General features: G+C 48.1%; 1 protein-coding gene and 1 pseudogene across 5 annotated transcripts; one reads left to right on the top strand and one right to left on the bottom strand.

Annotated features, from left to right (window-relative positions):
• Positions 1 to 15,318: 15,318 nt before the first annotated feature.
• Positions 15,319 to 69,645, bottom strand: LOC144128263 (histone-lysine N-methyltransferase PRDM7-like). Of its 5 annotated transcripts, XM_077661527.1 has the most exons (9): positions 69,524 to 69,645; positions 68,775 to 68,961; positions 58,753 to 58,866; positions 55,932 to 56,033; positions 55,406 to 55,482; positions 51,243 to 51,431; positions 46,655 to 46,907; positions 18,949 to 19,114; positions 15,319 to 16,493 (listed from the first exon to the last, which is right to left on the bottom strand). In XM_077661527.1, the coding sequence occupies exons 2-9, from the start codon at positions 68,878 to 68,880 to the stop codon at positions 15,983 to 15,985; spliced, it is 1,518 nt and encodes a 505-aa protein (XP_077517653.1). In that variant the 5' UTR covers positions 68,881 to 68,961; positions 69,524 to 69,645; the 3' UTR covers positions 15,319 to 15,982. The 5 variants fall into 5 exon arrangements, with proteins under 5 accessions (XP_077517653.1, XP_077517655.1, XP_077517654.1 ...); XM_077661529.1 differs by lacking the exon at positions 58,753 to 58,866; XM_077661528.1 differs by lacking the exon at positions 69,524 to 69,645 and having other exon boundaries at positions 68,775 to 69,407.
• Positions 35,281 to 42,749, top strand: LOC144127686 (uncharacterized; annotated as a pseudogene).
• Positions 69,646 to 72,089: the final 2,444 nt, after the last annotated feature.

Here is a 72,089-nt window from a genome sequence, read left to right as displayed (position 1 = left end):
CCTTCCATGAAGACCAGAGGGGTGCGTCCTCCTGTAGGCTCGGGCTCAACGGACATTACAGCGCAGCACCAAAAGCAAAGCTTACTGCGGCATTCGGTTGTCAAGACAGGGGAAACCGAGCACCAAGTGTCATTGCATGAACACTGTGGTGGTACACTCCAACTCCGCTTCGGAAACGGCACTCATCAGAGTAAGACGCGGAAAGTGAAAAAAATTTCGACCTCACCGAAGACGGCCTCACTCAACCTAAAACTCACGCGTGAGGTTGAGGCCAGATTTGCTGACCTCAGTCACAATATTTCGAGCCGTCGCCGACCTCACCTCAGTCTCACCTCACGACGTGAGGTTGAGGTCATCTTGAGGTTGAGGCCGACCTCATGAGGTCAATACCTCATGAGGTTGCCCACCTCTGCATGCAAATATATTCTTTTACAAAAAATACATATTTTACTTGTCGTGACAGTGCGTAGCGTTCAAGAATTTGTTTGCTGCATCTAATACGCAATATAATTGGCAATGGCAATGCAGTTATGATTAATGTATTTGATCCCTCTACATATTCTAAAAGGAGGAAGCCGCGCTGCAACTTGAGCCCCCTCGAACAAAATTTCTGGCTAAGCCACTGCCTCTGCCCTCAGCACTGTCTTTTCGCTCGGGACACAACGTTAGATCACCTTCTGCTACGTAGAGAACCACACCTTCCTCCTGTTTCATCGGAGCATGCGTCCCTCGAAAGTGAATGAGCCGGTTCTCCTGTTAGCGTTATTTCGGATCCTGAATCCGCGGAGGCTTCAGCATGACGTTCGACATGCAAGTAGCCGCATGCCAGATCCTCCGTCCGATCTGGTTGACTGACCTTATTAGCAGTCATCTCCGGAACGTAGCTTATCAGGCGTCAGTATCTCCACCTGGGCTACTAGCTCGCACACATCTCCCCTCACCGTGAACATATTGCTCTTGCTTTTTCGAACAGTAAGTCATTGGATGCCCAAATTTCATGCAGTTAAAACACTGAACTGCTTCGAAATAGACCTCGCTATCAGATTTCGTCATCTGCCTTAATTTAACCTGCATCTGTGCAAGTTTTCTCTTTCCCAGCTCAATTTGGAGTTTCAAATTCTCAATGTCACTCAGCTTTTCTGCCTCCTCCTGCTCACCACATCGCATCATGCACTCCCAACCATACCGTGCAGCAACCACTTCCGTTTTCTTTGCTACCATTTCTAGGACGTAAGCCTACCCCGAAATGGCGAATTTGGAGAAAGCAGAAAGGTCGTCTACCTCACTCGTTCCTTTCTGCCACGGTGATCTCGTCGTCCTCAGTGATGACGACAGGCTCCTCGATGCGGACAACTAGAGCCCTGGATCGCTCAGCAGTTTGCTGATTTCTGGCTACTATGACTCAGTCGCCTGGTTCTCTTTCTGAAACTTTTCAATGTGGACGCCTGGTTCTTTTCAGCCGCTTGCTGACTCGAACCCTTGATGGCTTGTCCTGTCCCGGCTCCTTCAGCTCCTCGCATACTTAAGCCTCTGATGTCCACTCGAACACGACCGCCCAGGTGAAAATTTCCTGCTGGGAATCTGCTGGTTTGCACTGGTCCCAATAGCAACTTTGCTGCTTTCGGTCTGGGCCTGCTGGTCCCAGCAGCCCACTTGCTGGTTTTGGTCTGAACCTGCTGGTCCCAGCCGCACCACTTGCTGGTTTTGTGTTGGGAACTGGTCCCAGCAGCAACCTTGCTGGTTTTGATGTCTGAGCCTGCTGGTCCCAGCAGCACCACTTGCTGGTTTTGTGTTGGCGGATTGGTCCCAGCAGCAACCTTGCTGGTTTTGTACTCGATCAACTGGTCCCAGCAGTAAACCTGCTGGTTTTGTACTCGGTCAACTGGTTGCTTTTAAAATCAAGTAGCCGGTCGTCAGAAGGGTTCTACTGGTCTCAGTAGAGAAGAAACCGGCTTTATATTGAGATTAATATTTAATTGCCTCGAGAAAAGCTGATCAGCTGGGAATTCAACCTGGCTTGTATTGGACCTGATGACCTAGCTAGTTGGAAACCAACTAGACATAACTAGTTTCATTCGGAAGGTGTGTATTAACAGCCATTTGGCAACTGCTTCAGCGCTTGAAACTTGTGTATTTATTGGGAGACAGGTGTAACTAAATAAAAAAACACCACAGTGACAAGCTTCTGCGACAATCTTCATGCACGGCGAGCAGTAAAAGTGGAACTTCACCTTGTGAATTCCAACTCCAACGCTTTTCTTAAAACGATACTTCGTCGATCGAAGATCATGCCTATCAAGAATATATAATATCAGTCTGAAGCGCTTCGACTGCCTTCCAAGACAATCCATACTCAACGGCAAAATTCACAGTCAGTGCAAGTAAGTCCTCAACAGTTAAATCACTGCACTGCGTCTGATCTGACGTCTCAAGGTGCTCGGAAAAGTCAGGCAGTTGCGTGTGATCGCTCGACGATGTAGGAGTTTCCGTAAGACCTGACCAATTATAGCTGCTGCCATAATCATTCCCATCATGATGCGTGGCCTGTGGTGATGTCTGCGCTGGTGAAGGTGACCGCGTAGGACCTTGCTCTGGCGAAGCTGAGCGTGTAGATCCTTGCGCTGGCGATGATGGCGGCCGCGGAGATCCTTGCGCTGTTGACGTCGGGTGCGTATCCCCTTGCACTGGCGACGATTACCGCGTAGGCCCTTCAGCTGGAGACGGTGGGCGCGCAGACATCCGAAGATAACTTCTGGTGGAACTCGGAAGACCAGCATCGCTGCCTGGGTGAAGACAACGCCGGTACCGCTTATTCCTACGGCCCATTCTTTCAGCTCACTGTGACAATAATACCACGGCCAAGATCCGAATAGCACTTGAACGTCGACCGAAGAGAAGCCCTAGGCGGGGATTGCTGTTGCTGCTGCAGGATTTGGATATGTGGCTTTCTCTTTGTATCGGGCGGCCCTTACGAAAAAAAAAACTCTAAGTGTCCTAGCCTATTTTGCAGGAGGCCCTACAGTTACAGAAAATATACTAGTTCACTGCACTACAGTCGTCGAGTTAAACGAAGCGTTTAATTGGATTTGGATTGGATTTAGACAACCTGGACTGGTGAAAATGCCAATGTGGCTATCCTTCAAGAGCTCATTGAACCGATTTACGAGTAAATTAGCACATTTGATTACATGAACATGCCAGTAAAACTTAATAAGTAACTGTGCATCAATTGTTTTGTTTTAAACCAGTTTTGAAAAACTTGTTTACTGACTACCTTTTTTCTTGTCCGAAGTTGGTCGCGTCTATTTTTGGAGATAGCGACATTGGGTACCTGTTTACCTTTTTTTTCCTGTCTTCTCGGAGTGCACGGACGAGTATCGGTCCCCGTCTCTCTGTTCTATCATACTGCGGCGGCTTTTAGCTTTTTAAATTACTTCGCTAATCCGAACTTATTCAGTTAATTAATCTGCAGCGGATCTGCGCTTGCAGAGTTATTAGTGATCCTTGGTGTGCATCATGCTCCACGGACACGTGCGATGTTTGCCGTTGTCAGATTCGTACACGATATAGACAAGAAGTTGTACGTGATTCCTGCAAAGGATATTACGAATTTCAACCCGAAAAACAACACAGTCTTCAATACGCGGTCTGAGTATACCGCGTTCTGGAGAGATCCGCTGGACGGAAAGGACAGCGGTCACTACAGCGCCCAAGCCCTGATGCTAGGAGGTAATGGCTCAGTTTTGTGCCCCTTAACTGCATGAGATTTTGCCACGCGAACTGGGTTACTATAATATATGTGTGTGTATGTCTGAACTTCTCACCGCAGAGTCGGAGAAAGAAATCCAGGAAATAATGAAAAAAAACACTTGCGATGCCAAAAATTCCAGATTCGCATGATTCTTCAAGTGAGACATGTGAAGAGGGAACAGCAGCCCAAAAGAAGAAGGTGTGCTTGCATTGTGCAGTGTTATATCTTGTTTCATTGTGCAATCTCGTGAAATTTAACCTGCGATGTGTTGTAGTGTATGCTTGTTGCAGCACATCCTGTTTTTAGTTTTTTCGTTTTTTAGAAGTAAAAGCGAACTCTGCTGACATCCAAAAAAGCAGAGTATGAGACCATACTAAAAAAACATGGACGTTGCCAGAAGCTAAACACTAGCAGCTCAAAGCCGCGACAGCCGCCAAGTGGTAAGTAGTACGCCTGCTTAGCTATAAGCTGCCTTATAATTATCAGACACCTTTAAACGTCTCAGATTAAATCTGAAACCATGAATGATAATTCTTTATAGGCCAAGAAGCGAGTTGGTTAAAGTTATTTAGTTATTATAGCAAATTGGGAGTTATGTGCACTATGCCCTTGCAATAACCTGCTGGATCCTACTGTGTCACACCCCTCCTTCCTTTCATAAGGCAGCTATCTCTGCAGCACCTTATTAACTGTTGTAAATACTTTTTTGCAGCCACGGCCAAGCACTGGTGTCTACAAAAGGGCGTGGACGTGGACACCGTCGTAAAAAACATCAACAGGATCCTCAGCGAGAAGATTCAAGATGTCGTAAAATCCAAGAGGAAGGATATGCAGTGAACTGTCCATTCACATGACAATAAACATGCTAAACTGCACAAGACAAGTAGATGTTCTTGCCCTCTCCTGCTGTTGAGAACATGTAATGCATTAGTATGCGTCAAAGCAGCAAGTGGGAACCTGTGTCCAATGAGCTGTGTTTGCTCGGCAGTCTCGGATGAGCAGAACTGGCATGTTGGTTTAGCTTAGGTTCCTCACATTCTGCGTGAAGGAACTAGAACAATAGAAGTGATACAAATACCAGACAGCACTGTCTTTGTGGTATTTGCCTCGTTTCTACTGATGTTAATCTTTCACGAATTTCTAGAGGTCAAAGCTCATTTCAGTGCCTGCTGGTCCCAGCAGCGCCTACTGGTCCCAGCAGCACCTGCTGGTCTCAGCTGCACCTACTGGTCCCAGCAGCGCCTGCTGGTCCCAGCAGCTGCTGGGAATGTGCCAAAATCCCAGCAGTGTTGGGACAAGCAGACTCCCAGCAGGAAATTCACTGCAGTGAAGCTCTCGACGTCAGTATTTCGACACAGCTTCACATTTTCTCTATTAAGACAAACTGGTCTTTAGCTTGTCCACCGACTTATTCTTCTCACCTTGTGTCCAATGCCTCGAGTAGAAAGGGTGTTGTGAACCTGTGTCGACTGCACCAGTTGAGTTTCCTTTTCAGACTGCACCAGTTGCAATCTTCTCTCGACTGCGTCGGTTGGGTTTCCACTTCAGACTGCGCCAGTCGCAATCCTGACTCGACTTCGGCAGTTGCAATCCCCTTCAAGTAGCGATGAGAGCAAACACCTTGTTGATGATGAAAACGGGGTCTGTTGATGAGCCGGTGGTTTTAACTCGCAAACATTCACGTTACTCCAGGAAAGTAGAAGGTTAATTATTTCTTTATACCAAAAAGAAAAGAAACGAGAAAGCAGAAAAATATTTAGAAGATGACTAATCCGTTGACAGACGAATTCAGTCCTGGTTCAACCCAGAGCGCTTGCTTTTAAACACACTGTCTCCGCCCTTAGCGGGGACAGCAGCCAATAAGATAACAAGCGACCCTCCTCAACAATCGGTGGTTAGAAAAAGGAAAATAAGGTTTCCGCCAACTAATGACAGATTGGGGAAAGAATATTGATTAAACAATGGTCGGTGAAGGGCAAGCCAAAACTCTTCAATAGGCCTTTTACCAGTGGGGCGTCCCTCTAGCGGCCGCAAATTGCAAACCGAGTTCGTAGCAAGCCTAGCAATGCCTACCTTTTCTGTGTGTTGAGCGTGCAAAGCGAGTGGATGTGTTCTGTCAGCTAGTGAACTAGCTGTTGAGTCCGCGCCGCGTTCCGCTTATTTTTTTTCGTCATAGACGAAGCATCAGTGCAATTTTTTTAAGCGATGTTTAGTGCCTCAGGGCACAAAAACTAAGTGAGAAATGGGTAAGATGCCTAAATAAATGAACAGGTGGGCTGATTTGATGAAATCACGAAGTGAACGATGATATGGACCCTGTGTCCAGGCAATATATCAATCCGGATTGTCCGGTGAGAGTCCCATTGCCGCCAGGTGCCGAATTCTCGTCGGCTTCAGCGCCGGGCAGTCCCATAACAGGTGGTGGATATCCGCCTCACTGTCTCTGTTCTTGCAGACTGGACACCCGGGGCGCGGATATAAATCTTTGAAATGCGGCCACTTGCGTGTCAAAACTGGAGTTAGGGCAACCCCGACCCGTATCCGCCGTAGCGAAACTTCCTCTGCACGGGTAAGACCACGGGGGAGGGTTACCGCGCACGGAGGGATTAGAGCACAAGTGCGGCGCCGGAGGTGTTCCTTTCTTGTTAAAAGGAGGGTGGTGTCATCCAGAGTGAAGACTCGAGGCAAAGACGAGGTTGGGGTTGAAAGGCGGGTCGCAGAATCTGCGCGGCTTTGTGCGCTCAGGTCACGTGGGGCCCACTCGAATACGGATTTGCTGCGGGATGCGTGCCGCAAGACGATGCATGTCTTGGCAGATTTCTGGGGCGCGATTACGGATCGCTCTCAAAAACTGTCTCAATTTTGAGATCGTGACGTCAAAATGACGACACCGAGTGATGCCGACCACCGAATCGGCCAATGCGGAGCAAGGTGTCGGTGGCTAGTAGCAGGGCTCCGCCCCGAAACTACTATTCGCACAAGGGACCGTAGACTAATGTTTTGCTGTAAAGACGCAGTGAATAAAAAGGAGTAATCTTTTATTTTGCTAAGAAACTGTATTTCAAACTCAACAGCACCAAGCAAAAGAAGCAGTGTTTTCATATTTGCAATTAAGTTTGCTGTTCAGTCACTTTTTTTGCCGCGAAGGTGTGCTGTCAGCGGTAAAGCGTGAACAAAAACGCAATGAAGAAAGCAAGTAATATTTTATTTTGGTAACAAACTGTGTTGAAATCTGGACAACACGAAGGAAAATTAGATGCATTCTCAGTTTTGCACTTAAATTTGCTGTAGGGTAACTTCTCTTGCCATGGGGGCGCGCTGGCAGTGGCATAACGTGAACATGGCGGCCTGCAAGAAAACAGCTGATTCCTTGGCTAGTTCCTGTTTTCTCGCGTGTCGTCTAAAATCAAGGTACTTTGCGGATGTCTTAAGTGCGCAGAAAAATTTGATTGAAGGCAGTGAATGCTACGGGCCTGCCGAGATCAACTAACAAGCAGCGCTCGGCACGAAAATCGACGAAGGCAACTTTAGTCTGTGTTCTCGGTCGGCGCCTATCGATGACCGAGTGACGTGTGGTTCTGTTTATTTTCTTTAGAAAATACCAGAAAACCATGAATCATCACATATAAGCAACTGCCGACAGACGGGAGCAGACAGGTGCAACTGCTGATAGCTTGCAATCTCGGTGCGGGAAAGGAGAGCCCGGGTTCGAACCCGACCGCGGCGGGTGCGTTTTTATCGAGGAAAAACGCTAAGGCGCCCGTGTGCTGTGCGATGTCAGTGCACGTTAAAGATCCCCAGGTGGCCGAAATTATTCCGCAGCCCTCCGCTACGGCACCTATTCTTCCTTTCACTCCCTCCTTTATCCCTTCCCTTACAGCGCGGTCCAGGTGTGCAAAGATATATGACACAGATACTGCGCCACTTCCTTTCCCCAAAAACCAATTATTATTAAATGAGAGCCGACACGGCCTGCCTCTGTGGCAGCAATCACTCTTCTGCCTCGTAACCAAGTGATGCCGCCCACATCGGGATAAGCACTTGATGTTCCGTTTGTATTTTTGTAGCTCCGTTCGGTTGATGTTCAACTGTTGCGGTGTTTTTTTTTTTCCCTGTGCAAGATGCAGAAATTGTGATGTTTATGCTCCGCTTAGTTTGTTTAGAAAGGAAGCACTTGATTTGATAACTTTGCTGTTGTCACCGAGGAGAGAACGAGCTTGTTCCATTGTTGTTTGCTGATCTTGTAGATCCAGGCTCAGGAAAGTAGTTTTCCTGTATGGCTTGTTGAGCAAGTTTGTTCATGTTTGCTGGTACACAGCGCTTGAATTTCATATGATGCAGGGCATTGAGGTAGGTAGGACGGGGCAGTGTGATGTGTAATATGTTATTGTATTTTGCTCAGCAGGCGGAGTGATGTTGGTATAACTGGGTTTGGTGAGGGCACTGTTTGAAGGGCTTTAAATACTTTGCATAGCTTCTAACATACACTTCCTTTCAGGTCGGAAGACCACTTGGGTTTTTTTTTTTAAATTATGGTCCATCATATCTGAGGCACCCTGTATACAGGCCGCTCCAGTTAGAAAGAGAACAGCCAGTTGAAAATAACGAGGATATTAAATACCTAGACGAAAAGTAGCTTGAAAGCAGTTGCACTTATCACACATATGCGATAGCATAAAGAGCTTGTCCGGCCATTCGGCATTGTCACCGTCTTGTGTCATCATGGACAAGACTTCATAGCCCTGTGTTACGCAAACCAAGCTAGGTGTCGGTTATGGGGCAGTAACCGAGTGCTCAAAAGCTCAAAAGTTTCCATAATGGAGCTGCCTGTATATTCTTAGAGCTGTAGAGCATTTCCAGTAATGGTGTTGCATGATTTGTGATTGTAAACTAACGTCTACTCACACACCATCTCCTTGGTGATGTGTCTGTGATGTTTACACATCTCTATCAGTGAAGATGTTCTAGTCATTCAGCAGTCATTGTAGCCACTGCACCTTACAATATTTATTATGCATTGTTGTACAGCGGTCTCCTTGCAGTAGGTACAGCTTTTAACACAGAGTGAAACCCCTAGCCCCATACCATTAGGCTAAAAGCTTAGCTTTGGCATTTACACGTCTTATATGTTCCAAAATGTTTTATAGTCCTGAAAATGCATTATGTACACTGTACTATGCCATATTTATTGTACAGGTGGCCTCTGTATGAAAAAAAAACATGCACTTTGAACTCAATTTTTCAGAATTTTTTTTCTTAACTGCACTCAGAAATGGCATATGGTAATTGTACATCAAGGTAAAGTATGCTTGTATGTACACTGCCTTTTCTGCAATAAAAACACTCGTGTCAAATGCTGTGTCTAAAAAAATAAATGCGCTTACTGAATGTATGATGCAATAAAAAACAGCTTTTTGATTCCAACAAGCATCACAAATATTTCATGCCTTATTCCAGCACTACACGTTTGGTTCATGCATGTTCGTCACACAGGTAATGACCACAGGCACTCCACCAAGCTGGAAGGAGACAGCAGAGAAGGGGCAGGTGGGCTGACATAAGCATTGGCAAAAGACAGTTCAAAATGATGCTTTTCAGAAATTGGGCGGGCTGCTTCAACACCTTTTCCGTCTTCAGGAAGAGACTGTGCAACACGCTGCTGAGGGACTGGAAGATATACTAGCAAACACACTGAAAATGAAGTGGCAGCCAGTGGGGGGCACTTGTTTGTCACTGCTGGCTTCTGGCTGCACACAGGTTGGCCAAGGGCACAACCACATCACACAGTTGCTCACACACTTGCAGATGTGTGTTGTGCACTGACACAAGGAAATGACAGTGGTAACAGGGGAAGAGTGGCTGATATAACTCTCTACGCCAGCATGGTGAGTTGTCTCTGGACGCTAGATTTTCCATCGCAACTGCCACTGCACCATCCCTCAGTACGCCTTCCTCTGGAGACGGGTCGTCCTAGAGAGGCCAAAAGTACAGCACAGCATTGCTCTTCTCAGGAGGCAGGTGAGGAGGGATCCTGTCTGTACGAGGTACCCACCATTTAGAGGTGGCCCGTTGTTATCTGGGTCAGAGGCAGTGTCGCCTGCACCCTCTGCTGATATGGGCACATCCAAACAGAGGCTGTGAAGTGCAGCACGTGCGGTGATGATGAGCACTGTCCACTTCCACTGGCAGTGGTGCATCCGGTGCCCTTGAAAGCAACGGAAGCAGCTCTTCAGCACACCAACACAGCGCTCAGCCACAAATTGTGTGAATGCATGTGGCGTGTTGTACAGGCCTTCTGGTGAGTCAGGTCTGTGATGCCACGCAACTGGTGCAGGCAGCCATGGCTCCAGTGGGTAGACATAGTCTCCTGCATAACAAAAAATGACGCAGCTAAGCATGTCCTTTCTCAGTGATCTCAACAGCATTACAGGACACTCTGCTATACAGTAGAAGACTCATGCCAAGTAGCCCACATCCAGGCTTTGCTGAATATGACATTTAAGAGCATACATACATGCAGGATATAGATGTATAAGTGAGCACTACTGTAAGGTCAGTCTTTTACCACCATATTCATACGAATGATGCGCTATGATTGCCTACAAAACAAGCGCTGTCAGGTGCATCTTGCTTTGGTTTCTTCAACAGGAAAGGCTATGCATTTCAACAATGTAATATGTGTCCTGTGTTTCTGCTGCAATTATATTTAACAAAAGGAAAGGGTGGCAATACACTATCATACTGTAAAATGTCTGCATTTGTGTAACTGTCCAGACTGATTCTTGTAGCTTTAGCAGATCCGGGCAAATGCATAGCGCTGGAGCTCAATAGATGTGACTGAGTTCGCCCGACGGGTGACACGGCTATTTTACTGCTTACCCAGAAAAAAAATCACCGTCGTCCAGCAGGCCTTCCTCCGCCTCGGAATGCCGCCAGACAAACGCGTCGCGGAAGGATTCGGGTTAGTGCGAGTCCACGGCCAGTATGCACATGTTCGCGCCACAGATCTGAGAAAAAACAAGCACAGCCCGTACTCACTCTCGCTGCGAGGGCCCGCACTTGTAGCTGAACTCATGCGGTCAAAAACAGTGGCCGAGGTATACTCACTATCACGTTCGCAGCGTAGAACCGCTTGCGGCTCGTTCGCAGCACTGCCCCCAGACTCCTTGATAGTGATGAGTGCCCAATCGACACACCCGACGACGCCGGAGATGCTGCCGTGGCGAGCATTTAGTTAAACGACGCCCTCCTTCGCCGCCGCCTTCTCCTCGGAAAGCGAACACCCCCCTTCTGTGACCAAACGTTGACATTGGCCTCCACTGGCCGCCGCAAAGGCTTGTTCACAGTCGGTTGGGCTGCGCCGACGTTTTCTTCATTTCCAACGGCGCCTTGAAACCCACCGGAGGCGAAGAAGCGCAGCGCGCACAGCACCTGCCGCTCCACTGACAGCGCACTCACCCGCGCACCTCCCAGTTCAACGGCGAGTTCGTCGCACAGCCACTGCGCAGTCTTCTTCTTAAGTCGAAGCGTCGAAATAACTTGTCCCGCGCGTCAGTCGTCTTCATGCACCCTCCGACACCATTGCTCGCGCGGTCACCCGCGTATACGACGATGTAAACAGCCGCCATTTTCTGTCATGTGACAGTCTCAAAAAATCATCTCAATCTGCCCGCATAATTTGGTGGCCAACGTCAACACTTCTGGGCCACCTACGACGTCAGTCAGTGACGCAAAAAATCAAAATGGCCGCCACCCATGGCCGACCAATAGGAGAGGGGCAAATGATACACTTTTTGAGACAGTTTCGATTGAGAGCGATCCGTAATCGCGCCCCTGGATGCTTGCGTCAACGTAAATAACGATGAAGCCATGCCGCAGATTGGCGTCTTGCTCTGTAATTCGGTCGCGAAACAACGATGCCGCGCGAGTAGATGATGGCCGACGTAGATCAGTTGGCTTGTTGTCACTTAGCTGCACAAAACACCAAGGAGGAAGAACTGTTGGGGGCGGCTGTAGAATGAAGTGCGATGAAGCATATGCCCTGAGTGCACACGCGTGTGTAAGGCTTGACTTTAGGCGGCGAGCATCGCGTCGTTGCTGCACCAGCTCATCTAGAGTATTCAGCTGTGCATGTTCTTGGAGCGCCACGATTGGGGTAATGCGGGGAAGGCAAGTGATGACCCTCATTGCCCATCGATTAACAGCTTCTAGACGATCCCATTGAGCCCTCGTCAAATGCTGGGATTGGGCTTTGTAAACGAGGCGCGGTTGCACAACCGCCCGCACCAGCTGTCGCGCAACATGAGAGCGGGCTCCGCCTGTTTTAGGAGCAATGCGTCGAATCAGACGTTACTCATCACACACCACCACCACTTCGTCATTTTTCTATCGTTTTTCTTACGTCGTACCTGGCCACACTTGCAGCATGGAGGCACAGACGTGCAGGGCTTTTTTTCAGCATTTTCAACGAAAACAATTGGAAGTGAGACTTCAGAGATGCACCCAAACTTAGCCAAGAAGATATTCAACATTTCAAGGCTGCGGACGCCGAGTGGTGCGAACTGAGAATGCGCTGTGACTGGAACTTCCTGTAGGACAAATATATAACGCATGTGCAGTGGCTAAGTACAGAAGAGGTGGAGTATCACAAAAGTACTTGTCATCTTCATTGAAGAGCAGGCATTACAAGCAGCTGGTTATGCTGAGCTTAGAGTTAATGCAAGTCGCGCAAGCTTTTTACGAGTGTACCGCAGGGTATTTTCTTTCGTCTACTGTAACATAGTATCCACGATGATGCTTGCGCTAGGCCACTGCGTTATGCCCTCAGTCCTTGCGGAAAACTGGCGAGTACAGGAGCAAGTGAACACTATTTTACGTTGAAGCTGTTCAGCCTGCACGCATGTGAACGTGTTTGCAAGAGGACATCCTGCCGCGCGACGACCCGGCGAGCACCTGGATCTTACTAGCCGCTGGCTTTTGCACCGCAGCGAGGAATGAACGCGTGCTCCTGTTAAAACAAAAACCTATTGAATGCATCACTTCGGCTTATAAAACTTGTTCAGATTTCAACGTCGTGTGCGCCGTGCATGTGTCTTTAGCAATTTGATAATCTTTCAACAAAGCAGTTATGTTGGCTAATTTTCAAAGCTGTTTACCGATCCATATTCAGGCAAAGAGTTTCCTTGCAGCGAGTGTGTTTTTAACTGCTTTACAGTTGCCACATTCGGGTCATTTACTGCATGCAATTTTTCTGTTACTTCCCCTTCTCAAACAGGTTGAGCGCGACATGTCAACACTTAGCTGCATTCCTGTTTGCCGTTGTGGATTTGAAAACACCATCAATTACAGAGCAGCAGTGTGCATGGATTGGGCCATATGGAGGTAAGTGTCTTTCATGCTCATATTGACGGCAATAAGTGAATTTGAGACAAGAAATCACAAAACAATTGAGGTGCGAGATTTTTACTGACAAGCGACAGAAAAGATTCAGCAGTACGAGCGAAGTATATAAATCCTTGTTCGTGCATGTTTACACTGCATTCTGTAGAGCTCCTTCTATACATATTCCCACATTCCATGGCATTTAACCACATTGTGAGGCTTTATCAGAACATTATTGCTCCTTTTTTAGATACTCGTTACCGAGGTAGAACTAGCACTTTATTAGCTACCTCTATAAAAACCCTAACCCTGATACAGCTTCATGCGTATTTCACTAGTGCAATAAATAAATGAATACTTAAAGAAATTAGTACACGTTGAGCACTTGCTGTGGGAGCGCAAAATTCCGCCAGGAATGCACCGGTTACTACAACTGCGGCCACGCAACGCTATGCTGTTGTTTACACAACTGCATATACAAACAGCCATGTACTGCTTGTTTTCACTGCATATTGCACAAGCTAAGCTCATATTATCTAAAATATTCTGTTGCACACCGGTTGGATCTTTAGTTGTATACAAATTACAACAACGCTGCAAGAGGCGCCAATGATGCAATTGCCTGCCAGGGCAACGAAGCTTCTTTTTCAGTTTTGTTGACACTGCTAAGGACCAGCACTTCTCCCTGACTGCATCTTGTTTCTCCGATGTGAAAAATACTCATTTTAAACGGCTCTACGCACTAGTAATTTTGGTTACCGTTTGCATTTAATAAAACACTCAAATTTGTTACCCACAGGCAGCGCCAAAAACTGGCCCTGGCAGCCTGTAGGTTTTGTCATCGCACCAAATCACTGCAGCACTTCCTGCTTATTGTACGCGCTTCCTAAGACGTACAAAATGTTCTATTTAGGTCGCTGTTGATAGAACTACACTACATGGTCCTTTGCCTTAGAAACTTGTGAATTCGCTCTCTTCAGTCGTCTAAATTGCACACACGAATCTGCGGACTTGCTATCCTTACTCGTCGAGGGAGAAGTCGGCCTAGCCAGCACCGAATAAGATTTCAGGAGAGCCTCATCACTTGCAAGTGTTCATGTATCATTATATAAATTGTAGCCCAGAGTTTCGTTTTTTCTAAAAAGCATAAGGCTGTGACAAGCGCAGCTATTCAGGTCGTCAGCAGGAATATCTTCATTGACCTGCGAATTCAACCTCAATCGTAGACGAAAGGAGGCATGTCCCTTGAAACCACAGCCCGCATTGCAGACGACCCTGCGGCCTGTATGTCCTTGAGACGTACCGTGAGAATTTCAATATGGCAGTCGCTGTAGTTGCGAGGAGTTTCCTGATCCCAGTATCGATCGCATGGACACTGAAAATTTGGAAATATAATCACAGCCTTTTGTATTTTTCAGTTAAGTACAAAACTGCAATACTTCGAACAACCATGACATAACCATGGCATGATTTGTGCATTTTCAGATGTCTGCCAAAACAACGCTGCAGAAGCCGCTTCAGTATGTCAGAAAGCAGATATTTAAAAATTGCACTTTACCTTCGCTTAAAACCTGTATATATACTCAACATGCGCACATCCCAGTCAGGCAATTCGACATAAATGTTGGGCTAAACAGGATCCTTTAAGGCGCTGCAATGCAGTTCAGCAAGTGCTGGTAACGGCAAGGACCAAATAATCATATCTAGGAAATTGAACTAAGGGTTATGGCGAACTTTCCGCAACTAAGTCAAATTGCGAAACACTGCTTGCAGGTGGAAATAGAGTTAAAACACATTCAACAGCCAGTGAATGACACGCATAGGTTTTCGGCTGAGGCGAGAAAAATAAAACAGCACTGGAATGAAGCTAATGACGAGGGCTTTACAGCACATGATAGAAACTTTCCAATGACATGTTGGAGAAAAAAAAGTGAGCCTTCCAGCTGGCGGCAAAAAATTAGCCTGTCGCCTATTTCTATTCTTTATTTTCAGCTCTCAGAACTGCGCCATTTTAGAGAACGCTGAAAGCGGCACCGAGTATCGATAGCCGAGCAGAACAACATCAACAGGCCGAGTGCGAACAGAGCAGCGTCAGTTGACAATTTTGGATGGCCAAATCGCCTGCGAACACCACGCTGACTTGTGCGGCGTTATCCTGCCAAATTCAATTGCACAAGCGGCACAAATCGAAACTTATCAACACTTTATTGTCTGAGCATTTACAGTAATGAAAAATACCTGCTTTTTTTCCCTTCGCTGGGAAAGTATTAACCGAAGGTAGACTGCTCCACCCAAGGCAACCATTTTGACTTTATTTTTCTCTTTAAGTGTTTCCGTGTTTCTATAGATGCTATTCTGGTGCGTTTTCTTTGTTTTTATAGAAAACTTTAGGGACCAGCTTCGTTGAGATGGGGCGTTTTCCTCCCCATCTCGGATAAAAGTAACAGACTTCCTCATTCAAGTTCCGAAACCAGCCACTCTGCTTGGGGGCGCCACCTGACAAAATGTATCTGCTGTCAAGACCGGTGCAGTGGGCCCTTCACTATAGTATACTTGATACCTTCTTGAAGCCAGAAGTGCTTTGTCAAGTGGCACAGAGTGCCACAGGTCGCAACTTGGAGGGGTTGTCTGCTACGTTTGCCCATGGTAGTAACTAGGCTCTTTCAAAGGTTTTCAACTCTGTTCGGCTTTGTCCTGCCTCTTGGCCGTCCTCGATCTTTCCTTTCTGTCGCACGAGCTTAACTTGGCTTCGCTTCACTATTCACTGTGCGTTTTATCTGTCTTTCACGTCGGCATTACGAAAGAAGCACGTACCCCCTCCCTCGCATGTGGGCGCATAATAGAGCTCGGTCAGTCCTCGCTGTACTGCGGTTCCTCTTTCTCAGCGGAAGAGTGCTGTCTGCGAACGTGCATTCTCAGATTAGTCATGTCCGCAAGGCCCTTACCGCAATGCGGGCAGTGCAGCGCGTACTGGCGGCTATGAACTACTCTCTCATGCCTATTGGTAGAGCTGATCGTCGCGAACCTCTGCCCACAATGCGAGCAGGCATGGGGCTTCTCTCCCGTGTGCTTCAGTATGTGCCGATTGAGGGCGCCGAGGTCTGAGAAAACCTTTCCGCAGAAGCGACACACAAGTGACGCAAGCCTGCCACCGGAGGAGTGCTGTGCTTTGCGGTGACGCGCCATATCAAAGGTGCGTGCGAAGCGCTGTCCGCAGTCGGTGCACTCGTGAGGTCTCTTCTTCGAGTGGGTCAGCAGGTGGCTGGTGAGGTGATGCCTCTCCGCGACAGCCTTTCCGCACTCCTTGCACACAAAAGGCCGCTCGCCCGTGTGGGTCCGCTGGTGTATGGTGACGTGGCCTCTGTATGGAAGCAAATGAAAGGAGTAGGGGGGAAGGCATATTTTCACCGGCATAGTTGAAGACGATTATTAGAAAAGCAGGAATATTTCTTGCGTAATACATAAACAACCTGCGCATATCCATCATCATCATCAGCCTGGTTGCACCCTCTGCAGGGCAAAGGCATCTTCCATGTCTCTCCAATCAACACTGTCCTTTGCCAGCTACGCCTTCACTATGCCTGAAAACTTCTTAATCTCATCTGCCCGCCTAACCCTCTGCCGTCCCCTGCTACGCTTGGCTTCTCTTGGAACCCACACCGTTACTCTTAAGTACCAGCGGATATCTTGCCGTCGAATTAAATACCCTGCCACGCCCATTTCTTGCTCTTGATTTCTACTAGGATGTCATTACCCCGCATTTGTTCGCTCACCCACTCTGCTCGCTTCCAGTCTTTTAACATTACACCTGTAAATAATTGAGCTTTTTGTTCCCTCGAATGCAACTGCACGACTCTGCTCAGTTTCTTCTTGTAACAAAAAAGTACTGATCCTCTCCAACGCCGTTTATTCCGGACTGAAAATGAGCCATTCACCAAAAAATATCAGACGGTTGAGCAAGGCTTAGCATGGAATACCGTGCTGAAGCAATATAGTCATGGTGTTGTATTTCTATTCCATCAACAGTACAGCGCACCAACTCGTGGTCTTGCCGTCTGGCTGGTGTGAAAGGTTTTATTTATACGGCGATTTTTGCTGCAGAGCCCGTCATAGTGCAAATTGCATACAAGGTAAGGCACATCGCGACGAGGAATAGTAAACTATTTGCGCGGTGCGGTAATTGTTTTCCAAATAATTAAGAAGCCAAATTGGGTTGTATTCAGTTGCTTAATCGAGAAATTCTCGCTCGGATTTCAGAATGCGACCTAACAAGCAACACAATCTCCAGAGAAAATGAGAAATGGCTTGAGTCGTGTAAATGATGTAAAAAAAAACAAACGAAGAAAAAAGAGTTCATTCAAAAAATGGACCCTTCCGCGTTCTAAAGCAGTGCTATAATACATTTCGTCACAGAAGAAATGGAAATCAGCGGTGTTAACTGTGCATTTACATGATCTCAGTAATATCCTATATTCCACGTGCTGATGCAGCTTATGTTGAATTCCAATGGCAGATCGAGAGCGCTCCGCCGGATCACAAACGGAGAGCGTAGTTCAGGCGGAGATCACTCCCTCCCATTTTGCCAATGGAATGCATGCACTGCCGCGGGGGCACTTCAGCGCAAGAATAGCTCCAAGTTCAGGCAACATGGCGGCGCCCTTAGAAGCGCGGCCTCTCGCTTCACCAGCGATTCGTCCTTGCCGCCAGTCTGTCTCTCGCGTTCACGGCAAACAAAAGGCGCACGAAGCTTTCGCTTTGTGTGATGATGCCCGCACCACAAAATTCTAGTGATGAAATGCGCCAAATTTTCAGATTGTTTCCTTATTTACAGAGCTGCTAGGCTTAGAGAGTACGCGTCGTTTGACGTCAGAAAGCGTGGGAGGTTCAAACAAGTCAACGATTTTGGTCTAAAAAGCGATCAAAAAGAATTGACCGCGATGGAATTGACATCCTGTTAAGAAAATTATTTGTTTTAACCTGTGCGGACGTGAATAGAACGAAAAATAATTACACTTGGGAGAATTCAATTTAAAAAAATTTAAAAAATACTGCTTGTACGTTGCCCGGATCACCGCGTAGCGACGACAGGAAGTTCGCGTATGTGACAGAACGGATCGGTCATGACCGGAAGCAAGACGCGGGAATGTAAAACGTCGCGCGGGGTTCCGGTCAAATCTGCCGATTTCGGCGGAGCAAATATCGCTGCTCCACGGAGCGATCCGGGATCGACGTCCGATCCCGATCTGCCATTGGAACAGACAACTCGCACTCCCATTTCGCCACTGGAATACGATTGCTCCCAACAGAGCAGAAAAACTTGATCCGGATCTGCCATTGGAATTCAACATTAGTTACTGCGCTGTACAGTCTACGGTTCAAAAACGCGTGAAAAAACAGTTCGAATTCGACGGGGCACAGAAGACAAGGAAGACACAACACGCACGCTGCCTTCTCTGCGTGAGGTGCCTTCTATCTCTTCTGTGTCCCGTCCAGTGCGCGCTATTAGTGCCTAAGCACTAATTAGATGGGTACCAACGCAGAGACAAATCGTCCGTTTTCTTTTCCGTTTTTGCTCGTAGCCAGCCCACCTCGAGCATTCCATCCCGCGGCACTGTCCACTCATCGTCGTCTTCTACATGGAACTAATCCTGTGGTTCTAACCCCGGTGGAAGATATTCTTCTGCCCGATCATGATCGTCTTCTGCGTAGCAGAAATTCCTGCTTGCGCACTAATTCCAATATACAAAAAAATTCTCTGTAATTCTTTTTTTTCCACCATGTCTACACAACAGACAGCAAGACATATTTTGGCTTACTTGTGATCGCTGGTATAGGGGCAGTATCTACAGCAGTGCCTCCCTTCCGGCTTCTGCGAATGTTTGCTCTGCCGATGCTTCTCCAGAAGCGCTTGTGCGGAGAACAGGTCGCCGCATGTCTCGCAGCGGAAAGCCGGAACTGGAGCAGACTTGGTGTTTTCACCTTCTGAGAATAGATCAGAGTAGAGAGCAATGTCCTGAATAACACCGAATACTTGGGATTCTTCTCGTTTCAGCACTACTCTTTCTCTAATTGTCAGAAACGCACATCGGTAACGCACGGCAACGAAACAGGTAAAGTAGTCTATCAGAACCTCTGTTTTTCACTTTTTTTTAAGACAGAATCGAATGAAAACTTTGTCACTGGATTCTGTAAAATAATTACGGCGACTGATCCTTGGAAAATATTCACGTGACGTCACGGGCGCCATTTTGTAGTACAGTACGCAGCTTCAGCGGCAAGCACACCAGGCTGCCTTTCGCTGTGCCCCATGTACACCAACATGGCGGTCACTGTGGCTCGGGTGAATTCTCCCTATACTACTGCTCCTACAAACGATAACCCTACCAGCAGTTTAATTAAATCACGATTTTGGATAGGGTGACAAAGAGCACAGTGAATAAGTGTTAATCACACCTTTCTTTCCTAACACCACTCAATAATCTCCCCTTTTCTTATCCTGAGTTGAAGCAGGGGGGGTGGGGGGGGGGGGGTCATTATCTTCAAAAGGCATTTTTATCTTCTGACCAGGATAAATTTGCTTACAAAGAAATTATATAGGGTGGTAGAAAAATATTCCAACTTGGCTAACAACTTGAATTACAACTACTTAGCAAAGTGGACCATTGTAGTTAACTTCCCGAGCTCACAATTGAAGTTTAAAAGAGCTGTTTTGAAAATGCTTATTAAGTGGGTGATTTGTGAGTAATGAAAGCCAACGAGTGTTCATATCGCATACAAGCCTGCAAGCGAGCCAATAATATAGAAATATTTCTTTAGAGCGTTACCACTTATTGGTGAGGTAGCGGGGGCAGCGCTTGTGTCCAGCTTCAAAAAATGAGGCATAACAGCCTCTCCTGCATTGACTCCTTCCTTCATGACCCCAACTATTCGGAGAAGTCGAAGTGCGAGACCAGGGCGATGAGATTGTGATCAGTTCCAGAAACACTGTCGCACTCTTGACCACCTGGACACAATAAAAGTCGCGGCCTTCTGCCCCGAGACATGCTTCCGAACGCAGCTGCGATGAGCGCAATGGCAACGTTCTGACGCTGCGGATGCAGTGCCAGTATAAATCAGGCACATAAGGTCGAACCAGCAAAACTAACGCAGGATAAGACATAGAGGCACACACTACATTGTACTCACACAGACCTGTGCATTATGAACCAACTAGCTCCAGCAATTTAATCTATTGAAATAAAATAGGCATATGGGACAGCGTGCTTTAAAGAGTGCGTGCGCCGAAAGCTATTTCATATCGAGCCTTACATTACGCTTGCTTTGCGTCACCTATTTTCCCAGTTTATCGTACGCGGCTCCTGCGTGCTCTAAATCATCTTTTACAAAATAGCGGATTGAAGCAGGACTTCTCCGACCATCGCCTAGGACTGGATTCGTCATTGTTTTTGTCGTTTTCAGTGCGAAGCTTTGGGCTTCATCTCATCTCACCAATAACAAAATGTATGAGCAATATATTAGCTGTATTTTTTACTGATGATTATGCCGCCTGTGGTGTCAAAAAGGAGCGTCGAATTGTCGAAACTTCTTCCATATCTAACAACCAGATGGCGCCACTATGCTCAGCTTATTGTTACATCTCCGTTCGCACACGCTCAACTAAATGTGTTAATGTGACAAATCAAGAACCGTACAGCAAAATGCGTGCATTTAGCGTACATAAACGACCATACGCTTATGGTACGTAGAGAGCGTGGATTATACTTTTTTCGAACCATAACTGTCTATGCCGCAAGCGGACGAACACACACGATTAGGGGCAGAGGAACACATTTCACGCGCTCTCGTGATAGGCAGAGGAGGTCTTCGCCTTTGTTAGTGCTGCAAGTTAGCTACGGGATGTGGTTGTGTTTCCGTCGAGATGATGTACTAGTGCCTGAATGTGGTCCCAAAAACACACTACATAGGTTTGCATAATCGATTTCGTAAACTCAACGAACTTGGTTTCATGGTTCTCAAAAGGCTGGTTGTACGATGATGCATGAAACCAAGTTCGCTGGGCATAAGGAATGTATTGTGTATAGCATTCCATTTACTTTCGGAAATAAATATATAGGTCAGAGTGGAAGGCACCTGAATGCTCACTTTCGTGAACATCTTTACAATGTCAAAGAAACGAACAGTGGTCTCACTGATGTGCATTTCAGAAAATGCAAATCAAAGAGCAAACTACATAAGAACTATGAAGAATGCCCTGTCGTCACTAGGAATGGTTGTGAACTGACGTTCAAAATCATTGAGGCGGATGTCAGATAGCTTAAGTGACACGTGCATCGCTAAAAAATGTGTCGGACTAGAGCTCTCAAAGGAGTAAAATGTTTAAGAAATCACTGAGCAGTTCGCCTCCGGGCCCTTCGCAATGCATGGCCATGTCATGCATATCACTCGCGGTTCACTATAAACAGTTGGAAGTTCGCTCTCGTGTGCGTGCTTTTTTTTTCCTGTGTGATGTTCCGTTATTCTCAGTGTTATGTTAGCAGTACTGTTCTTCACGGACGGAGGAGCAGCTACCGCTGCTGGGTTGAGCCATTGCGAGCTGGTGGCGGGGTTCAAGTATTCTATAAAAAATTAAATGGCAATTGTTTAGCCCTGATTATACCTGGAGTGACGCGATAGCTGCATCTGGCCGAGTGGAACTCGCTCAGTAGAATTGCAAAGTAAGTCTTTGGCCGCTCCTTTTCGCTGGGCATTCCTTCTTCATCTTCGTCCCTGGACGTCTACTCACTCTCTCACTTCCTCCACTCCACTCCACCCCACACTCGGTTTCATCGGCGAACAGGGTCGCCGGCAGCTGCTCCACACCACGTGACCAACCACCCCGTGACCAGCCACAGCACCACCACGCAGCTCAAGAGGTGCCACGCTGAAGGCTCGAAGTGCTATCGTCATGTAGCTATCGCAACAATAACTGTTACAGACAGAACTCTCCACTCCCCCGATCCAATCCAGCAATCACACTGGGCGTCTTCGATTTACCGCGCTCGGGTAGCCCGCTGGCCGCCAGCAAGTTCGCCGCTGATAGCAAAGAGCATGATGGTCACATGGGCTGGCGTCCACCGGAACCATCCGGCCGGCAATCACGGCGGCAACTCTATCACAAATCACGGGGGGCAGATGCTCTCCGTAGCTTTGCGTTCTGCTGCGTCTTGTTGCTACGCACGCGTACAGAAGAAATAGGCTGCCTGGGAAGAAAACAATGACCTGAAGGTATTGAGGGCTGCATCGGAGTGCAGAACAAACATCCCATCGCACTCGCAACCGTATACATCGGCGGCGGCGACGCAGTCGTATGCTTTCGGTGCACTGTGTGCTGTGAAAGCTTCGAGAAATTCTCAAAAGCGTTCGATCAGCAATCGCAATCTTACACACAAATCGCAATCTTACACACCTTTCAGTCGACGTCACATCGGAGGGAAAAACTGCCCTTGCGTTGCTCATGAAACGGCCCACAGTGCTCTCGGATTATCGCGTTTGTTTCCTACGCAATGAGAAAGACACGTAGGACCGCAGACGATCGACCCTGCACGGCGATTGACTCAGCGCTGTGGTCGTTGCGATTTCTACATTCATGAACTGCTTCTAGTGGGCTGTAGCCTAATCAGAAAAGAATCGGGATAAGTTTTGTTCAACTGTAGTCTTTTGCTGCCGGTTAGGAATGCACGTATAATCATTGATAAAAGGGCACATCAGCTGGTTGAACGTTCATGTAGAGCAAACGGATATACTGTACAAAGCGGCGTATCGTGTCCACAATGCTGCAGATTTACTGCAGAAGGCTAGCCCATGAATGAAAGGCGCTACAATACGGCCTTGCGTGTTGGCGTCTCACGTACAGCGAGTGCTTGCATGATGATCCGCGCTGGGAAATACCTCTTTATCTCTTTAATGAGCTGAACGCGAGGATGATGCATGCACAGGGTACTTCACAGATAATTTAAGCATCTGCGGCATAAGGTCTCAGCATCAAGCTGTACGGCAGTCGGAGACGACGGAATCAGCTCTCGTTTCGGCTGCCAAAAGTGCACCTGTGGGACCACATATATGCTCTCACAGATGCCTCGAGCAATGTGCTTGTCGGGTCTTTTAATAAAGGACATTTTTTAGTCAATAAATCATTTCTCAAAACACATTAAGCCTTTCCACTGCGCAGAACGCCGTGAAGACCATGCGCTGCCGTATCGCGCTACACGTACCTCGCAAAACGCGTTCTGGAATCTGTGGCCGCTCTCGTGAAAGGCCTCGAACACCATCGCAATATCAGCCAGTCGCACGAAATAAACAGCCGAAATATTTTGGGAATAACCATGCTATCGTAACATGAAGCGACCATTTGTGCTTCCGAGGTGGTCAAACCATCGACTGCGATAACACACACATGTAAGCAAAAAAAAGTAAATGAGCAGCGAGAACTACTACAAATGTGCCATTGCAGGAGACACGGATCATATGCACAGAGGTATAGTCGAAAAAAGTGCCCCCATCGCGCAAATCATCGCATGAAGGACCGCGGTCTTCCTAGTCCATATAAAAATGGCCGCGCGGGCTTCCCACTACCATACCATTTCTCCATCGTTTGCTAGAGCCCCGTGTGCTGCTAGGACGAAATCCCTCCTGGCGAGTCTGGCCATCACCCTCTAGGGAATTTGAGGAGGCCCGTGACGTCACAAAAAGAGGCCCACAGTCGCCGCCACATAGTTGGTAGAATCGCGGCTGGGATCATCTAGCAGAATTAAGCTTCCATTGATCAATCCACTCTTTTTGTGCTGCCAAACACTAGAATAAAAGCAGACACTTTACGGCACACTCATTTTGGAAGCAATAGCTATTAACCAGCTTTGTAATGGTTGTATATAGGTAATAATATGAGCAACTGCATCGCGTTCTTGTCTTTCGCAGTAAACGTTTATCTTTGTACATTACTTTAATTATTTTACCTGCTTTAAAAACTTTACGTTCCTTATTTCTCTATCTACAGTTTTACGGAGCGCAGCTATAATGAGAAATGAAACACACTCAATTAGCTTCACAGCTGCGTATGTAGTTTTATTGGGGTTGCCTGCACTTATAATTTTGCTCAGAAGACAAATGCATACGCTTGCGGCGTCCAGCTCAGTACAACGTAGCAAGCAGATGTCTTCGTTTGCAGGTTTGGGACTTCGTGTGATGTCGACGCAGCTGTTCTCAGTGCTCACAAGTAGCTCCACCACCAATTTCTTGCTCTTTTGCTACAGATAGAATGGAGAAATTGGTGCCCATTTTCATTATCGGTGTCTTTGCAACGTAAACTGTCATGATAAAGTCAGCTTTTACTAGAACTGGATATTTGATGCCTGGAGCTTGGTCTTCAATATGTGCAGCAAATAAGGCGTTCATTTCCTTAGATAATATGCCAGAATATATCTTGCTGGTTACATATTCCATCAAGTTTAGAATCTAATCAACTTCCTACACTTAGCGGAATACTTCGGCAAATTCTTCAAGCACAATTTTCAAAGCAGCAGACACAAGATGTGTTCGCTTCGAGTCGAGGACATCCCTTGAGGTGCATGGCTTAAAAAGATCAGGGGCATTCTAGAAACTTATTTGGATTGTGCCTGTGCGAAAGCAGCGCAGTTGTTGTCCTCTCTGTAAGCTCATCAGTGTGGGAGGCCTCTCGCATGATGTCGGCCTCAATAAAGTGAAGTTCGCAGACCTAGAGGGAAGTTCAATTTTGTTTAAATAGCAGCTGTAACTGCACAAGGAAGCTATCTCTTGAAGTGCTGGATTTCTTTGCTTATAACTGTAACAAGCTTCCTAGTTTACAGACACTTTTCTGTAATGCAGTGTTAAGTCTATCCTATTTTTCAGGACAGACTATTATTTGGAGACGTTCCAAACATCTTCCCAAGCATTTGCTCGTGGTATAGCCCTAATCCAGGCATTCTGTTCTTGATCTCGGGGAAACTTGAAAACGTGGTTTTTGGGCTCCGATTTCCAATTAATCTGGTAATTCGGCACGCAGCACTTGTTAGCATAACCTAGCAGGAGGGTAATCCACAATCCGCTCCTATTAAAGCAGTAGCACATCACCTCGACGGACACACAACCGCAAGCGCAGCACAGGGCACGTAGACCGCATGCACGATCACGGCCGGTCTCGAGGGGGTGCGCGCAATCTTTCTTACGGCCTTCGCATTCGCCGCGGATGCAACGCGTTTTTTTCTCCGGGAGCTGCGCCACCATCCGCCGATAGAGGCGCGACGACCCTACTGCTTGCTGGCTCCACGCCTGCAGTTCCAGCGGCGCGCTGTAGCGCGCTAGTTCATGGTGAGCTCAGCACCGAAAAAAAAACAAAAACAAAGTGTAGATGCTTAAGCTGAGTATCTTGAACGCAGTCCGCATGTGCACACATTCTTTATCACAAACTTGGCTTGATAAAAATATTTAAAATGAGGAATCCCTCTTCCATTCCCCAGAATATGTCGAGCATTTGTGGTTTTAAATCCAGAAGGAAATACTCTGATCACTTTCTCTCATATGTCTCATGGTCAGTGATTAAATGACGAGTTAATTCTATGAAGAAGAAATGAAAACACATAGAACGAAAGTTTTGCGCTCATCCCTTAGAAATGTACTATATGGCGGAGAATATTCTCGACTACGTGTGAGCCGTAAATACGATACCACCGTTGCTGGTGGCCTCAGACGATACTTATAGAGTGGAAAGTCAGACTCATGTACACTAACGTTGAACTGCCAAATAAATTGATTGCTGGGAGATCTATATCTATAGTACATAATTACGCCGATATCCCTTTTCGCACGTCGTGGACTTATTTTCACCCTCGTATACGTCACAACTTTCGTAAATGAGAGGCCGGTATGGATAGCTCAAAAAGAAACTGACTACTAATGTGTGTGCAAATGTCAAGAAGCACTGTTCTCTGCTCGAAGCCAATGGCACGCAGCTATTCTGCTTTTGTCAAACGAGAGGCCACCATATTTCTCTGGAGTTACTGTAGCCACGCGCAAGTCTATATGCTCAAAATTGTCGTAAGCAGATTAGGCGTCTAATGTTTCAAGTTCCTTGTCACCTTTAAATTTTGCAAGGCCGAGAGCGACCGTCCTTCTGACCTTCGAGCACTTGTTTTATCGCTGCAGCACTCTGTTTGAGACACGAGTTCGCCCAGTAAACAGTTTTCGAGTTGGACGCAAGCTTTCTTGTCGTCATTCTGGCCTGACTAACGTTACTAGAAAGTAACAGAATCAACCAGTACAAGCTGCGCATGTTGCCACAGATATTGATGCGTAGTGAGCATTGCAAATTCAAAAATAATGTACGTCCAATGAGTGACTTCAACTACCACAAAGAGCATGTTATCCACAAATATTCAACCTGCGGCGTGTCCTGAAGCTGCCTAAAATATTTGGTTCAAAATATCTTTGTAAAAGATCTCAGAATATGCAGTTTAATGTCCAATGCCCTCTATTCTCTTAAATTCAGGGACTTTTATTAACGTGTAAGCATTGCAAATCTTACTTATTATTTCCTTAAATTGTAATCTAAGCCAGCTAGTATGACGCGAATTGCAGTGAGGTTTATTAGTGGAGCTCGTTTATGTTGCGGAAAACTTCTTTTTGGGGTGCTACTTCATTTACTGAATGATGACAGGAAAGTTCTTGCTCTCGGGAGGTTTTTCGAAAGCGATCACGATGCTGCAGAAATTCAGGAGAATAGTGCAAAGCTGGTAGTGTTTGCCTCTCAGATAATTCCGTTCGCTGGTGAAGGCCGATTTTATTGAGACAGATTGCAGTTCCGAACTAATTTTGCTTTGCTGGCAGTTCGTGCTTACAGTTACTGTCAGCAATTGACTTAATTTTTGCGTTGTCATCGGGTGGGACGGGCGGTCGCGAGACCCCGCTGAGCTTAAAAATACCTTTTCAAGAGGACATCTTCGAGGTTGCGCGCGTGTAACGTGCTCTGATCCTGCGGCCAGGGTTGGGCTCCGACTGTACCCGTTGCTTTCGCAAATGACATGATGCATTTGCCTGGGGAGCACCATGAATTCTTAATGTCACTGTTCTGCAAAATTAAAGCAGCTGCGCTTGAAATTTCCAGAGCTATATTTAAGATGCAGAATCCTTTACTCTCTGAAACTTGCCATCCAAGTGTTTACACGTCGCATATCATTCTACAGACTCATTCAGACCTGCTGGAAGACGAACTACAGAGGCTGATAGACGTGCCTTTTAGCCAAATATAAGGGTATAACATGTTCACGCCTGTGCTCGAAGCATACATTCGACCAAACACACTCGGACTAAAGGAGTGAGTGCGCAAACGTTAATCCGTTGTTTCAAATTTCTCCCATGGCAAAGGGGCTGACTATCGGTCTTTGAGTAGAGCGTAAGAAGTAAAATATTGTTATGCGACGGCAAGCAGGTGAAGACAGGACTACTTGACAGGCGGCGATGGACTGATTTAACGGCGGTGGGCCTAGTGCGAGCGCTCTGTGCCGCGCCACTGCCCACTTTGTCATCTAGTCCGTGACAATATATAAAGGCTTGACGGTTACCACTGACGCGGGCCGAACTGGGAGCAAGCGCACGGTCTCCTTCCGCGTGAACGGCGGTTGCCGCGGCGGAGCGGTGGCGACCCCACCGAGATGCGGCCCGAGGCGGGCCATAAAGAAAAAAGCGATGCAAAGGCAAGGCCTTAAGGAGAAAAGCGCGGGCTCTCCTCGAGACCGGCCGTGGCACGGTCAACGTAATGAAAAAAGTTCGTTCGGACTCCGGAAGATGCCGCGACGTACCACGACTTTGCTTGCCCTGAGTCATGTGCCCTGAGGCAATCAAATGAGTGTCACGTGTTTGTGTTTGCAGAACCGATCGCATTGTCGTCGACATCGTCCCCAACTCCGACTTCTCTGAATAGGTGGAATTAACCATTGTATACCTTCCTGGCGCCATTTGCAACACGCGTGCATTGCTCGTAGCTTCGAAACATGCTGCACGGAACTGTCAAAGCTAGCACTCTTCTTTGCGCTGCCTGCATGCATCCGCGACAAAAAGGTAGTGCGTTATTTGTGGTGAGCGAAACATAGTAAATCCTTTCCCTGCAGGCTTACCACGACACATTTGTCATGATCTTGATTAAATGCACTGTTATTGCCGAGAACACGCAGTCGCTTTCTCCTGCCATAGACCACTCGGGCACAGAACAAGTGCGGAGTAACAGGCCTTCCCTTATTTTCTCGTCCAGTCTACTTCCCTACCTTTTACAGCGTTGCACCTAATGTATGAAATGGAGCACACGTAGACCTCTTTTGAGAGACGTAGCTTGGGGGGGAGAGAGAAACCATCAGAAGGCGTTAAAGGGGCTCTGAAACGCCTTCCGAGGAGAGCACATTAACTCACTTAATCACTGCACTGTGTTGCCATGAAGACCAGAACCAAATAATACTCTTCTACACGCAGCAGACGACCCACTATCACGCATCAAAGTTGGCGAGCACTTTCCGGTGACTTTTTCATGCTCACATCCTCTTCCGTCCCATGCATCTGCGTAGACATGGTGAGAGGCGGCCATTGGTTAAATTCTTGCAGACGTCAGGCAGCTACCGTGGCCGTGGCCAATAAGCCGCTTAGCTCCGGCGGGTCGAGAAGCTCCGCTCCCAGAGGGAGGGTCAGCGAAGGAGCGCCTACCTTCCAGCATGCAAAAAGTGACGAGAGGAGAGGGAAAGGCGCGAAGACGCTGAAATTCAAATTTTAACTACAGATAACTCAGCTTCTACAAAGCGCATTTAAAAAATTCTTGCTGGACACTATTCGTGAAACGGTGTGCTTCAATATCCCAAAATGCTGCAACTTTATTAGAGCCCCGTTCACAGCCCCTTTAAGTTCTTTAGAGGGTGTTGGTCTGGCTGCCCGCTGGCAGCCGAAAACAGCCCAGTTAGAGAAAAACGAACGCGTTCGGGGCAGCCACCGGAATTGCGCCGAGCAGCCCGAGAAAAAAAAGTGAAGCAAGAGAATGTTGCAGGCCGCGGCAATTGCTATCTAATATCTTAAAGGGGCTCTCAAAAACACCTTTCAAGGAGAGGACATAAACTTGCTCAATCACTGCAATGTGTTGTCATGAACACCTGAGCCAAACAATACACTTCTACCAGCAGCAGAGAACCCACAATCACGCGCGAAAGTTAGCGAGCCCTTCCCGGCGGCTTTTTCATGCTCGCACCCTCCACCGTCGCCCACATTCACGTATACATGTTGAGAGATGGCTATTGGTTAGATTCTTTCAGACGTCAGGCAGCCAGCAAGACCGCAGCCAACAAGCCGCTTAGCTCCGGCAGGTCAGGAAGCTCTCCTCCGAATGCGGGGCTGGCAGAGAAGCGCCGACCTTCCAATGTGCAAAAAGTGATGAGAGGAGAGGGAATGGCGCGAAGACGCTGAAATTCAAATTTTGACGACTGATTAGTCTCATTCTACAAAGCGCATTAAAAAATTCTTCCTGGACAACATTCGTGAAGCATCATGCTTTAACATCCCAGGAATACCGCAACTTTATTAGAGCCCCTTTAAGCACCAGAGCTGCAGCCGGCAGATGTGGAAGGGAAAGAAAGAGGAAAGCAAGAAGTATAGAGGAGAGTGATAGCAAGAAAGAACAGAGGAGAGCTTTTTACACTAAATACAAAATACAAACATTAGTTCGCGCCACTGGCGTGCCAGTGTCCAGGTTCTGTTCGCAAATAAATTACATGCAAGCGGCAACTGTGCACACTAAGTTGCAGAAAAAAATAAACTACATGCACAGCCGCGCGCACGTAGTGCCCCGTCTCGAACAAATCGCGCGCACGGCACACTGCAGGAGCGGTCGGGGTGGGGCGCCCGGCCGCGCGTACCATCCGAGGTAGCACCCACAGAGCGTTCATGTCACGCGTGCGCTACTTGGCGAAGAGCAAGCGGAATTCAAGCCCGCCTGCTCGATGAACGCACAGAGGATCACCATTGCTCTGTCACGGGTGCGCTCACTGCGTGCGGCCACAGGAGCGCCTCAAGACTGTACGGTATGATTCCCCGCAAGCATCTTGCGACGCGGAACTGCAGAAGCGGTGTAGCGAAGGAGCATGTGCTCGAATAGATGTTATAGCATAGCGCGACCCGCGATCTGTTACTGTGATCCGCGATACGCTACCGCTGGGCACCGCTGGGCACCGCTGGGTACACGCTGATTGGTCTCGACGCGGCTGGCGCGCACGTAGCTGATGGGCACGTGGTGCCATCTGGCGTCCCCAGGGCGATCTGCGCATGCGCAGTGGCGCCTCGTGGAAACAAATCACGGTAGCGGATCGCGCTATGCTATAACTCTCTATTGTCTCCGCTGCACCGCACGCGTCGCTCGACGAAAGTCCGTGGCACACCCACCTTTTCCCGGGCCGCATGCAGCCAACGCTGGATCCACGCTCAGGCGACCCGCAGGCGGCATGCTTACAGACAGAGGCGGAAAATTGAAGAGGCCCACTGTAACACACCATACCCCTCTCCACATTACCCCTCGAAAACCAGCGCCTTACAACCTCTCTTCGTCTTCCCTAAACCCAATATCCCTGTCCCTCATCTTTCCTTGAGAAGAGGGGTACATTTTCCTCTCTTCACTTTCCCCCTGCCAAACGAGGCTACACAGGGAAGGAAGGAGTTTTTTTTTTTCCGCACTGGCAGTGCTAAGGCTGATGCCTTATTAACTTGAAAACAAACTTTGTGCAATCATTCAAAACATTCCTGATGAATATGTGAAGTTATGGTGTGTTGTTTTTTGTTTTTCTGAGGTTGTGTAAGAGTACTTTTCTTTATGCCTGTTGAGATTGTGAACTTAGCGACCCATATCCTGCACGAGAGTGGCAAAATCCACTACACAACATGTGTCGAGAGTAGACTTAACTTTTATCATCATCATCATCATAAGCCAGACTACGACCCCTGCAGACTAGGCCCCCTGCCTCTCCCATGTCTCTCCAGTTAACCCCGTCCTCTGCCAGCTGCACCCACCGTATCCACCTCGTGCGCTGTAGTTTCAGTTGTACATGTGGCACCATCTGGGAGGCGCAGCGGGAAAAAGCGGCTGTTCCGATCAGACGCCGCCGCTGCAGCCGACTGTGTGCTCCTCTGACCTCGCCGTGACTCTTCACGAGAACAAGCTGGAAATGCCTCGTAAAACACCCGCCTCGTTTACTCTTTCGTTTATGGCCATCCTACACCTGAATTAGGGTACACTGCTTTTTATTTGGGCTGCGCATCTGTCATGTGTTTTTTCTGGGACTGCGCAGTCGCAGCATGACCTATCGCATGAATCAAGCGCAAGGAAAGCAAAAAGAACCACTGAGCTGTAAACCCAGATGGAGCTTTTAGAGTCAGACTGTTTTGCACACATGCCTGACTCGATGCCTCAGGGCAAGTCTTCAGACATGACCCGCGTTAATGAGCAACGCGACGTCTGTCCGGTCTACAGAAACGCTTTCCTTTGACCCGCTGACTGTTTCTATCACAGTTTCCTGCTGTTCTCAGCGTTTGCTTCTGGGCAGTTTATCCTGCCATAGACGCACGCCACTGGTAGCAAAGCTCATAACAAGAGTGCTTTCTTGCTTGCTTGCAAGGCGTTCGATCTGGATTCCTGCAAGAGCCAAGAGAAAACGCCCTTTGAAACAAGCAAGTCAATTTACTGTTGCCTCGATGGGTGCCATAATAGCTGCAGAAATGCCGCCGGGAAGCAGTTAAAGATTGTTTTATCATTTTTCCTGGAAATCATACGAGTGCAAAACGAAACAGCGCTGCCGAGAGCAGTACGGCGTGCAGGGTAAACAGGCCAGCGTGGAGAAGCGATAGAGAAAATTGTCAAGTTAGAGCTGTGTACACAAAAAGTAAACAAATCTGCGCCGCACGCACGAGTCTCAGGCACTGCTTGAGAGCAACATGCGCGAGCGACTACCATTAGCCTAATTTACAAAACATAAAAAAGCACTGTATATACAAAGCAGCATGTACGTAGCGCCCTGTCACTAATAATCCTGCATGCGCCACACTGCAAGCAGTCTGGGTTATCGACCCGGCCGCATAGTCCGAAGTAATTCATGCGCTGAGTGTTCACGTCACTGCGCGCAATACCTGGCGATGAGCAAGAGGGATTTCAAGCTCGATGTTTTGATCGAGTGCTCGAAACCAATAGACGGTGAAGAAACAAGCCGTAAATAATTAAACGCGCCTAATAACTGAGCCTGCACATATCTCGAAGGTGTCCGCGGACATTGCTGCACAGAAAGGTTCACTGCACGCATCATACACAGGCTTAGGGTCGCAGAATCTGCGACCGCGCACCAATGCATTGTTTTTAGAAACGCGTCAACATTTCCATTCGTCTGAAAGGTACATCATCACGCGCTGATGATGTTAATTAAGTTAGTCATGCATGCTGTTTTTCCGGAGACTGCGCTCAAGCGCGACCGCGCTGTCGTTTGAACCGAGCCAGCGAGAAAGCAAAAGAACGGTGGTGGTGACCGAACCTGCTGGTGGATGCCGACGACGGTTTCAGAGCGATGTTGTAGTTGCACATACGCCTGACCTGGCCTCTCGGGGCAGATCTTCAGATGCGACCCTTGTTACTAAGATAGTGTGTGGCCTGCCCGCCCCGCAAAATATATATATTTTTTTTTGCAACACCTTTCCAATGGCTGTTTGGCTATAAACTCCTGAAACGAAGAGCCACCAGCAGAAGTGCTCGCGACAAGAGACGCACCCAAGGTGCCGGCATACAAAAAGCGCGCCTGGCGGAGAGCAGGCTGTGACTCGCATTGCTTTGCTTTTAGTTTATTTTGAAACACAAACACTGTGTATGCGAATGTGCATGCGACGCAAACACAAAAGCAGCAGAAAAAAGCCCTGTTCTAACGCGCTGACGCTGTCGGGAAGCACGCATTTCACGGCTCATTCCGCTGCCTCACACGACAGCGGACAGTTGCGCATGAGGTGGCGCTACCATACCAGCGCACGAGGCGGATACCAGCGAACTTCTTAATCTCATCCGCACACCTAACCATCTGCTGCCCCCTTTTACTTTTGCTTTCTATTGGAGTCCACTCCGTCAGCCTTAAGAGGGCTCACCAGCTATGAGGCAACTCAGATTTGAACTTTTTCTGTCGATAGATGGCAGCACTTAAGTACCACAAAAGAGGGAACTTCTGTACCACAAAAGAGGGAACTTCTATTTCCTGTCCAGGTGTGTAAATTCTACTGCGACACCTCCATGACCGCGACACAAAAATATTAGCTCTTCTGCGAACAAAAAGTAGTGCTGAGAACTTTCTGTGAATGTCCTGCCAAAGCTGGGAGACAGAAGCACAAAAGAATAACCCCTCTCAATGGGTGGTGGTCAGAGAATGGACCTTTTTCCAGTAACCCACCACTGAGCAGCCACAAGGATAAGTTTTCAGGTTTGGGTCCCTCTAAGCTCCCTGGCATCTTTTCCGGGAAAATTCATTTACAATGGTAGGGTTGGGTATACAGATTGTAGTTAGAAGCAGTGTTGGTTTCGCCTAGCCAGAACAGATAAGTGTGAGTCATTTTTGACACACCTTGGGCACACCTCCCCTTCTGCACTTCGGCCGGCTATTCCGCATTCCTCCGTCGGTACACGCAACACAAGCCTGGTGACCGTGTACGAAAGTGGACACAGATTCGAAGACGCGGCCTCAGTGAAAAGCTTTTTGCACTGTCATTGTTTGCGCTGCCAGTGTTTGTTTTGTATTGTCTTTGCTGTTGTTGACCTTACTTTTCGTTTAAGCATCCGGCATGCTTCCTTGAGTGAAGTAAAGCCACGAAACTGTTGTACTTCTTGTTTGTAAGAGTTCAAAACCGTTGGCGCGCGGGAATATCACTTTGTTATGCGAGATGCAATCAGCGTTATCTGGAAAGATGGCAGCCAGGAGCAACTATTTCAACATTATTCTAGGTTGTTCTAGTTGTTTTTAGCGCCTTATCTTGAAGGTTCCTCTTCGATGACCACCGAGCACGTTTGTTGCTAGCGGCGTCGCCGAATTCTTCACTTTATTTATGGGCGATAGTCAATTCAGTAATTATCTTACTGATAAAATGCTTTGTTTCATGTCTCCTTCACGTCGTATGATTTCACAGCGGAACAAATCAAACTTGTGTAAAAGGGTGGGATGTGTGGTTTGCAAATGCACTGCACTGAGATCGTCTTGTTCTATTCGTGGTAACTTTGAACGCAAATTTCGTCATTGCACAAGCGACTTCCAACAGTTCTGGACAAAGTTGCTATATGTGGTTTATTTTTAGAAGTAATAAAAATTGCAATTTAATAGAAGAAAAGATGGGGGCTGACCACGCCAACCGGTTGTGCTCTTTCTGTACATTAAAACAGAAGCACACCTGAATTGTCATGACGTCACGGGTTTTAAAGCAAAAATTCTATACCTACTATGTTTCCGTGAAAGTCCCATTACGTGCCCTGCTTCTCTATGTTTTTATATATTTTATATATATGTATTTATATAGCGCCCCTTCCAAGCGTTTTTATGGTTGAAATATGAGACTGTCGGAAGCGTAGTGCAGGAGGTGCGACTAGGTGTGGCGCATACCGAGGCGTATCTAATTGGGAAAAGAAAGATGAATGGGCAACGCTCAATTGACGCATGCGAAACTGGTTAAGAAGCAAAACTGGATGATTTTGCCAGCCAGCCATGAACATTTGACATCACGCAGGGTTCGTAGCGGTCCTTGAAACCCCTGAAAACCCTGGAATTTAAAAATAGCATTTTCAAGGCCTTGAAAACCCTTAATTATTTTGAAGTCCTTAAATATACTTGAATTTCTCCAATAGGCTTTCGTTCAGCCGGTTTTTAGCGGATGCCTCTTGAATGCCTGGCAACTATGTACTACTCAAGCCAACCAAAGCATCCAATCCAATCAGTTTCTGTAGCCACAACGCAGTAGCGTCATTAGAGTTGGTTACAGTGGCGTGCAACGACCGCAGCTAAGCCTACCTTCATTGTGGGAAAGCATGGTGCGCGAATAATGGCTGTCGCGTCTTTTGTAGCTGCAATATGCCGGGAAGGTGCAATTTTCAGCAGTCGTGGTTAAACAGGGTGCTTATAGGGAGTGGATTTCTCCGGATACGTCAAACTCTCATCGGGCAAAGTGCAAGACATGTGGGAAAACCTTCGATGTATCATCAATTGGTGAGTCGGCCCTCAAAAGTCATATGAAGAGCGCAAAACACATTGCGAACATGAAAGCGACTACGGCACATAGTACGATGCGGAACTACTTGACAGCAGTTGCTTTTGAGCAACGCATCGAGCCGGCTCCATCGTCGTCGTCGGATGTGAGCAGCCTGTGCCAAGCGCACGAGTGTGTGACTGACGCGGAGATACTGTGGACCCTGAAAATGGTAACATCACACTATTCCTACAACACGTCATCACACACAGGGGAATTGTTCAAGAAAATGTTCCCGGATAGCGAAATCAATAAATCATTTTCCTGCGGTGAAAGAAAATCTGCATACGTAGTGTGCCATGGTCTGAGACCATTTTTTCTCTCGTGCCTACAACGTGAATTAGAGCAATCTGATGGCTACACCGTTCTGTTTGATGAGTCTTTGAACGACTGCCTGCAGAAAAAAAAAACAGATGGACATCCATTTGCGGTACTGGAGTACTATGCCCGAGCGTGTAACCACAAGATATTACACCTAGATATTAGACCTTGTGGGTGGCTACGTGTCTGCTTCTAGGTCTGTGTTTTTGCTTTTCGTTGTCTTCTCGCGTGTGGCGTGGGTCGGACAGTGCCCTCCGTGAGACCGAATGCTGACGACGCCCCTGCGGAGAAATTCCTGGCACGGTGGGCGCATTCTCAAGAGAGAAAACCCAACCGGAACCCTCAGGGGCAAGCTAGGCTTAGCTCAGCGCTGCCGAGCGAGGCCGCGCTACGCGTCTGCATGGATTCTGCGTTGTCGACGACAGCTACGCGGATGCCCGCTGTGTTGCCACCTGACGCAGCCTCCACGTCCACGGAATCGTCAGCGCCTCTGGGCCTCCAGCCTGCGCCGTCTTCTGATGCTACGACTTTGGCCTGTGACATGGACTGCTCTACCACCTCCGTGCCCGTGGCACTCCCTCAAGAAACTGTGCCCGTCGCGCCAGTTCAGTATTCCCACCAAGGGCCGTCACCAGCGTCTGAGCCGCCTCCACAGATGCCTCCCGTGAGTCAAGGCTCTCTTCCGCCTGCTGCGAACTCGTTCCGCGTTACCATCAAGCCTACATTGCGCTTTGACATGACTTCCATCCCTGCCCGGAATGTTCAAGCCACAATTGACCACGCTCTTGGTTCTTCGAACTACTGCGGGTTTGTCGTCCATCGCCCATCGAACACCATCACGGTAAACTTGTTATCCTTGATGGACGCCCAGAAACTTGGCGCAGTTACGCGGATCCCCCTGGATGACAGCAAGCATGTCCCGGTGCAAATATATTTTGCATCTGGTCCTGACACGCTCCGCTGCATGGTTTATCATGTCGACAACACGAGCCCTCCCGAAGAGGTGCGCGCAAATATTCGCTGCTCAACTCATGTTGTACTGCAAGCACGGCCTATGGGTCGCCGGGGCTCATACCTGCTCATCCTGCAAGTCCCGTTGACTCTCCCGAAGTACCTTACCTACTACGGTCCGATCGTCAAACCACAGCCCTTCCGACCTCGTCGTATTTTTTGTTATCACTGCCACAAAGAAGGACATATGCAAAATACCTGCCCTAATCCAACAGCTGTGGCCGACATGAATGAACAAACAGTTCATTGTGCCCTGTGCAAATCGCCGGACCATGACATTCGCTCCCCCACTTGTCCAAAGAAGAAGCAAGCTAAGAAGTTTCACAAGTCGCCTGCAAAAATGGATGTTCCTACAAGTAATCGCTTTGCAGCTCTCGCATGTGACGACAACGACTTCCCTGAACTTCCTTTATGTGAGCCCGCTGCTCACCATACGTCTCCTCACCAGCGTACATATGCACAAGCGGCTCACCTTTCCGGATCAAATGGTACGCCAAAACGTCCAGTGCATCCATCACATGTGGATACCACAGACGAAGACACAGCTTTAGACAATGCAATAGCGGAGGCTCGCCGCCAACTAGACGAACTCACCCAGCGCCGGGAACAGCGTCGTTCTCAATCCTCTCGAAGAATTCTGATAACTCGGGAGCAATCACCAGAGGAATCACCTAGGGTAAGCACTGGCCCACAATCAGGTGCCGACCACCTGTTAGCCGTGACTACCCCGACAGTGGATAAGATATTAGCGCTGATGAAGCAGGTGACATCCCTCATCGTGGAAGCTCTTCGGCCTCGTCATGGATAGCGCATCATCATCGGTGGTGGTGCAGTGGAACTGTCGAGGATTAGCTAATAAGGCCTCTGAAGTGAAGATCCGCCTTCGCGACGGAAAGCTGAGGGCATGGGCGTTTCTACTGCAAGAGCATAATGCACTCCCACGCCTTTCAGTTTTCTGCGTATACCATTCACCCTCTATCAGTCCAGGTAAATCTGCAATTTATATTCACAGTTCAGTTCCGCACACACCGCTCGACCTTTCACAGTGGTGCAACACACGTCAAGAGGTTGTCGCCCTTCTCGTAAAACCTGCACGCACACCCCTTATTCTAGTTTCTTTTTATAGTCGTCCTGGCTCCGCATGTCCCAATCTGGGATGGGTTCGTTTTCTACGTTCTGCCAACTTGGGTATCCCTATTCTAGTTGGTGGTGACTTCAACGGCGCACAAACTGTGTGGGGTTACCCATCGGATTCCTCAAGGGGTGCACACATCCAAGGGAGCTTTTCGGATCATTCCTTTCAACTTTTAAACAACCCGAATACTTCTACCCGCCCACGAGGTGGCCCGTATTCACCAGATTTGACTTGGTGGTTAGGCCCCGGTAACCCTCGTTGGGCTGTTGATTCTGATACTTGGGGTAGCGATCACAGCCCTATTTTTATCTCCCTCATGCCTACGCGTCTGCGGAAAATACGCCGCACTGTACGGATAACATCATGGGACTCTGTACGCGCAGACAATCATTTATCTACATTCAACCCCTCTTCAGCATTGTCTACTGTCTCTGCTGTTCTCGCTACTCACACTATTACCACTACTGTAAATGAAGACGACCCAAACCCGGACATACATCTCTTGAATCTGTGGGCTCTTCGTCGCCAGGCGGATCTTTACGCTACTCGTCACCTTGATGACCCTTCGGCGCTTCCTACTCTTACCGCGCTACCGCACGGGCGCGGCGCTATGCAAAGCGGCTCGGCAGGCAACGCTGGGCTGCATGGTGTGCCCGCCTGTCCTCTACGCAGGGCAATCAACATCTTTGGAGAGTGTTTCACGCCATGGAGCGCCCTTCTCAGGTTGCAGATTACACAGAGAGCATTCGCCTCGCGCTAAATGTGGATGAGGACACATTTGCACAACAGGCGGCCCGTCAATTTTTTCCAAACCATGACTGCACCGCTACGTCTCCACCTGACTTATCGGTAACAGAGCCCCCCAATGGGATTACTTCTGACCTCACCATGGCAGAGCTGCTGGCCTCCATTGAACGTTTAAAACTACTACTACTCCCGGGCACGACGGCATACCTAACTCCTTATTCCGTAACTTGGAAGGGAGGGCTTTGCAAACCCTACTTGATACTTTTAACGAAGTGTGGCTTTCTGGCGTCATGCCGGGAGACTGGAAGCATTCTATTGTGGTTCCAATACCCAAGTCAGGTCAGCCTCCAGTATCTCTCTTGGCCCTTCGTCCAATTTCCCTTATGCCTACCATCTGCAAGCTTTATGAAAACGTTCTAGCCGCACGCTTGTCGTGGTGGCTGGAATCCCATGATTGCTACCCAGATTCCCAAATTGGTTTCCGCCCATAAATTGGAACGGAGGACGGCCTTGCTACTTTGGCTGCTGACGTGCTTGACCACTCTCCACAGAGTCACCTTGTACGAACCGTAATCGCTACAGACATAACAAAGGCATATGATAACATCCTTCACTCTGCCATTCTTGCCTCCCTTCAAGCTCTTGGTCTCCCTCACCGTTTCCTCCTCTCCATACACGCCTTTTTAGCAAATCGAACCTTCAGCATGCGTGTCCACGGAAAGCCTTCTGGTAATTTCGCTTCCAATAAAGGAGTGCCACAGGGCTCCGTTCTCACCCCCACATTATTTAATGTGGCTTTAATTCCTCTTGTTCGAGCCCGAGAGACCATCCCTTCTATCCGCGTGCTTGCGTATGCCGATGATATCACCTTGTAGTGCTGTCATCCAGATGAGTCTATTCATCAGTCGGTCCTTCAACACGCGCTGGATGTATTGACATCTCGCCTCCCACCTCTGGGTCTAACACTCTCTCCTACTAAATCTTGTTTCATTCGAATTGGAAATAAAGCCGCCTTACGGAAAGCTCCCCCTTTAAATTTTACGGTACATAACTCACTGATTCCTCAGGTAGAAACTGTTCGTATTCTTGGTCTTCTCCTCCATACATCTGGGAGTGGCACCCCGTGGCTGGCAGCCACCCGTAAATCGGCTCACCCTACTCTAGGTCTGATTCGTCGCATAGCTATGCGCTCTGGTGGCGCACGTGCTCATACGGCCCGCCAGCTTGTGCGCTCTATCCTTCAGCCACGGATAGTATATCAGGCACAATTTCAACGTCTCACCCGCAGACAGTGGGACTCCCTTGAAGCTATCAATCGTGAGGCTATGCGCGTCATAACATATCTGCCTCGTTTAACACCCATACCAGTGCTACAGGAGTTCGCCCAACTTAATACACTCAGTGAAATCATCAACCAACGGGTGGCAAATAGAGCTCGAAAACAGTCTCTCAAACTGCATCGTTTAAAGTCACTTCCACCGTGGTCCTATTGCCAGCTCACTGACAATCGCCCCACTGTTTCCCCGTCGGTATCAGCAGCGTATCTGCCTGAAGGGTGCACATTATACACGGATGCATCACATTCTGCAGAGAGGGGTGTTACTGCTGTGTATAGTCCATCTCATCCGCATCTTAACTCTCGCGCGGCGTATACTGCGGATACATGCACTCCCCTGTCACTGGAACTTCAAGCCATTTATAATGCCATTGCTTCCCTTCCGCTCGTTGCAATATTCAATACAGTTCATATTTACACCGACTCCCGCGCCGCCCTTAAACAGCTTAAGGCTGTTCGACAAACGTTCCAGATTTCACAATCTATTCATGTGCACTGCGCAAAGTATCCATGTCCTGTGCGCATACACTTGATTCGCGGCCATGCCCAGGATCCACATAACATTCAAGCGGATGCTATGACTCATCTTCATACATTAGACGATCCGCCACATTCCCCTCTTCCCCCAGATCCGTTCCTGTCCCATGTTTCCGATTCCGAAGTTCTGCGCCATCGAACACGCGCTCTCATTCCTCCGTGTTCGCACCCTCTCCCCCGTAGTCTTACTCGGCAGGAGGAGGTATCTGTGCGCCGGATTGGGGCAGGGGCGGCTCTGACACCATCTGTCCGTCATCGGTGGCGTGCCAAAGATCTGCCAGTACCTGACAAGTGCCCTCACTGTAGCGCTGCACCAGACATTTGTGATGCGCGGCACTTGTGGACGTGCCCAGCGACGGCTGCTATCAGAAAACGGCTCCTCAGGGAGGTGGGCCTGCGGTGGAACCGCGAAAGTGACTACGTGAAGTGGACTATGGACAACCGTTTCATTAACAACCTCTGCGACTACCTCAGCGCAACGGTTCTTCACTCCTTCTTTTAACTTTCAATCCCGTGCATTCCTTCCCCCCTTTCCTTTTTCAACTTATGCCTCATGGCACACTTCTCGAATAAAAAAAAAAGATATTATACGCGGGTGTTCATGGGACATTCGACTGCCGAAGACCTTCAGCAGAAGGTTCTGGCTGCCTTGGCAGATTTGCCGCTGGCAAAGAGAGAGAGAGGGAGAGAGGGTTTATTGATAGGAAAAGGCAGAGAGGTTGGCCTGAAAAATAAATATCTGGCCTACTACTCTGCTCTGGGGGACGGGAAGAGGAGATAAAATAAGGTCACGATGGGGGACGATGATGATGGGAGGAGGCAGATGAAAAAAAAAAATGTCCAGCTGTCTATGGATGGCCCCAATGTGAACCTAAAGTGTTTTAGGGAAATGCAGGAATACTTGCAGCAGAACCATCAAGTTCAGTGTTTGGACCTGGGCACTTGCGGACTGCATACAATATACAACGCTTACAGGGCGGGTGCTGTTGCCATCAAGTGGGGCATAGAGAATCTTTTTTCAAGCCTCAGTGCCATTTTTCATGATGCGCCAGCGCGAAGGGAAGACTTCACTACTGTTACAGGCCAAATGTCATTTCCTCTCAACTTTGTTGCTCATCGTTGGGTAGAATATATTGTTGTGATCGAACGTGCCATTGCGCTGTGGGGTGATGTGAAAAGGTACGTGGAATGTGCAAAAAAGAGGTGAACTTACCAAAGTGTGCGTCATTCACACAGCTGTGCGAATTTTGCCAGGACCCTGCTGTTGGCCAAACTGAACTTTGCTCTCGGCATCGCGATGATTCTTAAACCATTTCTCACGGAATACCAAATGGACAAACCACTGATGTTCTTTTTAAAAAGAGATGTGGAGCGTCTCGTGAGGAAACTTCTTGCAAGATTCATGAAGTGCTCAGTGCTGTCAGCTTCCACAGGAATTGTCAGCTTGCTCAAAATGGATTTCGTAAACCCAAATAACCATGTATCTTCAGAGAATGTTGACATTGGGCATGCAGCTGAAGAAATGGTCAAAGCTGCAAAGGTGAGCGCCAAGGACGTATTTGCCTTCAGGATGGAATGCAAACAGTTCCTTATCAGTACTACCAAGATAATTCTGCAAAAGAGCCCGCTGACATACCATCTAGTTAGGAGCCTGTCTTTGCTAGACCCTCGCCAAATGACCTCAAAGCCAGATGAGTGCCTCGTCTTGAGCCGCGGGCAGGCAACTGTTGAAAGAGGATTCAGTGTGAACCGCCAGGTCTCTGTCCAAAGCCTGAAGGAGATCTCGTATGTGTCGCAGCGAATCGTTTACGATGCAGTAAGCAAGGCTGGTGGGATCCTGAACACTGTAATAACGAAGCAGTTGAGTAGATCTGTCTTGGCCGCACACAACCGCTATTGATCCTACTTGGAGAGTAAAAAAAAAAAGAAGCGATAGAGCAGTCAAAGGCATCAAACAGAGAGGCCACATTGAAGAAGAAATACACGGCATGAAGATGAAGAGGAGGAGGCTGGAGGCAACAATTGCCGATTTAACAGCTTGTGCTGACAACTACGCTGAGCGGGCAGAATCTACAAGAGACATCACCTTCATTGTGAAGTCCAACAGTTTGAGAAAAACTGCAAAAGAAAAGACTCTGGAGCTTGTAGAAATTGATGACAAGTTGAACGGAAATCTTTAGGAACTTAAACACGAGTCCACTGTTTGAGAATGGGCCTCTTTTTGTGGGTGCGTGTAATTCGTATGAGAAAAGAAACTAGTTAGCTATTGATTGTGGAAAATGCGCCTACTTTTGCTTGTGTGCAGTAAAAGATGTGCTTCCTTGCTGTAAAGCATCGTCGTGGTCTTTTTCTATGATCTCAAAAAGCCTTGTTGTAAGTCCTTGAAAATTCTTTGTTAGAGCCTTGAAAGTCCTTAAAAACCCTTGAATTTTTTCCTTCACGGTGGCTACGAACCCTGTCACGTTATTTACACTACGGATATGTCTTTTCTGGAGTAAGGGGGCTCGGAAATCCGCGAGCTCCTTTCTGCAGACAAGGTGCACCCATGCTTACCCGCGTACAGTGGACAGCACCTGCACCCACATGGTCCGGAATAGGGAGCCTCCTTCCTGTGTTTTGACACTAACAATGCCTTATTGTGTGGCTGCGGGGAGGGAAAGGGGGGGTGCTTTTATATACCTAGTCGGGAGGAGAATTGGAGAAAAAAGACCGACACTCGACCAAGAATTCATTAGAGAACCGCCGTTTCGATGCCGATCCAACACATTCTGGTTTCACTAGCTTGGAGCCAGAGGCCAACGTTGGCTTCGACCAGTTCTCATTACGTCGCAACTGCAGTGCAGCAGAGGCTGAGCAGGAAAAGGAAGCAGGCGGTCTTTGCTCCCCTTGATGTGGGATGTTGCACTGCCACAGATAGTTGTCATGTAGCTAGTATATCGCGAAATCGCAGGTGATTGGCAAGCGCCTCAATGAAAGGAGGTTAATCGCTACATCATGACAATCAGTCTACGCCATTAGCCCTGTTTACGTTTACATGAACCCGAGTTTAGTTTATGCGGGTTTCGTCCCAAAGCGACTCAGGCTATGAGGGACGCCGTAGTGAAGGTCTCCGGAAATTTCGACCACCTGGGGTTCTTTAACATGCATTGACATCGCACAGTACACGGGCCTCTAGAATTTTGCCTCCATCGAAATTCAACCGCCGCGGCCAGGAACGAACCCGTCTCTTTCGGGTCAGCAGCCGAGCGCCATAACCACTGAGCCATCACGGCGTGAACCCGATAGCGTCAGGTTTTTTCAGGGGACAGGTTGAGCATGGTCAATCCAACTCAACCATTGCGTGTTTACATGAACCCGATTTTAGCGATTCGAGACCGATTCAACTGTAGCGACACCAAGCGTCAAGCAAGCAGTAGCAGCCTCCAATACTGAGGCACGCCATCGCTGTATTTGAGGAGCGACGGTGCACGTGAAAGGCAAGTTCGTATTGATCCTCTCCCCTCTTAATAATCATACTTTTCGACTCGGCAGCGTTTACAAGCACATCGGGTCAGGGCCGGGTTCAGTCAACCTACCCCTTGCAGCGGAGTTGACTGGACCCCACCCATCGAATCCCGGTCGGCACACGTTTACATGAACCCAGTACCAGTTTTCGGCCCGATAACTCAACAACCAGACCATGTTGGGTTCATGTAAGTGCCGCTATTGGCTCGAGGGTCTCCTATCAGGAATATTTGCAGCTGCATTCTTGACCTATCACCACCTGGGCTACTGGGCAAGGAACAATTCTATTCTCCCACAGTGTCAGGAATAGGGAGCCTTCTACCTGTGTTTTGAAACTAACAATGCCTTATTGTGTGGCTGCTGGGAGGAGAAGGGGGGGTGCTTTTGGGTGTGGCCTTGCATCCCACTTCCTTTCTGCACCACAAGCTCAAGCAAAAAAGAAAAGCAGACTCTCTTTCGGAATACAGCCCAAGCAAGAAAAAAGGAAAGAAAGAGCTCAAGTCCATTCAAGTTCTGAGTACAAACCTGCGTGCACTAACACAAACAACCAAGAGGTTGGTGGTCGAGAGTAGTAACGACAAAATTTTCTGACGCCAGATGGAGCCATGTCGCGCGTTCAAGTTGGCGCGAATTTCAAATCCCCGCAGAAAATACACACCTTTCAGAGCCTGTAAAACGCAAACACTAAGCTCGATATACATGAAAACTGCAGCTTGACAATCAAGAAAGAAAAAGGGAGGAAATGTTGTGGACGAAGTTCCGATATTTGTCTTAGTTTTTTTTACAAAATGACATGAAAGACCAACATATCTAAACAGACATATCTAAAAGTGCAGTCTTTCTGGATATTTACGTCTGATTTCTAAAAAAAATAAACAAAAAATATCTGTCAGCAACATTTCTTCTATTCACTAAAGAAGAAAACGCTGCCACAAGCTTCATTAAAATCAAGCCATTTTTAGACACGCTACAGATTCTGAAAATTCCCATCCAATACCTTAGGACACTGTCACTGGTGTCCTCTTAAGGACGAGCACTTATCTTGCCTTTGCATTACATGCCCTCCCAAGCCCATTCCTTCCTTTTGATTTCGAATAGGGATGTATTTAACCAGGGTTTCTTCCTTCACCCACTCCACCCGCTTCCGGTCTCGTTATGTTACACCCCTAATTTTTTTCTTACCATAGCTCGCTGCTTTGTCCTTAACCTAAACTGCACTCTTTTCGTTAGCCTCCACATTTCTGCCCACTGGGTGAGTACCGGTAAGATACAGCTGTTGTATACATTTCTCTTGGATATATTGGTAAACTGCCATTAATGATCTGAGAGAACCTGCCACATGCGCTCTACCCCATTCTTATCCTTCTAGTTATTTACCCCTCAAGATCCAGATCAGCTCTCACTACCTGCCCTAAGCAGACGTATTCATTTACCACTTCCATCACTTCGCTTCCACTTCTGAACTGCTATTCCGTTGCTAGGCTGTTTAACATTACTTTAGTTTTCTGCACGCTAATTTTTAGACCCACCGTTCTGCTCTCCTGCCTAGCTCACTGATCATACTTCGCAGTTCATCTCCTGACTGACTCAATAAGATAAAGTCATCAGTGAATCGCAAATTGTTTTGGTATTCGCCATTAACTCTTACCCCAACTGTTCCATTTAAAGCCGTGGAATACCTCCTCTAAACAGGCGGTGAACAGCTTTAGCGAGATTGTGTCTCCCTGCCTAACGTCCTTCCTAGTTAGAATTTTATTGCAGACTTTATGGAGGACTTTGGTAGCTGTGCAGTTGCTATAGATATCTTCCACTATTTTTGCGTAAGGCTCTTCTACACTCACAGAGCCTGAAAATTAGCTCGCGAGCGGCGCGAACTTCATTGCATTCAGTATTTTGCAAATAGTGTACAAAGCTCTCCCCTGTCCTTTCTTGCTATCGTTCCCCTCTATACTTTTCCTCGCTATCCTCTCCCTTTCACCTCCGCCGGCTGCAGCTCAGGTGCTTAAGATATTAGCAAATGGCGCGGCCGGCAACATTCTTTTCCTTCCGCATTTTTTTATTTATCTTTAAATAAACCATTGCTACTACTACTTCCACACTCTGATTACGCAATGCCTGCATGAATGCTGAGGTTTCCATTGAGTCAAATGCTTTCTCGTAATCAAAGAAGGCTATATAAAGAGGTCGGTTATATTCTGTGCACTTATCACCTAAATGATAGTGTGAATATGATCTGCTGTGTAATGTCTTTTATGAAAGCCTGCCTGGTCATTTGGTTAATTGAAGTCTAAGGTTGCCCTGATTCTATTGGCAATTACATTAAATTCCTTTTAGAAACGGACAGTAAGCTGATCGGTCTGTAATTTTTTAAGCCCTTGGCGTCTGCTTTCTAATGAATTAAGATAATTTTAGCGTTCTGTCAAGCTTCTGGTGCTCTCCAGGTCATAACTTAAGGTGGTCGCGCGTTTAAGCATGTCGCTAGGGCATTCTGTACACGCAGGCATCTTATTCCATTGGCACAACATTGATGTAAGTTTGCGAGCCCGAGGTGATATAACCCTGCCGACCTGAAGAGAATCACATCCGCAAAAAGTGACGAACCCCTCACCGTCCCCGGGTGGCCGCGAAGCTCGTGGCTTGGTGAGCAGCCCTCGCTCCCGGGCGCACGATGGGCCGCACGACACGAGGAGCTCCTCGCCCGTGCCGACAGCCTTGCACGTCCTGTAGTAGATGTTACCTTGGCGTGTGTAGGCCACCAAGTTACGTTCCCGTGGACTGGCCGCACTCTTCACGTATCGCATCCAGTTGGAACTCTCGAGTGAACGACCGTCCACCAGGAACTCCTTGCCGTTCTTGTGAACCTGGGAACACCACGAAGAAACTCAGCTGTGGGTCAAGCCATCAGCTTAAGATAAAAAGGCACCATGAAATTCTATTTGGTGACTGTGGAAATTCTGCATATCCTTCTGCGCTGAACACCGCTATCCCGCTGGAAGCAACAATGAAAGACCTAGGTCTGTATATTGTTACAAGCCTGCTACCTGTGGAGTCTTTCTCATGTACCCTCCCCTTGTGTCGGACCGGGAGACGCGACGCACGATGGACAAGACAACGAAAGGAAGCGGGCAAAAGCGCATTCCAGAAACCACTGTTACTGACTGCTTCGGACGAAGTAGCAGCGGACATCCATATCCTCCTCGCCCATTCCCACATTGCTCAGCGTGCTATGTGCGGCGACTCTTTTCATCTGTGAATCGTGTGGTGAAAGAGGCGGAGCCTAAGTGTATTTAACGAGCGTCCTGAGTAGGAACGATCGCCCTGGGCCTTGGTGCCAAGACTCATCCAGTCGCTCGAAGCAATGAACATTTAATTCTTGATTGTTTGTTCTTACTGTTCTCTTCTAAACTATGCAATCAAGTTTCTTGAAAAGTGACAGTAAACTCGTTTGTTTTTTCGTTTTCACAAGCTTCAAGTTCCATATTTCTTCAACGTGAAGGCTCGGACACGCTACCCGATGGAGCACGGGTTCGAGTGAACCCCTGCGCCACGAGAACTGGTGACCAGCGGCGATATTGGAACCTGCAAGCGGCAACAACGGTCGGCCAGCGAGAGAGCAGCTGTCTCGGGACATGATCTCATGTGTGGGAGAGTGCTTGGCTTTCCTCTGATGTGGACCAAAGTCTAAAAGATGGTTAAAATTTAGAACTGGTAGAGACCTCTGCTTAAATCCTAGAAGTTTGGTATGTTTACATAGTTGTTTTGGAAATATCCTAGATTCAGAACTATCATGGACCTACAGAAGCTGCAGCCGGACCTGTTGCTGTTGTGTGAGTAATTGGGGATCGATACCAAGGGTTTGGCACGAAAACCCGTGATTATTCAGGCAATCACTGATTTGGGGGTAGATGATAAGGAGCTCAGTGAGGCGTGGAGCCTCATAGGACAAAAAAAGGAAGTGCAGCTCACACAGCAGGAAAGGCGTGAGCGTGAAAGTGAGAATGAAGCAAAAAAACTGGAGCGGGAGTTAGTACTCCGTAAGTAAGAAGTGGAGTTGAAAAAGAGGTCGGGCAATTGTACCCAGCAAGCGGTACCCTCTTCTCAACAAGGAGGCAGAGTTCAAGATGTCTAGGCAAATGCAGCTATATGTGGTATCAGGGGATATCGGTCTGTATCCAGCAAATTTTGAACGAACATGCGAGAAACTATCCTGCAGTCGAGACACTTGGTCTCAGAGGCTACTGACGGTTCTGCCCTGCGAGGCAGCGGAGGTTGTCGCGCGGCTCAGCAATGAGGACGCGGACAACTACGAGAAGGTCAAGGCTTGCTTTCTGCCTGAGCGCCGAGGCGTTCAGGCAGCGATTTCGGGGACCTAAGAAGTCGAGGGACGAGAGCTATCCCGATTTTTTGTACAAGTTGCAAGTGAACTTGATCAAACGGTTAAAGAGCACAGAGTCCTGTAGTGACTGGGACGCTGTAGTGGAGAGGATTTTGTTGGAGCAGTTTTACAACTGCCTTCCTGAAGAGGAAAAAAATTGGCTACAGGAGCAGGACAATGTGACATCTGCGACAAAAGCGGCCGAACTCATTGAGGACTACCCTTCACACCGGCAGTTTAGCAACAGCACTAGAGTTGGTAGGCCCCTTAATTTCGGTAGAAGTGGGAATTATCATCACGAGAGGCACTTTGGGAGCTCTAAAGTCCAGCAAGACGAAATAATGGTTTCTCCTGATAAACCTCAAAGAAAGAAAGACAATGAGAAGGGTTGTTGCCGAAAGCGCGGCTGTTAAGCAGGCATGCTGTCGTTGCTCGAATATAGCAGGCAGCCTTTCTGTTAGCATGGCTGTTTTGTCTTTTCTGGTGCGAACGTGAAGTAAACCGAGGCTGCTCGCCGGCAGGACAGCTTGGATCACGTCCGCCGGTGTAATAAAAATCAGCTTACGATTGTTTTAGACGTATATCATAAATGCTGATACAGAGAAATGTGGCAAATGTATAATTTCCGAGAATCGTTGATTAACACCGCGTTGCTGGTAAAAGTAACAACTTTGATATGTGCAAAATTCCTCTCCAGAATCTCCTCGCAAACTGGCGCTGGCCTGCCGTTGTGGCCCGGCTCGCCTGGCGCCCGCAGCGGTCCGCTAGCTCCCCAGCCGAAGGCATCGCGGAAATTGACCAGAATATTAGTGTATGGTGAGATTATGCTGTTAACAGCAAAGAGATATTAAGAGTGGACCTTTTATTATAGTGCAGGCAACTTGGGAAGCGGCGTCCACTGCGCCTTCGATGCGACGATCAGGGCAGCTAGGCAGGAGTGCAGTTCGTCGCCTGGCGCAACTGCGGGCGGTGTTATGCCTGGCGTGCCTTCCAGTCTAAATGAATAAAGACGCGGACTCCCCGACCCGGAATTCCAGAAAACCAAAGAAACGTGACTGCAAAGACTGGCGTTCGCAGAAGGAATGGCAGAGGCAGCGACAACAATGGCGTCCCCACATGGTCGAGCATTCCATCGGGTCGACGAACCAAAGTTTTCGCTCATGTCTCTCCTACTTTAGTTTTTGCATATCTTCGGTTTAGGGAAAATTGACCAGTGCCGGAAACAATGTTGCTACGATTACGGCGGGTACAATCGAGTGTCGTCCTCATTAGTCACGCTGGGGTTGAAAATTGGCGGAGAGCTGCGATTTCAACAGAGGTTCCGCGTTCCGGTCATCAGGCGACGAAGTGCAAGGTCTTTCAACCCCTGCTGGGAGACAGCCTGACATTCTTGTGCCACATGGGACTGAGTCACACATGCGCATTCCTGGGCCACATGGGCGCAGTCCGGACCCACGTGCGCGCCCACGTGGAAGCTGTGTTGACGACAAAGTGACCGTGTCCTGTTCCCTTCCCATCGACTGAACTGCGAGAGAGCATCAGGACCGCCCTGCCGTAGGCGGTCCCACCACTGTCATCGTCTGCATGTTTGATTGGACATCATTCTTCGAACTGTATTCCCCAGCCAGGGATCTGGGGAATACGAAGGGAGCCCCCCTGTTGAGAGAGACCCTTTGCTGGGAGAAACTCTCGACAGCGAAACTCCCTTTACTGACGAGCACTCTAAGTTGCTCTCACCTGTACAATATGTAAATAGTTTTTGTATCAATTTTTCCTTGTTTTCCCTTCGTAACGATTTCTCCGATGCTCCTCGTCCCTTCTCCGGCCTGACCACCACGCTACCCCATCCCAACAGCGGTGCCGTTGCCTAAAGCTCGCTACTATAGAAAGCATGCTTTGTCGATGCTCGAGTGAAGCAGGTGGTCTTTCTGATAATAAGGCTATTTTGCCTTTTCTGGTGCGAACTTCAACACCAAGCCAAGCAGTAATCAGCCCGCTGCGGGTGGCAAAGCGTCCGCTTTGAGCTAGAGTGCTTGAGTCGAGCGGCACAGCGATGCTTGCTGCTTCGTGTGTCCCTGCTTGCACTGGGGCTGCACTTCGCAAGCAGCGACCGGTACAGCGCGCCGGCCGAATTTTCGCACATGGGTCACCTGCCTTGCTTCTGTCGCGAGTGTCACACTGCGGACTACTTCTGAAGCAAGCAAATCGCTCTGTTCTCCATGGCGTCGTGGGTATAGCAGTAGCTTCGCATTCCAGAGGTTCCTAGTTCGAATCCGCGTGGTCGAGTTTTTTCTTCTTTTTATTATTTTAGCCTAAAATAATCTCTCCCGCCTTGTTTACCCTCGAGTGACTGGATTTATTTTTCGACATGGGCTACATTCAATCTAGGTTCATAATCACGATTGTTAAGGAGTTTCTTTTACTATGGTGGGGTTTATTTAAAAGAGTTAGAAATGAAGCGTCCCGCCCCATGAATTTCGCATAGCAGAAAATGGCAAAAGAAAAGCGAGAACGAGAAAGGGCCAAGTCGGCGGGAGGTCTCGCACGTTGTCTCGCTAGTGTGACGTGGGAGTTGACGGGCCATCGGCCAACTGCCGTCTTGTGGGAGACCTGGCGCCGACGCCGACACTCGGCTGACTCTTTTAGTCGGCGCAGTAAGACATAGAGCCAGACACCACGACGACATGGTTTCGGCAGACCAAATCGGCCGACTGTTGGCCTAGTACGACAGGCCTTTTAGAGCTATTATAGTAGAAGAGCAAGATGCCTGCGCTCTATACGCGGCCACAGTGGTTTTAAACAGGCCTCGTAATTGACACACCTGCCAGGTATAGGCGTTGCTCTCGCCGTTGGCTTCCACCTTTATACCCACGTAGGGGCCGAAGAAGACCCTCCTGGGCAGCGGTTTTAGCGTGAACACACCGAACTCGGTGCGCTTGAGGCCACAGCGGCGAATGGACAGACCTTCTGGGAGGCTCTTGTTGGCACGCAGTGGGTCCCCAGCTTCAACCTGCGAGCGGCACGCCCTCTTGTGAACGCCTGCAGTGCTCCTAACTTGTTTTTCAAAGTATTCACTAGAAAACCACACTCACTACAGCACTCAGCCTCAGTGGAGCTGCAATTTCATACAAGAAAACTCTGTTCATTTGCATTTGAATGAACGCCGCAATCCTAAAAATCTATGCTGAAAAGAGGTCTTCCTGTTATGTGATATGTTGGCGGGTAATCATGATAAAACGAAGGGAGCTTAGTAACCGTTGTCCGCTGAATAACATGGTCAGGGCATACCTCGTCACTATGAGATGTGGCTCAATCACAATCCCATTCATGACCATTCACACTCACGTCCACTCACACACACAACCGTGTATACTCACAATCATTTACTGGCGCTCATGTCTACACGCTCACATTCACGTTTACTCACTGCTTCCTTCTTTTGGAAAACGGAAGGAATGATTTACTGCCACGGCCGACTACGCTCGTGGCTCCCCTTGCAGAGCCTCGTTCGCACATATGCATTGGCGTGCAGCCGGGGGCTCTGTCGGGTTCTTTAGCCAATTTTCGCACTTTCGATGCTCGTAGGAAGTGGTCATTTATCACGCATATTCATGTCCCGAACCAATCGTGCGCACGTGTGCTCCCGCTCTTGCTGATAAGATGATGAGTGCGTGTTTAGAGTCAGCTAAGATGCTTAGACACGTTTTTGAATGCTGTCCATAGGCGTGTGAAGGGTTCTTCATTAGGGGGAGCAAAGTTTCAGCGCAGCGGCCCCTTCTTCCCAACCTCCTGTCACCTGGGGCCTTAGGATCAAACATGAGTGCTAAGATGAAGAATGATGCAATTGCAAGCTATACAAAACATTATTGAGCAGCAGTTCATACATTCATGCGTAACATAAGCAGAGGACAAACAGTTCCTGCGCTGCTGAGTCATCAATTTAACAATGTGCTTCCGAAGGAATTCTCATTATAGCTAAGCCAAAAAAAAATAAGACTAATCTTATTTTGTTAATAGCAAAAGAAGAACATGAAAAGATCGCCTTCAATAGAAATAGGAAGTAAACACTTCTTGGAACGCAGTTTCACGGGACCTCGGCCGCCAGTATCGTCAAAAAACCTGCGTGCCCAGAACACTGCACTATAATCAATGAAGGAAAAGGTCAAACAGAAAAAAGGCATGGAGCAGACTTGGCGCCCCTCTAGATGATAAGGGTGCTAACACAACACTGCACCTAATTATTCTCACTGTAGTCCGCTGCGTCGTTGGTCGAGGAAACGTCTTTCGTGGAAGAATGCGTACGTAGCTAACTTTTTAGCCATTTTGCGGTACAAGCCCGTTTGAAACGGCACAACGATACTGGCAAAAATCTACATTAAGAATTTATTAGAGGCAATCGCATTATCAGGTTGAAAGGATTCCTGATGTTGCCCAGATATCAGTGCAGTTAAAATTGCTGAAATCAGAGCGTGCAAACAGAAGATATTCCGCTAACATACAGAATTGAAAACACAAAGGTAAAAATTCAGAAGCCCATTCCACTCGACCAGTGCTGTTGCGCTGGACGCCTGCGGCAAGGTTGCCTATGGACCGGAAATAAGCTGCTTCCTCGAGCCAGCCTTGGTACAGTTCAGTAATGAATGGTCCCTCTCGGGTAAGGCCTGCCAGCAGACAATGTGGCCCACGTGGCGGTGAGAATTGCTCTTGCGAGGGAAGCAGGGGGAGAGTTTGTAGGCAGTGACGAGCCATCTGCTCGCGGTGGCGGCATGTGCACATTGGCCAGTCATCGCCGGACTCTAAAAGAATTAGCGCTGGTGTCACGCACTTCAATGCCCCCCCCCCCCCCCTTCATGTATACAGGAAGGGAGCGTGGATCGAATCTCATGTGTGAAGGCCACTGGCTTGGCGGTTGTGCTACTGCCAGGTTGCTCCATGTGCCAGAAACTGGTGAGGACTTTAGAACTCAGGTCCTTGCGCGGGTGCGATACGCGAAGGTTTGCGTCCGAGTTTGATGGAGCCTGCCGCTGGGCAGCGGCGGTGATATGGAGAACGCCCAGCTCAGGATCACCTGCACGATGGTGTCACCTAAGTGGCGAGACCCTGTATCCGATGTTGATTTGCCGACATCTCTGATGGCATGAAGGAACATTGCTGGAGGGCAGGCGTCTCTGCCCCAGGGCTGAACCTGCCCCTATTGGTGCACATTGTGTATTTAACCACATAGTAGGGTGTAGGAGGAACTTTCGATTCGAATGATGATGTGAACGAATAAATTTCAACCTCTAACAGGATGCTTCTCTGGGAAGCTCTTTCCACGTGTCGACAGACAGAAAGAGCGTATTAAGAAATATAACTTCTGCCGATGATTGGGCGCGGCAAAACAGAACCGCGCCTTGTAGACATGCAGCAGAAGCACGTATGACATTTTTGACTTGCAGGGCAGCTTCCAGCAGCCCAAATCGCCTCTGCCGTATTTTCTCGTACATTGATGCTCACGGCAGTATTTTCATCACACTGAATAAAAACTTTTTGCTCTGGGGAGATTGTGGGGAAGCTTAATCCTCAGCTCGTTCCTGCTCATCGAGCACAGTCCATTCGCTTGTATTGCTTTTCTTTTCTCTAGTTTACTTATTCAAGAGCGAGAAGACAACACTCAGACGTTATATTTTCAATCCCTCTCCCGAGTGTAGAAGGACTAAGAACTTTACATCCAGCCAATCAAAATGGGTGCGGCCAATTTGGCTCCCACCTCATATCCACAGCCAAAAATCGCCGCAACGTTTAGTCACCATCAGCACGAAAAAATCTGTTATTCAGCATATTAATGCATTAAATATTACCGCTTCGGCTATCTCCTTGGCGTCAACGCGTTACAATGTGCGATGTTGTGCGTACAAAAAATTAAAGGAAACATATATGCTTGTTTTGCGATGAAGGGCTCTTTAAGTAAACAATAGGAAAAATTAAGAACCACTGGGGTTACCAAAAAGAGCGCTTGCTTTTCGCACCGTTTCGGGGCTTAAACTGAGCTTGTGCAGTTCCAAGTGCCGGGCCAAATGCGTCGGCTTCTTCACATGGGCCCAGTTCAATATAAAAGTTACGGCCAGAGCAGAGCTCTACAATGCCCACACCAGGGCACAGAAAAAATTGCAGGGAACACTTAAGCTCTGGCAAGAATATGACGTGACAGCATGAGTTAATTCGATGTATGCAGAATTGGTTGTTTTCTTCTATACATTCATAGAACTCTGGGCCCAGTGGAGCAGAAGTTAAGCAATGTGCAACAGCCCTGCGATGGCAGGTGCTGCCACAGGTTTGTGCACCAGGTTGCTATTCCTGAGTGACCAATAATTTTAATTGCACCTGCCATGACATGCAGTTGCTCAGTCCGGAGGGCAGGCTGCGATGACAACACAAGATCACGTAACCAATGTGGCCAACCTGCATCCTAGGTTGCTTTCCTGGGAATTCGTGATTTTTTTGCTGCTCACAGTCAATGACGATGCCGGAATTTTTGTGAGACGAGCTCACATGCATTCATCACTCATGTCCATTCACCACTCATCACTACTCACAATCACATCCACTCACACACACACTCATCTCCACTCAGACTCATATCCCCTCACTTGCACTCACACGCACATGCACACCTACTCCCAGCCATTCACTCACACTCACAGGCGTGACTGTTACTGAGTGAGGCGATGTGAGTGCACTCATGAGCGATGTGCCGCCCTGTGGGTCGGGTAAGACACAAAGATGCGGTGAAAGAAGAAGAGTGGCTCCAGTGGACAGTTCCCGTTATGCATGCATGCTATGCCAGGTGAGGGTAAATTCAGGAATCAAGGACTGCCCTCTCCACTCGGCACATTGCCTGTCTTGTTTTGCATCGGCTCGGTCCGTGCGGACTGAGAATAACCAGATACGAGTTGGACTCCAAGGCAGCGTTTCACTCTCAGCATGCACGTGCTTCGCACTCACCTCGGTGTCCTTGATGTGTGCCAACGGTCCGTGTATGGGGCAGTCGCCGGGGTGGTCGCTCCCGCAGTCGTCGCAAACTGCAAGCATAGCATCCAGGACGGGGATTCGCAGAAGGCGCAACGAGAAGGCGGATATTTTTTATGCACTGCTTGCTCGCTCAAGTCAGGACGAGGGAGTAGGAAGGGAGTAGGAGAAGGAAGTAGTTTCCATACACATGAATTTGTGTGTCTATAGGTGCCTAAGCCTCATTTGGTCAGTCATCATTTAAAACGCAGTCTTCAACGAGCTCCTTCAAAGTGTGAGAAATGAACAGCAGAAAATAGTTTTCCAAATGCAGCTTCAAAACGTAACACAAACTGCCAGAAAGACCAGCTAGAAAGAGTCTTCTACGGAAGACTTCGTGCAGTTCTGTAGACGTCATCCTGCATTGCCAATGTCCACGCAGTTACTAACGACCAGTAAGCTTATTTACGACATGCGTGAGTTTCCTAAGGTGGCTAGCAACAGGTTTTTGTGGACAGCTCACACAGGTATCGTTCGTCGGAGTTCTCCTCGCAGTCCATGGACTTGACTTTCTTTCGCTTTCTTCTCAGGTAGCGGGACTCGCCGGTATGCTGCCTGGAGGAAACTGCAATTAATCGCAAGAGAGTTGCTGTAAGAATGGTTTCGGCACAGAATCTTACAGAACTTGCAAACGCAAGCTGCAATTAAGTGCTAAGAACAAGCGTGGAGGCTTGAGCCAAATTAATTGTCTATCTTTACAGATGAAGTTCTAGGGAAAAAAAATTGTCAGCCCCGGTCTGACACAAACCCAAGTGTTGATTCAAAACTTAAGCTTGTCTTATTGCACCCCCCCCCCCCCCCCAAAAAAAAAATGGCTCCCGGTCTAAGGAGCAAAGAATTGATAGTAAATTGCTTCACTACTCAGTGCAGTATACTAAGGGAGACTGCCTAAACCTCTTTGTATCAGGATCAAAATTATCATTTGTACATTGCCGCGTAAAGTTCTATACTCAGCACGAGCTTTGCTATGCTAGTGCATGTTCTGTGGCTTTTTGCGACGTAGTGTTACATATGCGAACACTATCTCTGCTAAAACCAAGGCTGCGCAGCCTCGCCCTCTCGTCCCAGCTGATATTTTTCTCTCTCTCACTGGCGCTTGGTCAGAGCAGAGTTTACTCGTGCTGCGAGATCCCTTCCCCTTTCACCTTCCATCTCACCTCAGCCACTTTCCGACACCCGAGGGAAAGTGGTTAAGCTTCTTCAGCGGGGTTACCATTGCATGCCCCATTAAAAGGCAGCCCATGAAGACCTCTCGCCTTGAGAATTATTGCGAGAAAATCATCATCTAGAAGCACTGTAGGGGCATATAACTCAATAATACAGCGGTGAATGCATTTCAACAGACGCCCTCCAGCAAAGCCGTCACCAGGATTGAGATAATTTCACGAATAACTTTCTTGCGCCTGTCAGCCACCATCAATGTCACACTAGTAAGCAAGGGGATAAACCGCAACGTCATGACATTCAGTCGACGCCGTTGCCTGAAAGGCCTTCTTTGAGATGCACTTGCTGCTGCATTACTATATACAGCGAGAATCACGGCGCCCCATGGATGCACGCAACAGGCGGCGTGTGCCGAGCACGCGTCATCCAGTGTCTTTCAGGTGCAAACGGGAGCATCCGAGAGCAACAAAATGGCGCATGTTAGGCAAGTGCTTCTCCGCGTCAGGCCATCGGCTAGATAAAGACCGAGCGAGCAGTGCGCCGGGGAGATCAGCGTTGGTGCTGTGCATGCGTGTACTCCTTGCTTATGGCGATGCGGAGTAGCCGCCAGCGAGACGTTCACGGTTTGCGTTCGGAGGAAGTGGCATCGTTCCCAGCCAACCACGTACCGTCGCATAATTTGTAGGAGCGGATTGTTTCACCTGACCGTGGATTTCAGAACCCAGCCCTTTGCTGCGGAGCTCAGACACTACTCAGTTAATTGTAACCCTTGTGTAAGTGCTGCCCCGTTGCTTGAACTGCGGTACAAACGCATTGTTTATTTTTGTTTATTACTGTGTTGTTCCGTTAACCCGCGATAAACCGTGTTGTCTGCTCCTCATGATGTCACTCATAGGGCGATACTTTGGCTCGCAAACCTCCTGAGGGGGAAGTCCCTCAAACTAGGGGTTTAACTTTCAGTGTGTTTTTTAAAGGTCGGCGAACTTTTTTTGCATCGTTACTTCAGAACGCCGTTTTTATTTTTTTATTTTCGGTGAAATTACTGGCTTTTTTGTTTCAAATATTTAAAGTGAAAATTCTGGGTTGTCAAATGTCACTCACACTATTTCGATGTTTTTTGTGAGCATGAAATGTTTATTTACCAATATTTAACATTCAAACGGTGGCACTTGGAGGTGTGCTTGTGGAAGGAACAGCAATATTAATTATAAACGTGTTAAATGGGATATAGACGGCAGACAAAACACCAAGTGGAAGTTAGATTCTAAGGACTAGGTTGGCATATGTCATGGGTGGAGTGTTCCGCTGGGTCCAGCGAGAGGTCGGGATTTAAGGCATTCTGCGTGTTGATGTCAGTGACAGAGATGCCGGTCAGTCGGTTAGTCGTCAAGGTAGCCTCAACATAATACTTTCTCGTGGCGCCCATACAACGTGCCGTGGCAATGTCCGACATGAAGTTGATTAAGGTACTTAGGCACCGAACAGGTCTAAGCAGGCGACAATAGTGAAGAAACAGTCCTTAGCTTATAAATGGCAAGGAGGTGGTGTTCTCCAGTTTGCATACATGCGCAAGCTAGCGACACAATGCATACAATCGCAAAACCGTGCTGCTTATTCAACACTAGAGTCTCATCACGCTCCAGCTTCCCCACTTACTAAATTTTCATCGTTGAGTGCATATCGTACTCAACAGCCATGTAGCAACACACTGCTGGCAATAATACTGACCTGTTTCTTTCACATCCAATTTCTAAAACTTAATTTGAGGCACTTTTATTGCCTTCTTTTGGGGAGGGGGATTTCAACTGAAACTGTCAACCCCTATATACAACAATATCAGACTAATTGTCTGATGTAGCCTCTAGTTTGCCGGGGTCGTAGCACTCAAAGACTACAAGTCCTTACAGAACCCCATCCCAGTGAAACTTACTTTTATTCTTCCGTTTCACTTGCCAATAGCCCGTGAGAATCTCGTGAGAAGCCGTGAGAAGCCCGTGAGAAGCCCGTGCACTCTAGGGTGATTTAAAGGTCGATTTTCCACGGCTGTCGCCTGAGCACAACCAGGCGATAACGCAATTCCCTTTGCCCTCGCATAAAAGGTAGGGAACTCGAACACTCACAGGAGGAATGGCCAGACGCCCCTTGGCCGCTGTGATCTTTGTCCTCAGCGCAGCTGTCTTGCTTGAAGACATGCTTCGGGTAACGCTCATCATCAGCTACGATGGCGCCAGTTCCTAAGGCGAATGAGCCGGAATATTAGGGATTACAACCACCTGTGAATACACACCCACCGCGAGACCTGCAGATAGGAAACTCGCTTTGTCTATAATATGACACAAGTCTAGTAGCATTCATATGGGTTAATTAGTTTCACGCATTCTGAGAACAGCCGTAATGGTCACGCTGAACGTGTCTTTCGATTGTTCCTCAGTAAATAGGAAGTTTATGAACACAAATCAAAAACGATCAGCCTGAACAAAAGAAAGCAGACAAAAGCCAATGGAGGATAACAATATTCCAGCAGAATCAGAGGCAAGCAAAGCAAATTTGCATAATTTGTACGAACTGGGTCCATTGTTTTCCAAGAGTCGTATTTTTAATTATGATAGACACGTCAAAACATGGACTTCAAGACCATCGGCGCGGAAAAGTGTGGGAGACATAGCTCTCTGCCCCCCCCCCCCCTTTTTCCCTAGCGATGGGGCTGATCTCACAGCCCACGTAGACGATAACACCACTCTTGTGCGCAAGGCGCATGCCGTAGGCCTTCAGACACCTCGTCGAGCATCCGGACTCCACACAGTTGTCATCTGTGCTCTGAAGAGGCTTGCCCCAACCAATCTCCCGAGAGGCGACGACCAGCATGTATCCACATCCCCCTCATCCCATCGACTTCTATCACCCGCGGCTCTAAGCTGTGAAGGGAAGCCAGGTGGTATCATTCTATTGCTCACCACTGCTAGCGGCCCGAAGAGGAGGCAGCTTTCTGTGCAGAAAGTGCGGATTGGCAACCAGTCATAGCCAATGCTGATGTCAACTGTAAGATAGTGGTCAATGACAGCAGCGCTTCCACGAAACCAGAGTGCCGCATTTAAGTAAACCGTTCGCAGGGAAGTGATCAGTGATCCGGCCTCTTGCTACAGCGTCTGCGGCGCATGAGCACGCCGGGTATATACTGACAATAAGGCGCCGATTATGTCTTGTGTGGGAGTCCTCTGCACACATGACCGGACTTGGGAAGCTTTGCTGCCCCTCTGGTGCAGTCGATGTTTTGCACAAAGGCGGTCGTAGATTGTCACAACGGCGGCTTATAAGGCAGCAAACTGGGCAATGGTAGTTCAGTTTTGCACTGTGCGCACCGTGTTGACAAAGTTCGACACGAGAGCATCTGCTAGCTGACACTTGATAGTCCGCGCTTCGTCAGTGTCGTGTTTTTTTTTGTGCCGGTATCTGACAACACAGCACACAGTACTAAATGTAGTGTGCTGTTTTGGTAGAGATTGAGGTTGCCGCGCCAGCTCGCAAAAACGTCCTGGAGGTGGGCGATGATATTTACAAGTACGGAAAGCTGAGCAAGTTGGTTACTACTGTACTGCAAGCTCGCGTGCTGGCGCAGGAGAACAGCACGTAATTTCTGCACAGTGCTCTGCGCTGCGAGAAGCCAAGACGAAAAAAAACACACGACACTGAAAAAGCGCCGGCTATCAAGTGTCAGCTACCAGACACTCTAGTGTTGAATTTTGTGAACACGGCGCAGAGTCGGCAAAAGTAAACAACTTCCTAGGCCACTTTGCTGTCTTTCTGCCAGGTGTTTTAACAAGGTAAGACCCCTTTTGTGTAAAAAAAGCGACTTCCCCAAAGTGGTAAAAAGGCTTCCCAAGTCTGGTCATATGTATGCATTGTTTGTATAGGACACCCACGCTAGACAGAATTGTTGTTGTCTAGGCGGATTGAGTGGCAGACGTCGCACAACTGATTTCGGCCAATTATTTACTGTTTCCAAAGCACTACGGGGCAAATCAACTTAAACCTGTCGTGCGGCCTCCCTCCACGAATTGAGAATGTGAATGTGCCTTTTCCTAGATATTTAATCGCTGCTTTTTTGTTTGTTTGTTTTTTTTGGAGAGGGAGAGGGGGATCAACGTACCAAAGCTGCTCTGGCTATGATGGATGCCTTAGTCAAGGGCTCAGGAAATTTCGACCACCTGGGGTTCTTTAACCTGCACTGAGATCCCACAGCACACGGGCCACTAGAATTTAGCCTCCATTGAAACTCGACTGCCACGACCACAATCGAACATATTTAAGGGTGACTTAAATGCAAGCGACTGAAGGATTGAGCGGCGTGTCGCAGAAAATTTCCAAGTTGGTACATTCGCTACCGTTTTTCTTTCCATGGGAAACAAGCATTACCAGGTGTTCTCATGCCCTGCACACGCCGCAGCGAGTGGCCAGACCACGAATCGCATCTCTTTAAATGTGCCTGAACTACCTGCGGCTCTCTGATTTCACGGTAGCGCTGCTGTCATTGACCACTATCCGCGCTTCGATCCCAGATTCGAGGGGAACCAAACCTGTGGCTAACTTTCGTCGCTGCGCCTGCTTTCTCGACCGGCCCCAACAATGCTAACAAATGCATCTTCTCCATCGCAGTGACATTCGTTTACAACGTAGTTACATATACGGCTATCGCGCCCGGCGACTAGCGGCCGAACCTCCGATGCACGCGTTTTACAAGCGGCCGTGCCACACGCGAAGAGCACGCGCTGGCGGAGCCAGAGTTCGTCTGCTTCGTGCAACTCAAGTTCACTACACCTCAAGTATGGCGGCGACCCACCACAGCGCCGCGGCTGCGTGCAAATTTTCGTTTTCTCTTTCTAGCTTTGATTTTCTCTCTGTATGGAAAATTTCTCATCATTCGGCAGTCCGTTCATTTCCTGCTAGCAACCTCCCGCCGAAGAAATGCTCAGTATGTCAGTGCATCATAGAAGTAGCCCACTAGATATGCGACGCCGGAATGGAAAGATTATCCCCCGACTCACGGGCATTTTCGAAGATCCTCGAACCGATAATCTATCGACTCAAAGGCGATCGAGCGCTGCTACGCGGACAGTTTCAATGGTCATCGAGTCAATGGAGCAGCGCAAAACTCCATCGAGATTTCGAGGGCCCCCGAGCGCTGCCCAAGGTTGCTAGCGTTGCTTCGAGCAGCGCCAAGCGCACTTTCGTACACGATACATTCATGGTACAAAAGCATGAGCAATGATTATTCGAAAAAACTGTAATGCAAGTAGTATGTACAATTATTTTAAAATTGTCTCCATCTGGTTTTGAGCGCTTTATGTGCATTCATTTTTATGTTGCGGTCTTTGCGTTGCTTGTGTACGTAGCGTTGACAACATGGCGGCACCCTGCCCGTTCGCTTCTCAGAAATAACAGCTTCGTCGCTAATCCCTCAAAACAATAGAATGTTCTAAACTGTTGTATTCACGTTCCATGTGCCCATTCTTACCCTCGAATAAAGTTTCAAGAGACAAGTAACTTTTTTTTTCATATATCAAGAAGATTTCCCAGGTGTTATGCCTGACTAAGCAAGGCTCCGACCCAGTTCGAATGGCTTTTTTTTGGCTCGTCTTGTATTATATAGTGGCTACAACAGTGTATGCATCTGTGAGTAGATGGTGCTAGGAACAACTCGTGTCGTACGTCGCGTACGTGCAACTAAAAGGATTCTTAACATGCACGTATGCGTGTGTTTCAGCAAAATTGCAAAGTAGCGATTGTGGCGCCACACAAGCTTGGTGTAAGACACGAGAATCATTGGAGTGGCCAGAGAGATTTTCCATGGATGGATGGAAGGAAACGGCTGAACCCTTTACATCGGGCGGTGGCTCAAGCCACCTAGCCATGTCTTCTGAAATTTTACTCCTGTCTTGCTTTTAGCCACCAATCAGATAACCTTCGCTTGGTTACTTCTAACTTCTTAAAATCCACTTTCCCTTCACTACCCCTAAACTCCAATGCCTTGGGTAAGTCAGCCCCGCTGCTTTCCACTGTAGGATGAAGCCCTTTACAGGAAAGTATCAAGTGTTCAGCCGTTTCCTCCTCCTCTCCGCACGCAATGCACAAAGTGTCTATCTCCTGGTACCTGACTCTATACGTCTTAGTCCGCAAAACTCCAGTCCTGGCCTCAAACAACAAAGAACTTCCCCTACAATTATCATAGATATTTTCTTTGACAATTTCCTTTTTAAAGGTCCGGTATGTTCCGAGTGCAGATTTCGTCAGCATCCCTATTTTCCACAAAGCTCTCTGTTTCTTTAACCTTTTTCTTAACCGATAATTGCTGATTTGCCCCCTTACTGCTGTCCAGATATTTGCTTGTCAATTTTCTAGTTCGATTTCTCCATTTCGTGTCAACATTCTTTATATACAGGTATCTGAAAACTTTCCTAGCCCACCGCTTTTCCTCCATCTTTCTCAATCGTTCCTCAAATGCTATCTTACTGCTAGCCTCTCTGCTCTCGAAAGACGCCCATCCCATATCACCCTGTACCCCCTGATTTGGTGTATTGCCATGTGCTCCCAAAGCTAACCTCCCTACTCCCCGTTGCCTAATTTCCAGCCTTGCTTGAACATCTGGCCTCATACACAGGACCGCATTACTGAAGGTCAGGCTAGGGACCATCGCCCCTTTTTAGATCCCTCTTACCACCTCATACCTATTGTAATTCCATAGTGCCCTATTTTTCATGACAGCTGCATTCCTACTAGCTTTATTCATTACATATTTTTCATGCTCTGTCAGATACTCAACACGGTTATTTATCCACACCCCAAGATACTTGTACTCATCACTACTTTTAGCACGAACTCCTGTATTCTATGCTCGCCGCCCTCTTCATTAAATATCATGACTGCAGATTTTTCCTTACTATACTTGAAGCCTAATCTATCTCCCTCTGTACTGCATATGTCTAACAACTTCTGCAGGTCTTCCTTGTTGTCAGCCATTATCACTATATCGTCCGCGTATATTAGACCCGGTAATGTCTGTTTAATCCATTCCCCTTGAAAAAAGATAGGTTGAAGCCTATTCCGCTCCCCTCTAGCTTGGTCTCCAACCCTTGCAGGTACAACATGAACAACAAAGGGGACAGAGGACATCCTTGTTTAAGCCCCCGCTGTATCTCTACAGGCCCTGATACATTTTTTCCCCATTTTATGAGCACTCTGTTACCTTTATATATATCTTTTAAAAGATTAATTACTCCACTTTCCACATCCAATGTGCCCAGTATGTCCCACAAATGCTCCTGAGTAACGTTGTCATAGGCTCCCCTAATATCCAGAAATGCTAGCCATTAGGGCCTGTGTTCCTTTTCCGCAATTTCTATACACTGTGTCAATGAAAATAGATTGTCCTCCAACCTCCTTTGTTTCCGGAACTCATTCTGTAGTTCCCCTAACACCCCCTTGTTCTCCACCCAAGCCTGGAGTCTATTCTTTTGTAATCTGCATCACCACCCTGTAAACCACAGATGTCACTGTTATGGGACGATAGTTAGTTACTTACGTCTGCTTTGTCCCCCTTTCCTTTATATATCATGTTCATTCTACTTAACCGCCATTCATCGGGGACTTTCTCATCCACTATCATTTTGTTCACTACCTGTATTAATGTTTGCTTGGATTTTGGTCCTAACTTCTTTATCAACATAATCAGGATACAATCTGGTCCTGTTGATGTGCCACTAGGAACCTTCTTCTCTGCCTTTTCCCACTCTCCTTGCTCAAGTGAAGCTATTGCTGTAACCGGTCTATCCTCCTTCGATAAATTATGTACCACGTGCTTTGCTGTAAATTTTTCCGTCATCCTTGTCCCTATGTGTTTTATTGCTTCATCCCCTTCTAGTCGAATACCCTCATCTGTAACAATAAACCTTTGTTCTAGGCTAGTTTTATTACTCATTGCACTTAGATGTTTCCAGAATTTTTGGGCTGCCTTTCTATCCTTTTTATTTACTTTTGACATCCATTGGGCACCCTTTCTTTTAATTTTCTCATTAATCGAATAGGATGCGTCCCTTCTACACTTTATGAAGGTATCCCATTTTCTGTCTACTTCGGGTTTTGGTTCCCCCCTCTTCTTGGAATATTTGTGTTCCCTGGACGCTTCCTGGCACTTTTCTATTGCCCTCTTGACCTCCTCATCGCACCAACTCTTGTGTTTGCATCTTTTCCCTTTTAGCTTTACTCGCACCTTAGCTAGCTCTAGCTCCAGTAATCGAGTTAATTTGGTATAAGTCCATTCTGTTTCACTATCCTCAAAAATGACTTTCTCGATTTGTTTGGCTGCTGCTTCCAATTGCTTTTCTGAGTAAAAATTTCCCCCTGACTGTTCATCTTGCTTCAGTCCTACATTGCTTTTTCTTCTGAAGCTCAACTTGATACGCTTGTGGTCACTACCTAGACTTCTGGAACCATCTTCATCTATGCTCATTACCCCTAATCTGTTATACATCCTCTGTGACATTAGTGCATAATCTATGGTTGAGTACAGACTCCACGCCTCCCATGTTATTAGCCCTTCACACTTCTCGGTGCTGTTGCATACAACTAAATCATGCCTGTCACACATGTCCTGCAGCATGCTTCCTGTCGAATCCGTGTACCCATCCAGGTCTTCTATGTGTGCATTCATGTCGCCTAATATAATTATCTCGCCTTGTCCTCCTAGCTCATCAATGTCGCTGCGACATGTAGCAGCGACACAGCTCCACCGAGTTCAATGGCGATTGTGAATTTCGAAGAACATCCCTTCTTAAGGGAAAAGCAACGCGAGCCCCCCCCCACCCCCCCCCCATTCCTCGTTCTGTTCACAGGAACCATTAGGGGCTTCTTGAAGGGCACAATAGCGACAGCGGCTGAGTGGTCGGGCACACAAAGAAGCTCAACCCTCATATCTGCACCGTCACTCCTGAGCAGAGTTGTAGCTAACAAGTTGCAGGTAATTGATTGCTCCTAATAAATTGCATTTTCTTCTTGTTTTGCAATTTTAATCGATTACAGTTTTTTTCAAACGGCAACGTTACGCATAATTCAATTACTTTGTCTGTATTTGATTACTGGTGATAATTTACTTTTTCCAAAACAGTGTTAACGGCCGGTACAGGTCGGAGAAACTAAACTTGACGGCAAACACAGGCGGTTATGGAAATAATTCCGCCGTGACACAGGGAAAACCGATTGGCTGCGGAGGAGCATCTTGTGTAATCATGCCAGTACCACATCACACTTCACGCCATCAGCACCCCATTCTACGGCAGTGCCCATCTCGGGAAATATGTGGCTGCTCTGAGCTACCTCCGTTCTCCCTGATAGCACCTGATAGCACCGCAGCTAACCTCTCACTATGCACCAAGCTCGGATGCTTCCACACAATGCACGGAGCAACAACGAAGCACAGCGCTTCGTAGGGGACTTTGGCACTAGCATCTATGTACTCCCCTACTACGACCTTTTGCGTAAGGTGTTCAAACTTTCTTCTAATGCCATCCTTCACTCCAGCACATTGAGAGGGGAGTGCAGCTTTCGTAAATGAATTTGTATGGAGAATCACCAACGAGTAACATAATATCAATTAAGCAGCAGTAGTTCATTGTATTCTGAATAAATTGATGTAATGGCAACAAAGGTTGGAAGGAGAAGAGCGCAATAGTAATCGATTATTTTTCTGTAATTGTCACTTATTTTTCTGGGGATTTAATTGACCTCTCTAATCAGTTACATTTCAGATGGAGTTATTGTAATTGGTTACCTATTTTTTGTAACGTGTACCAAGACTGCTCTGGAATCTCAAACCAGAGCTACACGGTGATTACACGCGGAACAAAGCTGCTTGCCCTAGCATTCAACTATGAGCGACGAGACGACCGCACATGCGGATGGTATTTGCACTTCGGCTAGCTAATCACACCACTGAGAATAGCCCCATTAACGCTGTCAGTTTCGGAAGAAGAAACGTCCAGCCTTACTTACTGCGGAGAGTAGGAGCAGGCTGAGCTACATTTGGAGCGACACTCCCGCATGAACACGCGTGACCAAAGTGCCTGCTAAAACTCACTGCTTTACGCAATACCATAAAGAAACTTTTGAGCCATTTTGCGTTAACTCACGTAGCACATTGCAAAATTAATTAAACAAAAGCTACATAGCCAAAGCGCAACTTTTTCCCATGCCGATACGAGCAGATTCGTTCCGTTAGCAAGTGCTTGAGACCACTATGTATACGCCAATGCCAAAGGCAAAAAGCTCGCTTGTGAAACAGCTAGTCTCTGGCCCAGTGATCTGGATGTCGCGGTTTACATCCACTTATAGCGGTCTCGCCACTTACGACACCGAAAAACACCACACCGGGTTCCTTGTTCTATCGCTAACCAAGCTTGAGATTGAAGTTTTCATCTCTTTTTTTTTTTTTGACCGATCCAGGTCTAACAGTTGATCTCACTTTACAAAAGGAATGACATCAATACTGTCCCCAATAAATGCTTCCAGCCCTCAAAAGAACTAACACGACAAACTGAGGATGCGTTCCGATACAACCAACTAGACATCTAGTTAAATGAATAGCTGTCTAGCTGAATAGCCGCCATATTGAGACGCGTTATATTTGGGCACGAACCAGGCAGCGAGGACGTCGATGCAAGTAAGCTTCTTGTCTAAACATAGTCCAGCACTATGGCGATGAGACTGCCGAGCCATATGGGCGCTTAATTACGGATAGGCAGCATCCATCAACCGTGGGTCATAGCGTTAAGTTAATAACATGAACTAGCGGCTGATTACGCAACATTCGTGCACGTGCGTTTCCGGCTGTGCATAATGGTGAATTGTAGAGAAGGGAATCAAGCGTGTGAGAGCATTGCTAAATCAGTGGGCGGCTTGAAACAAGGACCGAGGCCAGTGGACGTTGCAGGCTTGTTTATAATCAGACGATGCTGCCTCATTGCACCTTGATTTTATAGCCGGTTAAGTTAAACCTAGTTGCTGTCTTTGGTTCCTCTCCAGGTAGACGGCTAGTGTAATGGCACGCACATGTTCCTTTTTCTGTGGTGTCTCTATGAAACCATCTTAAGCATATTCATTTTTATTTAGTCTCGTAAGAAAAACACACCTGACGATGCCAGATTTCTGCACCTTAATTTTAGACAGTGCAAGATTAAAACTGGTTGCTCTTTCTGAATTTCTTGCCGGGTGACACGGCAGACCGCAGGTGCAATGGCACGTAACTCGCTGCAGTAGCCGTAGAATCTTTCGTGCTCATTGCTTTTATGCTTATCGTCTCGACGTCGATGCTCGGCGTTTTATGTTCAAAATTAGAAGGCAGTGCTTACAAATTCTGATCGAAAAAAAATAGAAACAATGGTGGCTCGAAGATGAGAGACGGTACAGTACGCTGTACAGCAAAGGCAATGAACGTAAATTTTTAGAAACTTGAAATATTTCAAACTTACCTCGTGCACACGACTCATTTTTGCGGGGTCAGTACTTAGCGAATGCGGCTTAAGTCGATGATTCCGAATACCTCGCAGATAATAAATTTTGCTAACCAGGCGCCACAGGCCTCCTAGTGCTCCCCCTTTCTCGGAACGCTTTCACGTGGTTGTATGCTGCGCGTGCCCGTACACTCTAGAGCATGCGTGATGAAGCCCTTTTAAAGCGGCATGGCTCACTCATGTGCGAACTGCAAGCGTGCAAGGACACTGGAGTAAGGGATATCGTGCGGTTGGCATTGGGAAATCAATGTTTTAGAGCAGTTGTGAATTCATGGCACAGAATGTTCATTGTTATCAACTACAGTTTGAAGACGGGACCAACGCGCTCTTCTTGAACCATTTTAGAGGAAACTCAGATTCCGTCATATTGCTCAAATGATTTGCTATTTGCACGGATACACCAGCATTAGGTCCTCGCAAAAATTAATCGACTGACGTATGTCCAACTCAAGTTACTGCGTTTTCCCACCAGGTCCGAACGCGCACAACGAAAAGCAAGGAAAACTGGCAGAAGCCTCGCGACGCAATCGGCAGTAGGCTCTAGCGGGCAGCCGCCGCAGCGAGCACTGCGTCGACAAGCTCACCTGTTGCTGCGCTGCCGCAGTCGCGGAGGCCGGCACGTGTCCGAGACTGAGGAGACGGACGTCGCCGCGATGAGCGAAGCTCCATGGCATCCGCCACTGGTTGCATCCGCAAAGTCCTTCAGCACGCACAACCTCAGTTCGCGCACACTTTCAAGCACTCACTGCACACCTCAGGAGATGCAAACGCCTGAAATAAACACAGATTAAGCGCGCCAGTGCAGAGCTCCTTGTGCATGCCAGCCCCGCGGAATGGGGGAGCGATACACGATGAAAAGCACGTCACAAACAAGCCGCGGTTACATGGCAGCGTAAAGTCACAGCGGAGCGAGTTGGCGCAGCCTCCACTGCGATAAGGCACTGTTTGTATGGGAGAGCATGGAAGCGTCCGCGATGGCGGCGCCGTCTTGTTTCGCAGCTGGGAGTTCAGGCAGATTCCACAATGGCCAGTAGCAAACGTCGCACGACCGTACGGTTCCCGAAGGACGAGGAAAGCGGGGAGAGAGCGTAGCAAATCGATTTCAACCTGTCGCGCGACTTCCAGCACCCGCCAATGTGAACCAGCCTTTCGGCCGCTGATGCTCGTCCCCTCCAGCGAGCCGACGCGCGGAAAACGGGTGTAGGTCTGTGAACCCCCTGCGTCCCCCCCCCCTCCCCCCCGCACTACCGAGCCCAGGGACTCCCAAATGCCCTGCGAGACGCGACGAACGGCCGCTTCATCACACGTTCTCAAAGGCTTCGAACAAGCATACCTTTCAGGGACTCCTCAGCAAGATTTTTCCAGCGTTCTGCGGATTCCTACTAAAGGATGCCATCTTTGCGACGGCTTACTGCAAATCACGGAGCAACACTATACAGGAGGTGAAACTCCCGTCTGCGCGAGAGCGCAGGCGACCAGATAAATTCACGGCGGCGGCGTATGCAGTGGCGGCGCCTTGCGGCGGCTCGTAGAAGCAGCAGGAAAAAATAAAAAATGCAGCGCCCTGGCAGGCTAAAGCCCCTTGATAATTACCAAGGGGCTTTATGGCAGGCGGCTCCGGCGCGCTCTCCGGCGGCGCGCGCTCAAAGCAGACGACACGGTTCTTTGCCTCAGCGGGCATGCCCTGACGTTGTATTTCAGTTGTTTCTTTCCAGGCCGTCAGGCGCCGCCAACAGGACAGTGGCGCCGCGGACTTGTGACTTTTTCTGGTCGCCGCAGACGGTGGAGTTTCCACTCCTTATAGTCTTCCTCCGTGCTGCAAATACACTTGCCTGCACGCAGACGACGCGGAGGCGAACAGAAGCAGTTATGCTAGGCTCGCTGGAAACGCAACCACGCGGCAAGGCTCAGCACAGCGGAGGAGAGAAGGCGGGCGGCGCGCAGAAAGAAAGCTTCGCACCCCTCTTTCCAGAAAATGGAGACCCCGCACACAAGTGTGCCTTGAATCACCTCTACCTCAGTAGTGGACCGAAATAACCGCGACGGACACGCGTGTAGTGCAGTCAAGAAGCACTGGGTCTTCTCAAGCACTGCACTGATTCCTATCCTCTCCCTATCCCTTTTATTTTATCTGGCCGCAGCTCAGGTGCTTCTGGTTACGATGCCGCGGACAGCAAAAGCTTTTTCGTTCCTTTTTAACGCGAAAACATTATACAGCAAGCCTATGTGAACTCGTGACGTCATCAGGAGTGTCTACATCATCAGAAAAAGTAGGTAGATACTTTGAGATAAAACTGCCTATGTGAGCTTCGAATATAACTTCGCTGGCCGCTTCATTTCAGCACTGCGCCATCACAGCTTTTTTTTTTCAACATGATATTTATTCCAATGACACAGTTCTATACGTATGTGAACAGTGTACTAACCGTGGCGATAACAGTGGCAAATCAACACGATGCATAATACGACGCGCATAATCGACTCAGCACTAGAAAAAAAAAGGCAACGAATACCACGGCGGATAGGTCTCCTGATAGGAGAGGCTCGCTGAGGAGGAAGAGGAGGAAAAAACTTTTATTGCTCTATTAAGCAGAGGTGCTAGCGGCTTCCGGATGTCTTCATCCCTTGGGCTGAAGTCCCGGTTGATCCGGTGTTTGGTTCCCTTGTTCCAGGGCTCCACTGAGCCGTGCCACCTCGCATGCGTGGTGCACTAGTCCTCTTTGGACCGACAGCTCGCTGCTGGTGAGCAGGCCCTCCCACTTTTCTACATTGGGCACTTTTAACTTATGGAAGGAGAAAGTGTTCTTGCATTCCCATGTGGTGTGGTATAACGTGGGGGTTGCCCCGCACCACGTGCATGTGTCCGCGTATTGGTTCGGACACATTTTGAGGAGTCTGTGTAAGCTGTGGAAGGTTCCTGTCTGCAGTCTTCGCCAGCCGACTGCTTCGTGTTGTGTTAAGAGTGGTTGTGGCAGGGGATGCGTTATTCTCCTGCCTCTGTGATAATTCAGTATCTCCGCGAACGTTGGCTCCACCGTCGTGGTGGGTTCCGAGTCCGTTGATGTATCCGCTCGGTTAATAAGCTCGCGAGGTAGATCATCGGCCCTCTGGTTCCCCTTCACTCCGGCGTGTCCCAGTACCCAGAAAATCTCATGTTCTATTTGTGTGCTCGGGGGCCCTGCTTGGAGGATTATGCGCAGCGCCCCTTTGCTGACTACCTGCGGTGTAGTGTCTGCATGCCGTTTTTGAGTCCGTGAGAATTGTGAGCGAGTTGTTCCTACGGTATCTTTCCGCTACCGCTAGAGCTACGGCGGCTTCTTCCCCCTTGGATACCCTACAGCCTCTCAGTGTTGCGCAGATGATCATGTCACCTTGGTGGTTCACCATCACTGACGTAACTCTGTGTTCTTTAGAGTTTCTGTTCCACGGATGTAGGGCCGCATATATACTACGCATATATATCCGTATATACTACGCTTTTGTCATTCGCGAGGTGCTTTTTCTACATATTCTGCCCTTGCGGCTCGCCTTGCCGCGTGCAAATTTGGGTCCACGTTCCCAGGTAGGGGGCACACCCTGATGGTTTGGCGAATGTAATCGGGGATGCTCGCTTCCCTATCCTCTGTTTCGTTACTGATGTATCCCAACCTTAGGAGGAGCGCTCGGCCGGTGGTCGACTGCTGGAGCCTATACAGCTGTGCGCCGAGTTGCGCTTCTTTCAGTTCTTCGAAGGTGTTGTGGATTCCCAGCTTTAGCAGTTTTTCGTTCGACGTATTCCTTGGCAGGTTCAGCGCCGTCTTGAATGCCTTTCTGATGAATGTGTCTGCTTGTTCTTTTTCATGTTGCGGTAGGGAAGCGAGTATGTGATGCGGCTGACCACTAGTCTCTTGACCAGCTTG

This window comes from Amblyomma americanum, chromosome 4 (genome assembly GCF_052857255.1).
Source record: "Amblyomma americanum isolate KBUSLIRL-KWMA chromosome 4, ASM5285725v1, whole genome shotgun sequence".
Lineage (NCBI taxonomy): Eukaryota > Metazoa > Arthropoda > Arachnida > Ixodida > Ixodidae > Amblyomma > Amblyomma americanum.
This window is presented reverse-complemented; position numbering and strand designations above follow the sequence as displayed.

Coding starts and splice junctions, on each gene's coding strand:
- LOC144128263 (XM_077661527.1), bottom strand. CDS start 68,880: ATGCAACCAGTGGCGGATGCCATGGAGCTTCGCTCATCGCGGCGACGT. Junction 56,034..58,752: donor GGCGTCTGGCCATTCCTCCT/GTGAGTGTTCGA, acceptor GATTAATTGCAG/TTTCCTCCAGGCAGCATACC. Junction 46,908..51,242: donor GCAACGCCTATACCTGGCAG/GTGTGTCAATTA, acceptor TGGTGTTCCCAG/GTTCACAAGAACGGCAAGGA.